At 32.9% G+C, this 72,089-nt stretch overlaps 5 protein-coding genes across 9 annotated transcripts; 3 read left to right on the top strand and 2 right to left on the bottom strand.

The window, feature by feature from the left end:
* Positions 1 to 20,227: 20,227 nt before the first annotated feature.
* LOC109192379 (inorganic pyrophosphatase 2-like) lies at positions 20,228 to 22,702 on the top strand. Of its 2 annotated transcripts, XR_002056090.1 has the most exons (5): positions 20,228 to 20,469; positions 20,755 to 20,876; positions 20,956 to 21,166; positions 22,093 to 22,536; positions 22,579 to 22,702. XR_002056090.1 is itself a non-coding variant. In XM_019342994.1 (4 exons), exons 1-4 carry the CDS (start codon positions 20,329 to 20,331, stop codon positions 22,450 to 22,452), a joined length of 834 nt encoding a protein of 277 aa, XP_019198539.1. In that variant the 5' UTR covers positions 20,228 to 20,328; the 3' UTR covers positions 22,453 to 22,590. The 2 variants fall into 2 exon arrangements, 1 of the variants encoding a protein (XP_019198539.1); XM_019342994.1 differs by having other exon boundaries at positions 22,093 to 22,590.
* Positions 22,703 to 28,363: 5,661 nt separating this feature from the next.
* On the top strand, positions 28,364 to 30,112 carry LOC109192380 (inorganic pyrophosphatase 1-like). Its single transcript, XM_019342995.1, has 4 exons — positions 28,364 to 28,685; positions 28,777 to 28,898; positions 29,005 to 29,209; positions 29,514 to 30,112. Exons 1-4 carry the CDS (start codon positions 28,548 to 28,550, stop codon positions 29,871 to 29,873), a joined length of 825 nt encoding a protein of 274 aa, XP_019198540.1. The 5' UTR covers positions 28,364 to 28,547; the 3' UTR covers positions 29,874 to 30,112.
* Positions 30,113 to 30,125: 13 nt separating this feature from the next.
* On the bottom strand, positions 30,126 to 32,486 carry LOC109192378 (serine acetyltransferase 5-like). Its single transcript, XM_019342993.1, has 3 exons — positions 32,041 to 32,486; positions 30,388 to 30,907; positions 30,126 to 30,351 (listed from the first exon to the last, which is right to left on the bottom strand). Exons 1-2 carry the CDS (start codon positions 32,431 to 32,433, stop codon positions 30,416 to 30,418), a joined length of 885 nt encoding a protein of 294 aa, XP_019198538.1. The 5' UTR covers positions 32,434 to 32,486; the 3' UTR covers positions 30,126 to 30,351; positions 30,388 to 30,415.
* Positions 32,487 to 44,107: 11,621 nt separating this feature from the next.
* On the bottom strand, positions 44,108 to 65,790 carry LOC109192372 (ABC transporter C family member 8). 4 transcript variants are annotated; one of them, XM_019342982.1, is made up of 14 exons: positions 65,641 to 65,790; positions 63,354 to 65,290; positions 62,938 to 63,258; positions 62,779 to 62,865; positions 62,088 to 62,696; positions 61,800 to 61,964; positions 61,395 to 61,689; positions 61,082 to 61,296; positions 60,696 to 61,001; positions 60,552 to 60,615; positions 60,235 to 60,474; positions 59,981 to 60,108; positions 59,828 to 59,839; positions 44,108 to 44,119 (listed from the first exon to the last, which is right to left on the bottom strand). In XM_019342982.1, the coding sequence occupies exons 1-12, from the start codon at positions 65,666 to 65,668 to the stop codon at positions 59,987 to 59,989; spliced, it is 4,389 nt and encodes a 1,462-aa protein (XP_019198527.1). In that variant the 5' UTR covers positions 65,669 to 65,790; the 3' UTR covers positions 44,108 to 44,119; positions 59,828 to 59,839; positions 59,981 to 59,986. The 4 variants fall into 4 exon arrangements, with proteins under 4 accessions (XP_019198527.1, XP_019198525.1, XP_019198524.1 ...); XM_019342980.1 differs by lacking the exons at positions 44,108 to 44,119; positions 59,828 to 59,839 and adding an exon at positions 59,168 to 59,465; XM_019342979.1 differs by lacking the exons at positions 44,108 to 44,119; positions 59,828 to 59,839 and adding an exon at positions 59,871 to 59,890.
* LOC109192383 (E3 ubiquitin-protein ligase At1g63170-like) lies at positions 44,292 to 46,828 on the top strand. The gene is made up of 2 exons (XM_019342997.1): positions 44,292 to 44,409; positions 46,449 to 46,828. The coding sequence occupies exons 1-2, from the start codon at positions 44,362 to 44,364 to the stop codon at positions 46,794 to 46,796; spliced, it is 396 nt and encodes a 131-aa protein (XP_019198542.1). The 5' UTR covers positions 44,292 to 44,361; the 3' UTR covers positions 46,797 to 46,828.
* Positions 65,791 to 72,089: the final 6,299 nt, after the last annotated feature.

The raw sequence follows: 72,089 nt of genomic DNA, 5'->3' as shown, positions 1-72,089 counted from the left end.
TCGTTCTCCGGGGTATTTGTGAGAAAAGAAGTAACTCGCTGACCCTATTTTTATATATTTACAATTCTTTAATTTATTGTGATATATTATGTGGTCTCTGTGATATTGTAGTGGAAGCACTGACTTTGTTACTGCAAAATGCAAACCCTAGTTTTGTAAAAGTTATTTCTTAAAGTTATTGGCATATTACTCTGAGTTTATTAAGAATTTGTGATCTATTTTGTGTCTCTGTGATATTGTGGTGGAAGCACTGACTTTTTATTAAAACCCTAGTGTTATAAAATTGATTTCAGAATGTGTGAATGTGTGATATGTTGTGTGTCATTCTGGTGGAAGCACTGACTGTGTCACTGTGATAAATTTGAATTGTGGACTGTGATTAAGTCAATCTGTTGAGAAGTTCCAGATTGTATGTCACTTGTCCCTTGTTTGTGATGTTATGATACTTGATTATGGTTTCTATGATTCTTTGATTTCTGTGGACTGTGATTAAGTCAATCTGTTGAGAAGTTCCAGATTGTATATCACTTGTCCCTTGTTTGTGATGTTATGATACTTGATTAGGGTTTCTATGATTCTGTCATTTCTGTGGACTGTGATTAAGTCAATCTGTTGAGAAGTTCCAGATTGTATATTGATTTCATAACTTTTGATATATTCTGGTGGAAGCACTGACTGTTATAAGAGTCTTATAAATTAGAGTGTTATAATGTCTCTTAAAGGCTTAAATTGGTGGAAGCCCCATAGAAATTCTTATAATGATGTTGATGAAATGAGCTGTTTTTATGTTATAACAGTCTCTGATTCATCTGGATATTTAAAATATATCCCTGAATCTGGATTTCTTTGTAAGTTTATGGATGTATTCCCTTAATTGTATTTGTATATTTGTATTGAATAATGCTCTTTAATTAATTATGCATTCCTGTTTAATGATGACACAAAATGTGTCTGATTCTGGAATGCTTAAATGATTTCATGTGTTGCCTCTTCTTGAATATGAATCCTGCTGTGTGTACTGATAGTTCACCATTTTTAGATGGAAAATATCAGTATGCCTGGTATTCAACCTCTCAACTCCTCAATTGATGGACCTTCAGGGGTGGAAGCCCAAACTGTTGAGAATCAACAGAATGAGCAACCTCCTACTGTTGTTCCTGCCAAGAAGAGGAAACAGGTTGATTCCAGATCACCAGTGCGGGATCATTTTGAGAAGATAAAGGACAGTAATAATGTGGTTATAAAAGGCAAATGCATTTATTGTGCCAAAATTTCTCACTGTGAGACAAAAAAACATGAGACTTCTTCCTTAAGAAATCACATATTTAGCTGTTTGAAAAATCCTCACTCCAAGGAAACTAGGCAGTCCCTGTTAACATTTCAGGCTGTTACATCACTTACAGATGGTCAGCCTACTGTGGGAGAAATTGGGACCTGGGTTTTTAATCAAGAGTCAATTAGGAGGGCCTTGGTTGAAATGATAATCATAGATTAATTGCCCTTTAGGTTTGTGGAGGGAATAGGTTTCAGGAGGTTCATAGCTATTGCTTGCCCTAGGTTTATAGTTCCATCCAGGTGGACTATAAGTAGGGACATCCTAGTTGTTTATGAAGAAGAGAGACTGAAATTGAAGTCATTTTTAAGGGGAAGTAGTCATAGGGTTAGTATCACTACAGATTCTTGGACATTCATCCAAAGAATTAACTACATGGTAGTAACTGCCCATTTCATTGATTCTGAGTGGAAGCTTCATAAGAAAATCCTTGCATTTGTCCCTGTTACCTCTCACAAAGGTGAATATCTAGCCAAAGCCCTAGAAAATTGTTTGCTAGAGTGGGGGCTTAGAGATGTGTTTTCTGTGACTGTTGATAATGCCTCATCAAATGACACTGCTATGGGGTTTCTGAAGAAAAAATTGATGTCTTGGGGATCATCTAATATGAGGGCAAAGTATCTTCACATGAGATGTATTGCCCATATCTTAAACTTAGTAGTTCAAAATGGTCTGAAAGATTGTGATAGTTCTGTTAAGAAGGTTAGGGAGATGGTTAGATATGTTAGAAACTCTCCTGCTAGACTCAAGAAGTTCAGGGATTTGGCTGATTGGTTGAGTATTGAACAAAGGTCTTCTTTGTCTTTAGATGTTCCAACCAGATGGAACTCTACCTATTTGATGTTGCAGTATGCATTAACTTACCAAAAAGGGTTTGAATCTTTGGAGTCAGATTGTTCTTTCAAGTCTGATTTGGGTAATTCAATTCCTGATTTTATGGACTGGGAATCTGTTAGCAGTCTGGTTCAGTTACTGAAGTGTTTTTATGACATGACCATTAGAATTTCTGGTTCTTTATATGTCACCTCAAACACATTCTTTACTGAGATTTCTGATCTGTATTGCATATTGAAAGGCATGGTAGAAGTTGGTGGGCTAGTTGGTGTGATGGGGAAAAATATGAAGGCAAAATTTGAGAAGTATTGGGGTGATGTTGAAAAAATGAATCTAATGATAGTTTTTGCAAACATTCTAGACCCTAGAGACAAGTTCGAGTATATGCCTACTCAGTTCAATCATATGTATGGTGAGGAAAAGGGTAAACCATTCTATGACAAAGTAGTTGCTGGTCTTGCTGAGTTATTTGATGATTATTCTACATCTGCCTCTTCTTCTGTCCCTTCTGTGCCTGTGTCTGTACAGCCTACATCTGCCTCTTCTGTTTCTGTTGGGAAGCCACAACATTTTCTGAAGTCCCAAATTAAAAAGCAAAGATAGGAGTCGGGGGGTAAGAAACAAACTGAGTTGGATATGTACTTGAGTGAGGGAATAGTTGAAGAGGAAGAATCTTTTGATATACTTGGATGGTGGAAGATCAACTCTGCTAGGTTTCCAGTTCTGTCTAAGCTTGCTAGGGATGTCCTAGCCATTCCAATATCCACTGTAGCCTCAGAATCTGCCTTCAGTACTTCTGGATGAGTATTGGATCCTTTTAGGAGTTCTTCAACTCCAAAAATTATGGAAGTATTGGTGTGTACACAAGATTGGCTTAGAATGCAAAATACTCCTTTATGTATTGAGGAGAATATGGAAGAGTTGGAGAGGTTTGAAAAAGGTATGACTTTTTAGTTTTAACTTTATAATCCTTTATACTTATATTTTAAATTGCTTAAATTGTTAATACACTTAACTTTTGTTGTTTATTTTGCAGAGTTAAGTGGTGATGGTGGAAGTGGGAGGTCTCTTGGTTCTACACTTGCTACAATTCCTGTAATGTTATTATTTACATTACTTGATTTACTTACTTGATTTTATTGCAATCTTTTACAGTATTTGATTGTTTAACTAAATTGCAATCTAATCTCACTTGCTATTTTTTAAGCCCACTGTGTTTGACTCAATTGCACTGGACATCTGTAAGTCTGTAACTCTGTAAGTATGAAGGCCTGGTAACTTGTACTAAGTTGCTGCCTCAAGTACCTTGGGCATTTGGTTGGTAATGTATGGACTATTTTATTATGTCTGTTCACTTTAAGTTGGCATTTGGCAATGATGAAGTTTCCACCTTTAATCTGAAAAGGAAAGGATTAAGTTGGTCAGTTGCTCTATACTTAAGGTATATTGAAGCAATAAGCCCTTAATCCAAATGATATGGAAAAAATGCTTACTGAGCCATTTATATAATCTCTTCTTTGTTTTTCATTTTCTAATGCTTGCTCAGTTGCTTACTTGCTTGTGTACTGTGTAGTACTAATTATTTACACTAACTTGCCACAATTCACAGGAAGAAGAGTAGGTCTAATTGTCTGAATTCTAAAAGTCTAGGAGTTGAGTAGTTGACACTTGCAGTTGCTGAGTTGCTGATTTTGCTGAATTTGTATTTTTGGTGCTTCAGTTTAGACTTTAGACAGTTGTGTATGTAGTATGTAAATTTGTATGTAGTATGTACTTCTGTAGAGTTTTGGTCTATAAGACTGTAACAGTTCTTACTTCGTAGTTATTTACTTTTGTAGTTTTGTTGGAGTCTTAGACACTTAAGAGTTAAGACTCTTAATGTTAGTTAATAGACTACTTAGTAATACTAATTACTAACTTAGTATTACAGGTATTAGTCTATTACACTATCATTCTATCAATTATTTACTTATTTATTCAATATTTCAGACTTTCAGTTACTTATTATTGTGCTTTTGATTTTAATTTTTGAATTTTTTATTTGATTTCTACATTTTTTTAAATCCGAAATAATGTCGGATATTCGACCGATCCGATCCAAACAACGATATAACCGACCGGATAAGTCAACAACTTTAAACGGATAAAATAGTCAAAATACATATCCGAAATTCGATCGGAGGAGCCTGACCGCCATCCGATCCGTCCGAACCGTACGAATGCACAGTCCTACTAAGTGTAATTAAATAATCCATCTTTTGTATGTTATGTTACAATCAGGCGATAGTTGTGCACTATTAATGGCCAAATTTTCCACTCGCAAAGTCGCCAAAAGATGGAGTCCGTGTTAGAAATCTAATTGGGGCACACATATAATTAAAGGCAAATTTTCCTGCGAGATGAGTAGGGCATAGAAATTTGGATATTAATTATGATATATATATATATATATATATATATATATATATATATAGACGTAATAATATTATTTCATGTAAATGATATAGTATATTTCTACTACTGTTGCAAAAATCGGTCTAGGCCTCGCCTAGGCGCTAGGCACCCCTATATCGTGGCTCCCCTAGGCGCCCGCCTAGCGCCTAACTCGGCCGACGCCTAGCGTCTAACTTAGCCGAGTTAACTTGTTCATTTCGGTCGAGTTAACCCGATCAGCTCGGCCTTGCTAATTTTTTTCATTATATATGTGTGTGTGCGCGCACGCGCATATATATAATATGACATATATATATACACGCGTAGACTAGTTTGATACTTTGAATCTTTGGACGATGATTGAAGTATTTGAGTATTTTTAATTTTTAATATTGTTTTGATGTTATGACTTATGAATTATCACTATTTCATTTATTTGGATGTGTTATTTGATTAAATGTTGAAAACGTCCTCATTAAAATTGTCAAACTGCAAGTCTGTTACTGTTTTTTTAGTGCCCGCCTAGATTCCGCCTAGGCCACCTAGGCGCTAGGCGCTACTTGGACGCCCGACTAGCGCCTAGAGCCTACTACAACCATGATTTTTACTAGTATTATATTTATACTATAAAGTATTATATTTAAGGTTTAAAGAATTGATTATATTTGTAATTTTGTTATGTAATGACCCTTTATTCATTGCAAATGGTTTATTATAGTTTTTCTATAAAATACTATATTTATTTTATAAATTATCTAAAAACATTATAAGTTTCAATCAAAGTTATATCCATAATTTAGGTTCATGTTTTTAGTGCTAATCATTTTGTACATTATACTTTTAGAGTTGTACTATATAATTTTTTGGACAAAAATACAGCCACCGTTATCTTTTCTATTATTGTTGGGCACATACATCCACTATTTTGTTATATTCTTTAATGATAATAATATTTGTAGACATTATATATTGGATTAATATAATAAATAAATTCTATTTCATATAGATTTTAATTATTAATGATTTGTTTTTTTTTTGTAGTACTACTAACTCTGTTACAATGTAGTATAATAATAATAATATAAGTCTCAAACTCATGACCTCCCATTTGGGAGAGTTACTTCACGCCACTAGGCCACACGGTCATTGACAGTAAGAATTTGTTTTTAAAAATATAAATATTGAGCATACGTTTTTTCGCATCGAGCCTATAAAAGACTATTAGTATATTATATATAAAGGTTAAAGTATTGATGATATATGTAATTTAATTATGTTATTACTTTATACTCTCCGCAAATGTGTATTACATTTATGCTATAAAATATTATATATGAGGGTTAAAGTATTAATTATATATAATTGTAATTATATTATGCTATTACTTTATTTCATGCAAACTGTCTATTACAATATTTTTACTATAAAATCCAACATATATTATACTATATATAAGGCTTAAAATATTAATTATATCTACAATTATTCTAAGTTATATATTACTTTATTTTATTTCATGCAAATTGTCTATTAGAGTTTTGCTATAAAGTATCTACTATACTAATAAGAGTCCAAGAGAGTTAGGCCTATAATGGGTAGAAAAAATGGCGGTCAAATTTTTTAATCAAATGAATGGCTCAGATTGATTGGATTTTAATTTTTCCTTAAAATTTTCTAATTTATCCTTAATGAATATGATTATCTGTTAACTTTTCCGTTAAATACTACCTTTTCTGTTAATTTCTGTTAGTTCACTGTTAACTTACTCATTGATATGATTTCAATAAGAAAGGTCTTAGGTTCGAATCTCATCCCAATAAAAGTTGGCAAAATTAGTACTCTATTTTACTCTTTAAATTAAAATAATAATTTAGTAGCTACAACAAAAAATAATACATATGCATTTCTTTAATTTAGAATTATGTGTCTACAATGTCTTTATTCAAAAGAATTATTCATTACCAATAAATTAAATAAGAAAAATAATTTCATTAGTTATATTGTATTTATTTTTCTCCAATATAAAAATTCTTTACATTCAAATGCATCAATTGATTATATTCACTACATTGTCCCTACAATGCTTTTATTAAAAAAAAAAATTATTCATTATCAATAAAGTAATTAAGAGAAATAATTGTATTAGTTATATTGTCTTTATATTTCTCCAATGTAAAAATTTTTTACATTCAAATTCATCAATTGATTATATTCAGTACATTGTCTATTATCTTTTTTGTGCACTATTTTTAAATTAAATATCAAAGTTATAATACAAAATAATATTATATATTTATTTACCAAGTATTTTATTAATACCATGAAAAAATTTTAAAAATATAATTAATAAAGCCAATCATATTAACTACTTGAGAGATTTGTTGACAAAGAGAGTATTCAAATCACACAACAAATTGAAGTGAGAACTACCTCGCAATCCTTGTTTGACAATCAGCAGTTAGCGGATTATATTTGCGAATTTGACCAGCGAATTATATCAACGGTTGGTAAAAAGATATTTAAAAAAAAAATAGCTGTTTAGATTAACATGTAAAATGACCTAAGGGTATACATATATTTAATAATAATAATAATAATAATAATAATAATAATTATTATTATTATTATTATTATTTTAAAAAAAATAAAAAATATATATAATTAAGCCAATCATATTAACTACTTGGAGATTTATTGATAAAAAGAGTATTCAAATCACACAACAACTTGAAGTGAGAAACTATCTCGCAATATCTTTGTTTGGCAATCAGCACTTAGCTCTTCAATATTAGTATATATTTAATATTTTATGTCCTACTTTTTATTTGCACTCCCTTATGTCCCGTATTTTGGTTTTAACCTTACTTATGCAACTATTTTTTTTTATAATTATTATAATCAATCTTGACTATATTATCCTACATTTGTAAACTTAAAATTGCCTATTTAACGCAAATTTAACATTCAATTATCTATGCATGAACAATTCCAATATAATCTTGCCTTGATATACTTTAAAGTACTCATTTAAAAAAAAAAAAAAAAAACATTGAGCACTATCCCAATCGCGCAATGCGTGTAAAAAACTAATATTATATATAAGACTTAAAGTATTACTGATATCGACAATTTTATTATGTTATTACATTTATAATATAATATATATTAAAGTATTAATACTCGTAAGTCATAAGACCATTCTTATCACCCAAACAATTATTATTTCTTTTCATTTTAAAACTTTTCTCATATCATTTTTTCTTTTCTCCACATCACACTCAAATTCCTCGAAATAATCAGGCTACTAATGTTTGTATCTATCATGCACGCCCTAAATATATTTAAAGAAATCGATAACTTTTTCTTTTTCCATTCTTTTAGGTGCATTATTTAATGGTTGTTACTTGTTAGCTTCAACTGTATAGTTGCATGGATGCGTGATTATAATTTGCTTTAACATAATAACTCTAAAATATATATACCTTTATGACCTGATGTCACACCACTGCTAAATATATCTTATATTATATGGTCACTTGCCAGACTACATGCTTGCTGATGGAAGGCTGCGTCACCCTCCAAAATGTAATTAATACACATAATGCAACATACGTAAAATATCATTGCATTTCCTGGGGCTGATATATTATACTCCTCTCACTTTTTAGCCCAACTTTCTATTATGGAGGAGATTTGACTGATTTTTTTTTAGTGCACCTTCCCATATAAAAAACTTTGTAAATTTTTAGTGTGAGATAAGGGAAATACATAGTCATGTACGTGTGGTGGATTTGATTAAAAAAAATAGAGAGGTAAATGATCTTATGTATTAGATTCGACCAAAATGATGTTAACATGAATTGAACTTGTGACCATTCAATACGAGAATCATATTTTACTCACTCAGCTCACTTTTGAGGAAAAAAGTACATTTTTTTTTTTTGGTTGAGACAAAGCCTCCCATGAGAAGTGCAAACGAACTAAATTGTCCATCTTGAATGATCAATGACTTGAAAATTAAAATTAAAATGGTAGAATTAATTTTATAAATATTACAAACTTTCCAAATGTGTAATATTTATGAAATGGACCCTGTCATTTTTTTTCTCTTATTTTTCTTTATTTTCCATCCATTAGATCTACTAGATCAAAGAATAGTATTTGTCCACATATACTTCGCACGAGAAGTCGTGTTCTCATGGGAGCCATCCAAATTATATATATAATTTGGACCAAATAAAAAACATTGTCGAATGAGAGAATTAAGATTGAACCACTTAGAGCTCTCAATATGAGAACCACTTGTATAAGTGCACTGAACATGCACTCTATAACTTTACTCTGTTGCATTCTACAATGTCGAAAGTTGTATTTTATTGTGCAACTAATCACACTTTAAAGTTTGAGTTATTTGTAAAAATGTCATTGCATTTTTCACTAGATTCATTTTTTTTTTATAGCTTTGTTTAGTTGCATATATGATGTTATTAGGTGCACTTTAATGTTTGATTTATTTATAAAAAATATCATAATATTTTTTTTATTGATTATCTCAATCTGTTAAATCTTTTAAGATGAACAATTGATTGATTCCTAATTCTTTCATTAGGAGTGATTTTTATAGGAGTGTGCCCCTATACATATACATGCACACAACAATTAATACCCACAATAATGAATTAAAGCAAATTATACAATCGAATCAAACACTTACAAATTAAACATATATATAATCATTAATCATACAATCAACTTTGGCAATTAAAAGCAAATCTTTTGATGAAAAAAAGTATTGTCGGCCAGCCGGACGATGCAAACTTGTCTGGCATAACCAACATCTAGAGAGGGCCGGGTGTTTTGTGGTACTATATGTGTACACGACAAAATTAATTATGTGCTTACTAATTGTATTTTTCTTTTGAGAAATGAAAAATTATAAAAAGTAAAATAGAAAATGTTTTCTTTTATATATATATATATATATATATATATATATATATATATATATATATATATATATATATATATATATATATATATATATATATAGAAGAAAGATCAAATGCGGCGGGGTCTTCCCGTGCAGAGGTGCGGCGGAATTTCAGAATACACCAACAGTGTTAACAACATGCACCAACAGTGTAAGGGAAACACACCACAATGAAATGTAAAAAAAATACCAAAAATACACAACATACCTAAAAAAATACACCATATAACTCACCACACCCCAATGGTGTATTTCCAAACACTGTTGGGTGTTTTTACTTACACCTAATGGTGTGCTTTTGGTGATGCGTACCTAATTTTTGTGTGCTTTTTGTGGTTCATTTTCCTAACGTTGATGGTGTATATTTGTTGAACTATTGGTGGCGCCGCTCCGCCGCACCTGAACTCGCATATATATATATATATATATATATATATATATATATATATATATATATATATATATATATATATATATATATATATATATATATATATATAGAGAGAGAGAGAGAGAGAGAGAGAGAGGGTTCCAATGAAAACACTTGCTTATGTGAGAACGTGAGAACAAATCGTGTGCATCCATCTAATATTATTTAATGGTCTAGATCAATCGCATTTGCACACATTTAATTCATGTTCGCACACACTTAATCTAGATCATTAAAATTAATTAGATTGATGCACATGATTTGTTCTCATGTTCTCACCTAAGCAAGTGTTCTCATATGATCCTATATATATACACACACACACACACACACACACACACACACACACACACACACACACACTTATTTTTAGATTGTATTTTTTAACATGAACTTTGTTCAATTAATTAGAATCACGCATTGTGCATTAATGAATGGTACACTTAATTTACAATATATATTCAACACATATGAGAAACTATGATCAAACTATGTCTATTATCATTGTCTTTTTGGGGAAGGAGGATTTGGTTATGTTTTTGAAGGTGCATTGCGCCAAGATACTAAAATTGCAGTGAAGTAGACCACATACTATATCAAATCAAGAATTCATTTATGGAGGAGGAGGCAACAAGAGGAAGATGGCGTTTTGAAGGTGCATTGCGCAAATTAATATGGTTTTGTGTTGCAAAAACTATTCTTCGGGTACTATCCATCCAGTGATGGCGTTTCCCTTTAAAATTTCTATTGCATCAGTTAATCCAACATTTCTGTCACAGATCATAGTTATGCATTCTTAAAATATGTTCTTTTATGAAAAATTTGATAATCATGCATTGATATACGCCATGATACTGAATGATACTTTGATAATTATGAAACAGTAACTTAAAAATACACATTGGGCATCAGAATATATGCACATGAGGTAACTAGTAATAATAATAAAAGATAAAATTAATTATGTGTAGTTATAGTTGTGCATATGTAGATAGTATGAATAATAGTTGTGATATGAATATAATTGAGTAGACAGGGTTGGTGATACGATAGGTGATGGTAGATGTATATAGATTGATGGTTTGGTAGATGAGTTTAGTAGATAGATAAGTAAATTAGTAGAAGGGTTTTTTTTTTTGGATGTTGCTCATGATATCTACTGTCGGACACAATGACTAATCATCTTGCTGATACCCTTCTAAGGGTGGGCCAGTTGATCTGGATATTTAAAATTGTTCCATACCAAAGGCCATCGAATTGAACAAAAAAAAACTATTTTACAAAATCATTGTTAAATTTAAAAAATGAAAAACAATGTTGAAACACATTTTTTTTTTGTTTTTGATTTTTTTTTCCAGAAAAATCATTTTTTTTCCAGAAACTAAACCTACATGTGACATTTGTTTTACTTAATGAATATTTTTAATAAATTTGGTAAATATTTCTAATAAAACAATTTATAACAAGACCCCCCAATATAAATAATATTATTAAAAATAATTTACTATTTGAATTTTGAATTTTTAAGCTTTTTAGACTCATTAGCTTCGACTATGTTTACTATCTGTAGAAACTCTCTATTTTTCTAGAAGAATGAATTGAAAAATAGAAATTAAAATATATTTACTTGTTTTTTTTTTTAAATTTTACAAATATTTTTAAAAATGAATATAAACGTAACTGAGGTATCCCGCTTTTATGGTGCGGAAGGGACAATTCCATTGGAATGTTGGGTAGATGTTGCATATATAGGATAGGATAGCTTAGGCTTTTCTATATGGAGAAAGATATTATTGGTTAACATAATTTATTGTTATGTTGGTCATTACGAGGTCCAATAGGTGACAACGGAAAAGCATGCATGCAATGCAGCCATCGCCATTCGCCATTAACTCTGCTTTTCCTTTTTCTTTTACTTTTTTTTTTTTTTTTTTTTTTAGTGACGAGGGAGATTTATAGCGACTGATTGATAGTGTATATATACTAAGAGCATTCTTATCACTTGAGGTTATTTCTCAGTTATTTATTGGTCCCAGTATTCACCTCATCTTCCACCATTTCATTCAATCATAAAAAAATCATTTCCCATATCAGTTTTGAGTTATTTCTCAGTTTTTATGGACCCATCATTTAACCCATTATATTTTAATTATTTCTCTGACCTACTGGGCCACAAATATACCATACCTGAGAAATATTTTTAAAATAACTCCTCCCCACATCAGCTATTAACTTTGGGTGGAGAAAGTTCATGTAAAAATAACTCATAAATAACTACTAGTGTGGATGCTCTGTAAACTTTACTCTTATAGAATAATTTGTAAATCATACAAGAGATATAAATTGATCGTTTAAAGCTTAACCGAGTAGGAGAATCATGCTCAGGGACGGAGCCAAAGGGGGCAGGGGTAGTTGTCCCCCTCCCCCACCCACACCCACACCCCATATATAACCTTTGTATGTATATATATATATATATATATATATATATATATATAGTACAAGTTTTAGTATTAGTATAAAGAAACAGATAAATGTTAACAAGAAGTGAGTTAGATGAGTTGGCAGCACATGTTTGGTTACAATGAAGCTAGGTCCAGGTTTTGAATTCTTTGTTCGTAGTTTCTCACACACACACACATAACATTATTTTATATTAATAATGAGGCGTGTAATTTATAATGTGTTCTCTATTCAAATTATTTTATCAAATTAATTATGTTTTAAATATTTTGTTATGAATACTTTTATAAAATTTTGATGTGTTTTAGTTTTCACCCATATCCAACAATATTTATACCTATATATCAAATTAATTATGTTTCAAATATTTTGTTATGAATATTTTTATAAAATTTTGATGTGTTTTAGTTTTAACCCATATCCAATAATATTTATACCTATATATCAAATTAATTATGTTTCAAATATTTTGTTATGAATATTTTTATAAAATTCTGATGTACCAGGACTATGTGGTCTAATGGTACCCGGGTTGGATTTCCATTTGAAAGATTATGAGTTCAAGCCTTAGAGGTAAAATTTTGATGTGTTTTATTTTTCACTTATATCCAACAATATCTATACCTATATTTATTGGGTAATTTATTTATTTTTTTTCAAATGATCTCTTTTGTTTTCATGTTTCGCCTTCACTCAAAAAAATTTATGGACTCGTCCCTGCTTCTTCGTCTCTGCTCAACAAAATTCCTGGTTCTGTCCTTGATCATGCTCCACTTACTTAACAACTTTTTCCATTTTTTATTTATTTTTTGGTAGCGTTAATCTACATAGTGCACTACTCGTACACTTGTGACTTGTCGTGTTTCTGATACGCCCTATAACAAAAAATCAAGAACGACTTAATGGGCTGGTCAACAAAGATTTTGAGATGATTGAATGATTATAGATGATGTTTAATGAGATCGACTTTTTAGGCAAATTATGCCCTGGACCCGTGTTCACATTGAATTGTGGACACGGACCCAAAACGACGTCGTTTTTAAAAAAAAACGCGTTATTTAGTTAAAAAAAAAAAAAAAAAATCGCGCGCGTTTTGCCGTTAACGGCGTTATTTTTTTTTTGGATTATGAATGTACAATTATGCCGTTATGAATATACAGTTATGCAATTATGAAATTATGAACACAGAGCTCTAACATTATGAACTTACAATTATGAACATATATAGTGATAAAATTATGACCATGGAGCTTTAAAATTGTGAATATAGAGCTTCGAAGATTATGAATGTACAGTTATGGAGTTATGAATGTACAGTTATAGAGTTATGAATCTACAGTTATGGAGTTATGAATCTACAGTTATGAGATTATGAATCTACAGTATGGAATTATGAATGTACAGTTATTGATCAAATTATGAACAAAGAGCTCTAACATTATGAACTTACAATTATGAACATATAGTGATAAAATTATGAACATAGAGCTCTAAAATTGTGAACATAGAGCTTCGAAAATTATGAATGTACAATTATGGAGTTATGAATGTACAGTTATGGAGTTATGAATGTACAGTTATGGAGTTATGAATGTACAGTTATAGAGTTATGAACGTACAGTTATGGAGTTATGAATGTATAGTTATTAACATATAGTAATAAAATTATGAACATATACTCTTACAATGAAGCGGTCTGAAATTAAAAAAAAAAAAAAAAAAAAAAAAAGGAGATAACAGTGCCTAACGGCACTGTTACCCGTGTCCAGCAAGCATGCTGGACACGGGTCCAACGCATAACGATTGGACTTTTTAATTATGGACAAATTAAAAATCATAATGATGGTCAATTTGTTCATACTTGTGTGAGACCGTCTCACAAATTTTAATAATTCTTAAGATGAGTCGAATTAAATGATGCCAAGTCAGGAGGAAAAAATTGTCAAAAATAAATTTGGGGTGTATAACATTATACATATTATAATACTTATAATTGAAATTGTGATACTTATATGTTAAATGTTATTCATGAAAGAAATTGTAATACTTACGGTCTATTTGAAAACCTAGAAAATGTTTTCTATAAAATGATTTTCAAAAAATGACTCATTTTTCAAAAAAATATTTTAATTTTTTGGTGTTTGACTGAATGACATAAAATTATCTTTTTTTTTTTTTTTTTTTGTTTGGCTAAAAGTTGAGAAATTACATTTTTCGATTTGGTTCATTTCTATAAAAATGAACATATTATTTGTTATAATAATAATAATAATAATAATAATAATAATAATAATAATAATAATAATAATAATAATAATCTACTATATATATATACTAATAAGAGCCCAAGAGAGTTAGGCCTATAATGGGTAGAAAAAATGGCGGTCACAGATTTTAATCAAATGTATGGCTCAGATTGATTAAAAGATTGATCAGATTTAAATTTTACACTAAAATTTCCTAAAATACCCACACATCGTTACTAATTCCGTTAAAATTTTAAGAATTGCCGTTAGTTCACCGTTAACTTACTCATTGATTTCAATAAAAAAAAGGTCTTAGGTTCGAACCTCATCCCAATCAAAGTTGGCATAATTAGTATAGTAGATATAAATAATAATTTAGTAGTTACAACGAAAAATAATACATATGCATTTTATTAATTTAGAATTATGTGTCCACAATGTCTTTATTCAAAAAAAAAAAAATTATTCATTATCAATAAATTAAATAAGAGAAATAATTTTATTAGTTATATTGTCTTTATTTTTCTTCAATATAAAAATTCTTTATATTCAAATTTATTAATTGATTATATTCGCTACATTATCCTTACAATGTCTTTATTCAGTGAAAAAAAAATATTAATTATCAATAAATTAATTAAAAGAAATATTTTCGTTAGTTATATTGTCTTTATTTTTCTCAAATGTAAAAATTTTTACATTCAAATTCATCAATTGATTATATTCACTACATTATCTATTATCTTTTTTGTGCACTATTTTTCTAATTAAATATCAAAGTTATAATACAAAATAATGCTATATATTTATTTACCAAGTATTTTATTAATACCATGAAAAAATTAAAAAAAAATATAATTAATAAAGCCAACCATAAATAATAATTTAGTAGTTACAACGAAAAATAATACATATGCATTTCATTAATTTAGAATTATGTATCCACAATGTCTTTATTCAAAAAAAAAAATTATTCATTATCAATAAATTAAATAAGAGAAATAATTTTATTAGTTATATTGTCTTTATTTTTCTTCAATATAAAAATTCTTTATATTCAAATTTATTAATTGATTATATTCGCTACATTATCTATTATCTTTTTGTGCACTATTTTTCTAATTAAATATCAAAGTTATAATACAAAAATAATGCTATATATTTATTTACCAAGTATTTTATTAATACCATGAAAAAATTAAAAAAAATATAATTAATAAAGTCAATCATATTAACTACTTAAGAGATTTTGTGACAAAGAGAGTATTCAAATCACACAACAAATTTAAGTGAGAACTACCTCGCAATGTCCTTGTTTGACAATCAGCAGTTAGCGGTTAGCGTTAGCGGATTATACTAGCGAATTTGACCAGTGAATTTATTTAATTATTAACATTGGGTAGAAAAAATGACCGCCAAATTATTAAATCAAATGAATGGTTCATATTGTTCAGGTTTTAATTTTTTGCATTTAAGATTTTATAATTTATCCTTAATTATATGATTATCCATTTAACTTTTCGGTTAATTCACCGTTAGTCTAATTCTAATATTAAAGTCTAATATAGAATTATAACTACACCATTAATCTAATTCTAATATTAAAGTCTTAATCGAACTTAACCACAAATCCTAATGTCGGAATCTCCTCAAACAATATTAGTATATATTTAATATTTTATGCCCTAATTTTTATTTGTTTTCCCTTATGTCCCGTATTTGGTTTCAACCATACCTATACAATTATTTTATTGACAATTATAATCAATCTTGACTATATTATCTTGCATTTGTAAACTTAGAATTACCTATTTAACCTGCACGGGCTTAGCTTAATGTTTAGTGGGTAGTATTTAGGAGAAGAGACCAAGGTTTGAACCTCGGCAGCGGCAGTGCGGGAATTATGTCCAAAGTGGGCAGATTCCTTGTGCGTATCAGCATTTGACCCTGTCTGCTGAACCATTGAGTCACCGTGATTTACAACTTCCCACAATGCTCTGTCGGGTCGGAGTGTGGGGGGCCCTTGGGGTTGGGGACTCAACCTTTGGGAGAAAAATTACCTATTTAAATACGCAAATTCAACCTTCAATTATCTATGCATGAACAATTTCAATATAATCCTGCCTTAATATACTTTAAAGTACTTATTTTAAAAAAAAATGCATTGGGCATTATCCCAATCGCGCAATGCGCGTAAAAAACTAGTAATAATAATATGTGGTGATGGTGGTCGTGTGGTAATGGTGATAGTTATGGTGGTGGCTGTGGTAGTTGTGGTGTGGTGATAGACTGATAGTGTTGGTGGTGGTGTTGGACTTGTATCAATTTTTATCTCACTTTAAGCTAAGGACTCAATTGTACTATTTTTTGTCACTTTTTTTTTTTCTAAAAAATAAAATGTATTAAAGTTTTGATTTATTTAATTTGCTCTAATTTTTCTAATATTTTCTGTGCAGCATCCTTTTGAAGTCCGTTGTCACTTGGGTTATTCATTCATCGTTCCTCCTTTTGTTGAAAAATTTTGTTCTCAATTTTAAAAAGTGTATCTGTTAAACGGTGAGTATTGTTAATTTGCTAAACATTTTATCATGTGAGTTTGATGTAACGTTTTATCCATTACTATTATTATAACATTACGATAAGTTATGACTTATGATAATATTAAGTATTTGATATGTTGTGCAACACTAATATCCTAATCTAGACTATCATTATGATTAGGAGTCTCGTTAGGATTTAGGAGACCTAAAGACATACAATCACAATGATGGCCCGTGGTTATATAAGGTCACTAGTCCTTGCTCACATTCCTCATACACCATCAGCCGTTCGGATCGCTCAACCGTCTCAAGAACTATGGTTGGAGGTTAGTCAGTCATGTTATCACATATTATATGATGCATGTGATATATTTAGTCTAACATTCAAGTGCTTCATTTGAACTATTGTCATTAAGATGTTTGGTACTACTGAAAATTATGGAATTTCCGACCACCTGAAAGTGATCTTAAATCAAGTTGAAACCAAAAAGTGGTCGGAAATAGCAACAAAGGTTTTTCCGGATACGAAAAGTGGTCGGAATAAGACTTTTGACTTGATTTAAGATCACTTTCAGGTGGTCGGAAATTCCATAATTTCCAGTGATATATTATTAATTTATTAGTAAGATAAAATTTAATATATTTCTTTAATGGAATATACTTAATAATATACGCAAATCGGTATTATTATGTTCGAATATTTAAAACAAATTGAGTAGAATATGTGCTGTAGGACCATATTCTTTATACAATTCATCAAATGTATACTTTCAGGATTTGAATCCATTTGGATACTTGGTAATATACTTATTTAATTTAAAATTTGTTTTTTATATAATTACTAATATAGAATAAAGAACATAATATTTATTAACTATTTTTTATATAATAAATTCTTAAAATATTAAACCAAAAAATAAACACAGCTAAAGGGTCTGGTCGAATGGCAAGTTCTGCATGTCAGGAGAGAACAAAACCAAGTCGCTGACTATCTATCCAAATCTTGGGGCTTACAGCGTGGTACTAATTTGATCGAGAGGCCCTCGGGTGAGCTTTCTCGCATTCTGGAGGATGATAAGCAGAGTGTTCCAATTTGACGCCATGTTATTTTGTACTCTTTTTGTTGGGTGTCCCTTTGCCGGTTGATCCAAAAAAAAAAAAACAAAACAAAACAAAAGAACATAATATTTATTAACTTTTTTTTTAATATATAAATTCAAAATATTAAACCAAAAAATAAACACAGCTAATTGATTGAATTGAATAGAAAACTAGACAATTGACAATAGACATAATTATATAATAAGGCAATTAACATTCATTGTAATCACATGAAGGAATAATAATGATAATTTATTTTGTTCTCTTTATATTATACCTTAAGTATATATATATATATATATATATAATATATATATATATATATATATATATATATTATCAAAAAATTAATTTTAATAATTATTAAAAAATTCGACGATCCATGTTTAATTGTAATTATATTATTATCATTATAATTATTAGCTTAATTAGTATAATAATTATTAGTCAATTATTTTAATATTTATGTAATTATTAATTTAATTATCATAATAATTACTAGATTTTATATCTATTTGGAATTGGTAGTATTTGTTCTATAATTTCTCTAACTAGTGTAATCGAAAGAGTCGATACCCCACCACCACAGCGGTGCCATTTGAGCACAAGGTGCTTGTCGTTTTTATCTACTATACTAATAAGAGTCCAAGTGAGTTAGGCCTATACTGTGTAGAAAAAATAGCGGTCAAATTTTTTAATCAAATAAATGACTCAGATTGATCAGATTTTAATTTTTCCTTAAGATTTCCTAATTTATCCTTAATGAATATGATTTCCCTTAATTTTTCCGTTAAATATTATCTTTTCCGTTAATTTCTGTTAGTTCACTGTTAACTTACTCATTGATTTCAATAAGAAAGGTCTTAGGTTCAAACCACATCCCAATCAAAGTTGGCATAATTAGTACTCTATTTTACTCTTATTAAATTAATAATAATTTAGTAGCTACGACAAAAAATAAAACATATGCATTTCTTTAATTTAGAATTATGTGTTTATAATGTCTTTAGTAAAAAAAAATTCATTATCAATAAATTAAATAAGAGAAGTAATTTCATTAGCTATATTGTATTTATTTTTCTCCAATATAAAATTTCTTTACATTCAAATTCATCAATTGATTATATTCGTTACAATTGTCCCAACAATGTCGTTGTTCAAAAAAAAATATTCATTATCAATAAATTAATTAAGAGAAATAATTTTATTGGTTATATTGTCTTTATATTACATTGTCTATTATCTTTTTTTGTGCACTATTTTTTAATTAAATATCAAAGTTATAATACAAAATAATGATATATATTTATTTATCATCAAGTATTTTATTAATACCATAAAAAAAATTAAAAAATATAATTAATAAAGTCAATCATATTAACTACTTGAGCGATTTGTTGACAAAAAGAGTATTCAAATCACACAACAAATTGAAGTGAGAACTACCCCGCAATGTCCTTGTTTGACAATCAGCAGTTAGCTCTTCAATATTAGTATATATTTAATATTTTATGCCCTAATTTTTATTTGCTCTCCCTTATATCCCGTATTTGGTTTCAACTATACCTATACAATTATTTTATTGACAATTATAATCAATCTTGACTATATTATCTTGCATTTGTAAACTTAGAATTGTTTATTTAAATACGCAAATTTAACATTCAATTATCTATGCATGAACAATTCTAATATAATCTTGTGTGCCTTGATATACTTTAAAGCACTTATTTTTTAAAAAATAAAAAATATTGAGCATTATCCCGTAAAAGATTAGTTATTAGTATAAATGACTAATAATATAACCTGGCACCTTCTTTAGATCTCTCTGATTCACATTTTTCTGGCTCCTATATATATCCCTCATTTCCAAGGTTTCTCTCCACCTAAAACACGTAACCCTGTTCCTTCTTCCTCTGGTCCCTTCCAACCTTCCCCCAAAACTAAAGAAAAAAAAAATGGCTGGAACCGTGGTCGTGGTTTTTGATCTCGACAAGACCATTATCGACTTGGACAGCGATAACTGGCTTGTGGATGAGTTGGGTTTCACTGATCTCTTCAACCACCTCCTTCCTACCATGCCATGGAACTCTGTCATGGTTAGTATATATATATATATATATATATATATATATATATATGTAGTTTAGCCCCTGGAAATTATGAAATTTCCGACCAGTGATCTTAAAAAGTAAAAAGTCTTGTTCCGACCATTTTTGGTATTCGGAAAAACCTTTGTTGCTATTTTCGATCACTTTTTACTTTTGACTTGATTTATGATCACTGTCTGTTTGGTGGTCGAAAATTTCATAATTTCCGTGCGCGTTTACTTGGATCGATTCTCCACCTTCTTTCTATTTCTTGATTTGTATCTGTTGTTGCAGGACAAGATGATGAATGAGATCCACGCGAAGGGGAAGAAGATTGAGGACATTGAAGAGGTTCTCAGACGGACTCCGATTCATCCCCGGATAGTTCCTGCCATTAAATCAGCTTATGCTTTAGGGTAATAATGTGCAAACTTTCACTTCTTTCCCCCCACCCCCTTCGTTTTTTTTCCTGTTACTGAAATGCAGGTTTTCCAGGTGTGAATTGAGGATAGTGAGCGATGCAAACCTGTTCTACATAGAAACAATCTTGAAACACCACGGCATAAGCGAATGCTTCTCGGAAATCTACTCAAACCCGGGCTATGTGGACGAGGAAGGCAGGCTAAGAATCCGCCCGTACCATGATTTCCACTCTTCTCCCCACGGCTGCAACAATATTAATGTTTGCCCTCCCAACATGTGCAAGGTATACTCAAATTAATCTTGTTCTGATCTACACATAAAGAGGAGAAGAACAACGCTACTAATTAAGCTAGCTTTGATTAGGGAAATAATATTTGATATATATGCATGCAAAGGGAAATATATATTCTGATGTGATTAGAACATTCCAAATGTATGTATGTCCCACAATACCTTCAAAGGCAATCATGTAACAGTAAACAACAGAATTCCCTTAAAAAAAAAAAAAAAAAAAAAGTAACAGTACAACAATAGCAGTGATTGGTTGGCAAGTTTTTTGCACTTTTACTCCCATAACTATACTGAGTATCAGGATTGATCCACGACTTTCAAATCTTGCAATATCGGTCCACAATTATAGTTTGTTTGTTTGTTTTTTTTTTTTTTTTTGCAAAAATGGTCATTTCGGCCCATTTTCTGCCAATTTTCCTGCCTGCTTTTGCCAGAAATTGACGGAAAATGGGCCGGAAGGACCATTTTTGAAAAAAAAAATTTAAAAAAAAAAAAAATTAGTCGTGGACCGAGATTGCAAGGTTTGAAAATTGTGGATCAATTCTGATAGTGTCACTATAGTCGTGGGACCAAAAGTACAAAAAATTCTTGTTCTAACGGGGTAGTGTAAGTTAGGGTTTAAATCTCATTGGAAATTTAGGAATTATTAGGAAACCTAGACCGATCAGTGATAAAAATCCCTTATGTGCAGAGTGTAAAGGTAAGGAGTGGAACCCTAGGGACTGACCGAATGTGATTTACCTCTTCCAACGCTGCTTGGAGAGCAGGATAGGGGTTTTGGAGGCTTAGAATTTGTTTGATATAAATTGAGAAACTATCAGTGAGTGAATAGGGGGCAGACATATTAATTATTAATTTAATAAATTTATTCTAGCTAATCAAGGTTTTATTATACTATTGTTAACAACATATATACAGGGTAAGATTATAGAAATGATTGAAGGCTCCTTGGGTAAGGAAGGGAAGAAAAGAATGATCTACCTTGGTGATGGGGCTGGTGATTTCTGCCCCAGCCTGAAGCTGAAAGAGGGAGACTTTATGATGCCAAGGAAAGATTTCCCAGTGTGGAAATTGATAACCGAAAACCGGATGCTCTTAAAGGCTGAGATTCATGAATGGAGTGACGGTGAAGAGCTCGAGCGCGTCCTGCTTCATCTCATTAACAAGATAATCTGCACAGAAGAAGAAGAAGAGAGCCAATTCTTACCTGCAGCTGAAACCAAGTTCCAGCAGACACCTCACGAGGCCTTACCTAAAGCTATCCCTGTGCCTTTTTAGTACAGTGCAGGTAGGCCGGCCGGCCGGCCGTCAAATTAAAATTAAAGTTACTAGCTAGCTAGTTCGCCCTGATGGACCAATGTTGTAGCACCCATGCTTTACTTACTGAACTGAAACAATAAAGAGGCAAGTAGTCAACGTGCGTGTAGGTGACAAACCTTAAAATGGGGCGTTTGCTTCAAGTTATATACTATAACTAAAGTTATATTTACTTGGAAATATATGATTCACATGTTTGGTTTAAATTATGTAATTTCTCCGGAGAATATAACATAATCTCCATAATAAGGTTTTTAGCTATTGTAAGGGAATGTGAAATACTCACCCATTTCTTAAGTATTATCACATTCCCTCGTCTTATTGTTAATTTTGTTATTTTAATCCACTGTCTTAGTTAATTATTGTTCAAGCTTTTAGTTAATTACTTTTAAATCATTTACTTCTATATTTTACCTTTATTTTATTTATTTATTTATTTTAATTTTGAAATTTATTAAAATACATAAAAATAAGTTAACCATATTCAAGTAAAATAACCACCATAACATTAAAAAAAAAAAAAAAAAAAAAAAACTCTTCAACCAAAGAGATTACAGATTTATATTACATAAACATGTTTATATATATTATATGCGCAATTACTTTTGATGGGCTCCAAGCAACACGTGGACTATAATCTTTTTTTTTCTTTTTTCTTTTTTTTTGGAATAAGGGTCAAATAGACCACACAACTGCACACCAAAGTGCAATTAGGCCATTGAACTAAAAAAGAATGCAATTGAGCCATTGAACAACACAAAAAAAATGCAATTTAGCCCAAAATGACTTGTTTACCTGGTGTAGCAAGTTACCGATTTTAAAATTAATTTTTTTAAAAAAATTTTAATAAATAAATAATTAAAATATTAAAAAAAAAAAAAAAAAAAAAACAGAAACTGCCGGCCGAAGATGAATCGTCTCCGGCCGCCATTTTTTTAATATTTTAATTATTTATTTATTAAAAATTAATTTTAAAATTGGTAACTTGCTACTCTAGGTAAACAAGTCATTTTGGGCTAAATTGCATGTTTTTGTGTTGTTCAATGGCTTAATTGCATTCTTTTTTAGTTCAATGGCCTAATTGCATTTTGGTGTGCAGTTGAGTGGCCTATTTGACCCTTATTCTTTTTTTTTTTTTACACTTTCGGCTTCCCAAGGCCGAATCATGGGCCATATGGATTCGGCCTTGGTGGCCGAATCATGAGCTGGGCACGAGCCATACATGGATTCGGCCTCAAAGGCTGAATCATGTTTCGGTTCACTGGTTGATTCTGGTTAGCATAACCAGAATCGTTTGCCCTCCTCTGGACCGTTACGAGTTTTAATTCAAGAATTAATTCTCACGATTAATGGTCAGCTGTTACAACAGTTTTTGAACTTATTTAATATTAGTGTAAATGCCAACTTAATTATTTTAAATGTGTGCAAATGCGATTTAGTGTGTTTGCACATATTTAATGCGCGTTCGCACACACTTAATCTAATCTAGACCATTAAAAAATATTATATGGATGCACATGATGTGTTCTCACATTCTCACCTAAGCACATGTTCTCACTGGAACCCTACTATATATATATATATATATATATATATATATATATATATATATATATATATATATATTACTCCGTATTTTGTGATTAAATCGACTTGGTTCTTTTTTCCTACATGTGTGTGTGAGATAACTTGAACGATGTCGTATGGATATTGCTGATTATATGATTTTTGGGAAATCAACGGTCGGCAAACACAACTGTTAAAATAACGAGTATATGAGAAAATAGAGAGAATATGGGTATTGTATTGCTGAATATTTTGGGCTAGGAGCTTTACAAAGAATAAAAATGCTTCATATTGAGAGTCCTTGTTATATTATGAAATAATAAGTTCAATCTTCATTATATTATAAATAATAAGCCTAATCATATTGAAACTCCTTCATTGTCCCGCTTTGGGCCTCCCTATTAGGCTTCATTGATCTAGTTATTCTCATGGGCCGATCCATTCAGTCAATCAGGGTACAGTGGTACACCATTCATTAGATATGATATATGATATATACACGTACGAGTAGCATAAATTAGATATAAATTAGATATATATATATGGACAGATTGGGTTGGGAACGGGTAATTTGGATTTGGATATCCCGGGATTCCCAGGCTCCCAGCTGTGGAGGCATTGATTCTTTGGAATGAAAGAATTTGAAAAAATTTAAAACAACTACTACTTGTAAAGAATTATGACTATTTCGAAAAAAAAAAGAAAAAGAATATATTACACATGCCTACTTTGAAATTGCCATTATGATGTTTGGTATATTATTAGTACGATCAAATTGAATATATTTCTTTTATGGATCGGAATATACTTAATAATATACGTAAATTGGTATTAATGTATTATTATGCTCGAATATTTAAAACAAATTACGTAGAATATGTGCTCTAGGACCGTATTCTTAGTTTATTCATCAAATATATATACTTTCAAGATTTGAATCCATTTGCATACTTGGTAATATACTTATTTAATTTAAACTAATTGTTTTATATAATTTCTAATATAAAATAAAGAACATAATATTTAGTACCTTCTTTTTTTTTTTTTTTGTCGAAATACAAAATATTCTCACACACACACACACAAAAAAAAAAAAAAAAAAAAAAAAAAAAAAAGAAGAAGAAGAAGAAGAAGAAGAAAAACACTGCCAATTGATTGAATTGAATGGGAAATTAAATTAGACAATTGACAATAGACATAACTATATAATAAGACAATTACTTGTAATTGTCAAGTAGTGAACGTGGAGTTGTATGGCACCTGCCTGCTTCCAAACTAAAACATCTGTTTAACACTAAAAATTAGGCATATTTCCGCTGATAAAGATTTATATCTTCCTCACTAAAAGACATTCGCAAACGCTAAAAGAAGAAAAAAGAAAAAAAGAAAAAAAAAACGTGTAGGGGTTTCAAATCCTTGATATGCAAAATTCATAAAGAGAATCTTTAAATTGTTGAATGTGACTAAGATTTGCACGGGTAACACAATATCATCCACATAAACTGTACCATTTCAGCCATATCCCTCTTAACTATTTCTTTTTTTTTTATAAAAAAAATAAATAAATAAATAAATCAGGTTTCTCAGCTTACTATATCTTGGGTCTATGTATATGCTCTAAGTAGGGATGACAATTTGCCCTGTTCCTGACAGGGATCTTTGATCCCTGTCTCGAGAGGGACACTAGGACATGGATGGAGAAAATTTTCGAAAAACGGGGACGGAAATACCCCTCCCTGCACCGTTGCCATCCCTTGCTCTAAGGCCCATGAATGAGGTAAATTTTGAATTATCCAAGTAATTCCATGTTTTCACTACCCGTACACTTTATTCATAAATGATTTTCACTATTACTAATTGATCAAAATCTTTTTATGTTTTTAATGGGGTTTAAACTCTCACCTTATCACGGAAAGAAAAATTAAACGTTGATTGAACGAACATTTCAATTGTGTTACGTGACTATTTCTTTCCTTCTTGCTATATCGGCCACCGGATCTGGAGTTCCATTGATGCTATCGGTGCACATTATAATAGCCTTCATCAATAAACAAAACAAAACAAAAACCATTTGAAGAGCTTTTATTCAAAAAATTAATAAAATAAATCAAACAGAAAATATTACAGTACATTTTTTTTTGGGGGGTGGTGTCGGTGTCATTATTCTTCTTCTCGTGAAGTAGACAAGTGTATAGATTATGCAAAGAAAATTTTAAAAGAAAAGAAACCAATTTTTCGCAAATCTTCTTATTGTGAAAGACATGCACTGGAAAAAAAAAAACACTCCAAAATACTGTAATAATTAATAATTATTGGGTGACCTATGACCTCCTTGTAACGTTTTATCCGTTACTATTATTATAACATTAGGATAAATTATGATAATATTTAGTATTTGATATGTGGTGCAACACTAATAACCTAATAGCTAATAACCTAATAGCTAGACTACTATTATTATTAGGAGTCTAATTAGGGTTTAGGAGACCTAAAGACAATCAACCACAATGACGACCAATGGTTATATAAGGTGGTCACTAGTCCTCTCAGTGCTCATATTACATCCTTCATACACCATCTAGAGAGAGCTGAGTAAAGTGAGAGACAAAATACTCGTTATCTCTGCAGCAGTCTGGATCGCTCAAACTATGGCGGGAGGTTAGTCAGTCCTGTTCTGTTATCACATATTATATGATGCATGTGATATATTTAGTCTAACACTCCTAATATAGAGTTGGGAATTTAACTTTTAAAATCGAAAAAACACTCCTAATATAGAGTTGGGAATTTAACTTTTAAAATCGAAAAAAAAAAAGAGAAAAGAATTATAAAGTAAAAGAAACAATAATAATTACTTAAAAGTATACAATCATTATTCCACTCAAACAAACATAAAGGTGTAATGAGCAGTAATGGAAAATTATATCACGGACTAGCTACATCAAAATCACATAAGAGAAATAGCAGAGCCCACAGCCATTTATTTTCTAGCATATATATAACCAACAAAACCAAATATTTATAAGAGTAGAATACATGCAAACAAAGTTTAAAAAGGGGTAATAAATATTTCTTGTTATGTTACTTTGAAAAGATTTCAAAATATATGTCTATTTACCATGCTCTAGACTTTTTCTATTTATTGAGACCAACAATCATTAAACGATATCAGTTAGAGCTTTTTAATGATATATTTTTTATATATTAATTTTATTTTATTTTTAAATGAAAACGAGAAAAATAAATGTAAGTAAGACAAAAAAAAAAAAGGTATGCCTTGGGTGCATGCACCCTGGTCCATAATATAGACGTTGCATAAAAATAATACTAAAAGTTTATAAGAATGACACTAATTAGTAGATGAAAGTCTTATTTAAAAATTATTTATAGCAATAGGATGGGGTTTAATTTCCATCATAAATATTGGAGATTTAGATTTTAGTTAGATTTTTTGTGCGCAAAAATTTATATTTTGACTTGATTTACCTTCTCATAAGTCTAGTGATATGTTCATAGGGTCCATGACCACTAATTAGTCAATTATCACTCATATATACTATTCTCTAGGGACATGTTATAATGACCCGTTAAGGCATGAAACTTAAACGATTTCTTAACGGGTTAACCTAATAATGACTTGAGACACATGTTAATAATAAACACTAACTCATTATTTTTGGAGCGTTATGCTGTGCAACCGTATGCACCATGCAAGGTACACACGGAATCAAATCCATAATTATGTTCAGTGATTTGTGAATACAGAGTTTAACAATTAAGAATATAAATATTGAAAATTATGAACATAGAATTTTGTAATTGTAAATATAAGTTCAATAATTATGAATTTATAGTATAAAAATTATGAATCTAATTTTGTGTGCACTGGTGCATTCGGTTGCACGGCATAATTTGCCATTATTTTTGTGTTCGATTTTGTATCGTATTAACAGATCATCTTGATACTAGAAGCGACCAACGCACATTATGTCCTTAAAGCCGCAAAGCAAAGTTAGCCAGCTGCCCTGCCGAAATTCACAGCCGCCGGAACCAGGAGGTTTCAAGAACCGTCGCTGCATAGAATTAAATGTACTGCCCCCACCCAGAATACTCTGTCATATTCATTTCCTCTGCCTAAAAAGCCCATTCAATGCTGACCATAGATCATCCGAGAAAATCCAACGGCCAGAATCACAAAGACCTATTTGCTACGAGGATTACTACATCTCTAACAGTAACACCACACCCCTTCCCAAAGAATAGGAAAAATAGTAATTTAGGTCGCCCCAAGAATCGTTCTCTGTACAACAAACACCAAATATGGCCAAATAATATTCCCTTGGCATCTTCTCTCTAATTCACTTTTTCTGTTCTATATATATCTCTCTATCTCTCTACCCAAAACACAAACACACACACGTAGCCCCCTCCCTGTCTCCCTTTTTCTCTTGTCCCTTTCGAACCTCAAGAAAACCAAAAAACACTAACAAATGGCCGGAATCGTCGTGGTTTTTGATTTTGACAAGACCATTATCGACGTGGACAGCGACAACTGGGTTGTGGATGGGTTGGGTTTCACTGATCGCTTCAACCAACTCCTCCCCACCATGCCATGGAACTCTGTCATGGTTAATTACTTCATCTTTTCATTTCATTTCTCTCCGATCGTCAGTGTTGCTTGCTCTGATAGATTTCTTGATTTGATATTTATTATGGCAGGACAAGATGATGAATGAGATGCACGAGAAGGGGAAGAAGATGGAGGACATTGAAGAGGTTCTCAAACGGACGCCGATCCATCCCCGGATTGTTCCTGCCATCAAATCAGCTTATGCTTTAGGGTAATCATATATATATTAATGTATTTGGTCTATCTATCTGATTATAATCATTAAACTTTCATTTTTGAATGCATGTTGTGTGGACGGGTGTTTTCATCATTTCCAGGTGTGAGTTGAGAATAGTGAGCGATGCGAACCTGTTCTACATAGAAACGATCTTGAAACACCACGCCATTGGCGAATGCTTCTCGGAGATCTACACAAACCCGGGGTTTGTTGACGAGGAAGGCCGGCTAAGAATCCGCCCTTACCATGATTTCCACTCTTCTCCCCACGGCTGCAACAATGTCTGCCCACCCAACATGTGCAAGGTATACTCAAATATAATTGCATGATATATATGCATGCAAAGGGAAATATTGTGATGTGGTTAGAATATTCCCTGTTTCAACATTATTCAATTATTATTAACTTTTACAGAAACTAAAACAAATTACTAAAACTGGGATTCTGGTAGGTTGGTTGCTCCATATGTCCCACAGTACAGTACAACAATAGCAGTGGCTAAATAGACATATTGTTATTATTATTATTATTCTTTTTCACTCCAAACAACACATGGGCTGCTTGGTTCGCAGACTCTTATTCTAATCAAGGATTTATTCTTACCTACAGGGTAAGATTATAGAGAGGATTCAAGGGTCCTTGGCTAAGGAAGGGAAGAAAAGAATGATTTACCTTGGTGACGGGGCGGGTGATTTCTGCCCGAGCCTGAAGCTGAAAGAGGTAGACTTTGTGATGCCAAGGAAAGATTTCCCAGTGTGGAAATTGATAACCGAAAACCGGATGGCCTTGAAGGCTGAGATTCATGAATGGAGTGACGGTGAAGAGCTCGAGTGCGTTCTGCTTAATCTCATTGACAAGATCTGCACAGAAGAAGAGAGCCAGTTGTTACCGGCGGCTCAATCCAAGTTTCAGACGGTTTCAATCAAGACTCACAAGGCCATGCCAAAAGCTATCCCGGTTCCCTTTTAGTGCAGGCCGGCTAATTAAAGTTGCTTTGTTTTCTGTTGAATCTATTGCTATCCCTGTTTCCTTTTACTGCAGGCCAGGCAAATTAAGGTTGCTTTGTTTTTCTGTTGAAACTATTGCGTCATGTAGCCTACTAGCTCATTCTGATGGACCAATATGTTGTAGCCATGCTTTAGTTACTGAACTGAAACAAGAAAGAGGCCAGTACTCACCTGAGCCCTATTTTTATGATTAACATGCAAATAATAAATTCAATAGTTCTCAAAAGATCAGAGTTAATTTTGATTATTGGAATGTTTTGTTTTCTGCCTCTTGGGGTCTCCTATGGGAATAAGCTTCCTCTCTTTAGACATGACACCAACCTTCATGGATCCTATGAAACACATTCCGATTTCCTACATGAGATAAACTCTCACCTAGTTTACAAGAAAATTACATTTCAATATTAATATTCTCATCAAGTTGACACCAGGTCAACACTCACATGCAAACATCTGAAAACGTGAACATACAAACAACCATGGTTTTCTTCTTGAGAGCACACACTAAATAATGTAGTCAGACCACTGAGATATAAACGAAGTATGATCCATGGACTCCCCAGGGACATCTTCATGAACTTTAGGCTGTTCCTTCCCACCCACGAGCCTTGCAGGACTTCCAACCGCCGTGGTCCATGGTGGCACATCACCCAGCACCACTGACCCAGCTCCTATCTTCGCTCCCTCACCAATCTTTACGTTTCCCAGTATGGTTGCCCCAGCGCCAATCAAGACTCCATCTCCAATTTTAGGATGCCTATCACCACTAGTCTTCCCGGTTCCACCTAATGTCACATGATGTAGCATGGACACATTGTTCCCCACGACTGCTGTCTCTCCAATCACCACTCCAGTCGCGTGGTCCAGCAATATCCCTTTGCCTATCCTTGCTGCAGGATGTATATCCACCGAGAACACATCTGCTATCCTAGATTGTAGTGACAGAGCTATTGGTTTCCTGTTCTGTAGCCATAACTTATGTGCCACCCTATGAGCCTATATTTGGGGGAAGAAAAAAAAAGAAAAAGAAAAATCAGCAATAACCATCAGCTAAATTGTGGTTGTGTTTGGCAAGGATTTCTCTAAAAACAAGAATATGTACTGTGCCAAACTTTTTACCACATTCAAGTCAGTAGTTACACCAGTAATATATTAAGAAACTTGAAATTGAAAATGGATTATTTACACTCATACTCATAAAGGATAGGGTTAATTCCACATTTCCACCGTAGACCTGTAATTAGAAGTTTCACTTTATCCACCTATAATTATTAAATAACTACTGTACTTACCTAGACAAACAGTTAAATTTAAATATTAAGAACCCATCAAAGTACATGACTAGGAAAATCCTACAAGTGCATTGATTAGTGTATTCCAATTACTTAATTGTTCATTTACAAAAGAAAAGTTGAGTAGATCAAAAATTGCTCATCAATCTCACTGTGTGTATCGTCGTAGGAATACAAACAAGAAAATTTTTGGGACTCAATGGGTGATAAGATTTAGCTAGCTAGAGAAAGATAGAAGATTATCTCTAGTATGTGCTAAAAGGGAAAAATACTAATTGAACTATCAAATCCTTAACCAGGTTTCTACTCAGCAGCTCCACTGCCACTTTACTTCTCTAACCTGTTATTTATGAAGTGTTGAAGCAGCCGTTTGCAAGAGGTTCAACAACTCAAAATAAATAACAAATTCTCCGGACTCTCTCTGTTGGTTTTTTGTTTCAACTCAGTTTAACTACTTTTGATTTCTATGTTTCTGAAATTGAATTTTTTTAGTAGATTTGAATAATTCTCTTACCTTCAATTTTTTGTGTGTATGCATATGAGTGATTGAGTGCACATTCTCTACTTATGATTAGGTTATAGATTGTGTGATTAAGTTGTTAATCTAATTTAACTTGTTTGGTTTAATTATAATTGGATTTACATAATTACACTCCATTGATAATATGCTTATGCTTTATCTTTTAATCTCTTTGTAGTTTGTATAATTGTGTGTTGAATTCAGGAAAAATCTTATTGCATTACACACAACAGATGGAAGCATAGAATTATTGAAAACCTAGAAAAAAATACCTTCACTCTGCGAAAAACCCTAATAAAAAGGAGAGAAATAGTTACCTGAATGGCTAAGAAGCCCTTGTAATTCAAAAGGCAGTGAGCGAAGGAAATGCAAGCAGGGTCGCGGACACGGGCGGCGCACAAGTCGGCGACGGTGGCTGCGCGGAGGGAGGGATCGGAGGAGAAGGTGTTGAGGAAGAGATCATAGAGGAGCGTGGAGAGGAGGGTGGAGGAGCAGAGCTTGTTTCCGAGATGGAAGGAGAGGGAGCGAGACAGGGAGGAGTGAGAAACTATGGTGGAGTAGAGGTAGCTCGCCAGCGCCGGCTCCGATTCGGCGTCACGCTTCGCCTCGTCCCTGATCTCCGACCACACCCGGCCCTCGGCGTCAGCTTCTCCGCCGTTGCAGCATACCGTGAGGTGTTGTACACGCGCGTTGAGTTCCTGGACTGGCATCGGCACTTTTTTTTTTTTTTTTTTGTTGCTTTTCGCGAACAAGAATGGTAAATGTCTGGAATTTTATACTGCAAATAAAACAATTTTTTTTAAAAAAAAATGCATTTCCCTCGGAAAATACTATATATTCGGAGTATTTCTTGTGAATGGGCGAATGGCAGCTTATAGGTTTTAAAACTTTCAAGTATGAATATTTGTCTCTTAGGGTCCGTTTGGAAAGCAGGAAAATGACTTCTGGAAAATGACTTCTGGAAAATATTTTCCGGAAAATGAGTTTTTTTCCAGAAAACATTTTCCTTTACCGTGTTTGGTTGCATTCTGGAAAACTGTTTTTGTGTGTTTGGTTCATTTTCTGGAAAATGAGTGGAATTGTATAATTAAACATTTAAATTATTTTATTTAGAATATTATAACATGTCTAATAATATATAATAATATAATAATAATTTTAAATATAATAAAAAAAATACGGAGTAACTAATAATATATCAAAAATATTATGGTGGTGGTGGTGGTGGTGTAGTGGTAGTGGTGTTATTTGTTATATAATAATAATAGTAATAGTTATAATAATAATAATAATAATTGGTGGTGGCAGTGGTAGCGGTGGTATGGTGGTGGTGGTGGTGGCGGTGGTAGCGGTGGTATGGTCGTGGTGGTGGTGGCGGCGGCAGTGTGATGGTGGTGGTGGCGGTGGTTGCGGTGGCGGCGGCGGTAGCGGCGGTGTGATGGTGGTGGTGGTAGCGGTGGTTGCGGTGGTATGGTGGTGGTGGTGGCGGCGGTGGTATGGTGGCGGCGACGGTGGTTGCAATGGTATGGTGGTGGTGGCGACGGCGGCGATGGTGGTAGTGGTGGTGTGATGGTGGTGGCGGCGGCGGCGGTGGTAGTGGTGGTGGTGGCGGCAGCGACGGTGGTTGCGGTGGTGGCGGCGGTGGTGATAGTGGTGGTGGTGTGGTGGCGGTGGTGGCAGTGGTTGTGGTTGCGGTGGTATGATGGTGGTGGTGGTATGGTATTGATGGTGTTGGTGGTGGTAGTGGTTGCGGTGGTATGGTGTTGGTGGTGGTAGTGGTGGTGGTGGTGTGGTGGCGGCGACAGTAGTGGTAGTGTGGTGGCGGTGGTGGCGGCGACAGTAGTGGTGGTGATGGTGGTAGTGAGGTGGTGGTGGTATGGTGTTGATGTTGGTGGTGGTGTGATGTTGGTGTAAAAGTTGGAAAATGACTTCCCCCAAAAAAAAGGGGAAGTCATTTTCCTCCAAAATAAGCCTATTTTCCAAAGTCAACGGAAAATGATTTCCGTTGACTTGATTTTCCATGCACAACCAAACAATGGAAACTTGGAAAATGATTTCCAGAACTCATTTTTCAGGTTTCCAAACACACCCTTAGTTTGAATTGATCAATAATTATTAGTAATTTATGTTGATTTATTTTAGCGGATTTCATTTAAAATATTTTTTTTTAAATGTAGCAGCAAGCTTTTATAAGAATGTTTTGATTAAAATTAAATTTATTTATATGTAGTAGTTTGGAGATTTTTTGATAAGATCTTGATAAGAATTAAACTTATAATCATCTAATTATGATAAGCTTGAGCAAGGAATTCATTCTAGAACTAATGTTGCACTACTAATTTAGAAAATGAGAATTAGTTTCCATAAGTTTCGAAGGCTCTTCATACTCCACTACCTTCTCCTAGAAATTCTTAGGATATTCTATTAATATATCACTCATATACAAATGAAGAGGACTTGTGCTTTGATCACAAGTCTTGCGTTTTCACAAGTTTCACTTATTACTCCTCTTTCTATTTCAACGAGTAGAGATGTTGGGATGAATAAAAATGATATTCTCTTCTCCAACTGGATGTAGACTTGTGAATGCTTCTTGTATCTACCAAAATCTTTCTTGATCTTGAATTGTAGCACTTTCTCTCTCACTGGTATATTGGTTTACTTGAAAACAATTTCACACTTCTTGTGCAAATGCTCTTGTAGCACTTTGTTCGTTTGAGAGAAACAAAATTCAAATGTTTTTGTCCATTGTGCAATGACCAATGGTAGGTTGAAATTCGATCCTCAGCTCCTCGAATAACCCGTGATCCCACCATAGATTCAAAATCTTGTGGTTTCTAGTTGAGACAACGCTGACTTTCCATAGGTAATTTGTGAAACCTACTGGGATAAAAAATGTACATCCCGCGACTATATACAAATGTAACTTCCTTTGTACGATCAATCACATATACAATATGGTTGTGATTGAAAAGTGCCGGGTAGATATGTAGATTAGAGAATACATTCTCAATCTTGAATTCTTTTTTGATTGTAACACGATAGAATGCTCCGTTACAACAAAAGTAAAATATTGGGAATCTGTTATTTCTAACGTTCAATTGCAATTGATGTAATACTGAAAAAAGAATAAAACGAATTGAAGATTACCGAAATTAGAGCTTGAAACACATGGTATCAGAATTCGTTAACAAAAGGTATCAGAGCATATTGACACATAGTATCAAAGTATGTTAACACATGGTATACACAATATTACTACTTATAAAGTTATCTCTGCCTTCAGGATAACCACTTTTCTTTAGAACCCTGTAACTCTGTAAGATATGGCTCAAGATCGCCGTCCTAAATTTTAACATGATATGCATAAAGCTCAGTAGCATAAAACGCAACCAGAATCCGAGTTTCATCCAAAAACTCATCGGAAAACCCTATGTCACCATTGTTATTAATGAGAGTAGGAATTTGTTTCTTATCAAATCGATCTAGCAAATACATCCTTTTCTCCTGTGTTGACAATTTGATGTTGAAACTAAAGACAAACTTAGGGTACTAACTTCGTGAGTCCCTAATGAACAAATATATATGACCGCTAAGAAAAAAGTGACATAATGTGACAGACTATGTACATGATCAAGTGCGAGAGGTGGGAGGCAATGGTTTTAAAGTAATCTCTGATGGGGTCAAAATACTGAAAACACAATTGCTCCTTGACCCTATGCTGATAAAGTTGATTATTATTCACTGAGAGTAGGAAAATCTTATCCTCAGCTTCTCGAATAACCCATAATCCCACCAAAGATTCAAAATCCCGTGGTTTGTGGTCGAGACAACGCTGACTTTCAATAAGTAATTTGTGAAACCTACTGGGATAAAAAATGTACTTCCCGCGGCTATATACAAACGTAACTCCATCTGTGCCACCAACCGCATATACAATATGGTTGTGATTGAAAAGTGTCTGATAGATAGGGAGATTAGAGAATACATGTTCAATCTTAAATTCTTTTTCGATTGTAACACAGTAGAGTGCTCTGTTACAACATAAGTAAACATATTGGGAATCTGCCATTTCTAGCGTTCAATTGCAATTGATGTTGTACTGGAAAAATAACAAAAGGAATTTAATATTATCGAAATTAAAGCTTGATACACATGGTATCAGAACTTGTTAATACATGGTATCAGAGCATATTGACACTTGGTATCAGAGCATATTAACACATAGTATCAGAGTGTGTTAACACATGGTATACACACTATTCCTAGTTATAAAGTTATCCATGCTTTCAGGATAACAACTTTCCTTTAGAACCCTATAAGATATGGGATCAAGATCACCGTTCTAGATTCTAACATGATATGCATAAAGCTCAGTACCATAAAAGGCAATCAGAACTTGAGTTTCATCCAAAAACTAATCTGAAAACCCTATGTCACCATTCTGACTAAAGAGATGAGGAATTTGTTTCTTATCAAATCGATACAACAAATACATCATCTTCTCTTATGTTGAGAATCTGATGTTGAAACTAAAGACACACTTAGGGTACTTACTTCGTGTGTCCCTAATGAACAAATATATATATATATATATATATATATATATATATATGGCTGCTAATAAAAAAAAAAGTAACTAAATGTGACAGTAAGACTAAGTACATAATCAGGTGCGAGAGGGGATGTAAGGGTTTCAAAGTAATCTATGATGGGGTCAAAATACTGAAAACACAATTGCCCCTTGACCCTATGCTGATAAAGTTGATTATTATTCACAGAGAGTAGAAAAATCCGATCCTCAGCTCCTCGAATAATCCGTGATCCCACCATAGATTCAAACGTTTGTGGTCGAGACAACACTCACTATATCATAATGAAATCTATCATATTCGAAGGTTTCATAGAGTTTCCTTTTCTATAAACCCTAGGTTTTCAAGGATGTGATCTAAAGAATAAGATTTCATCTTAAAAGGATAAAGAGAAGTAGAGATGCCATCTTCCATCTTAAACTTATATACTACAAACTATTTAATTCCATGATATATTGTTCATCTTCATCTTCATCTTAATCTGACCAACTATTCATAGTGTTTACAATTTTATATACTAATCATACTGTTTAGTGTTTACTATACTGTTGCACTGCCAGCGTTTCCAATTGCCTCCATTGCATAATCAATGAACAATACCAATCTATAAAATTGTAATTTTTCAAAATAAAGACAGTCTGTAAATAAAAATAAACACAAATTCTATACCTATAAATTAAAGTTAAAACTTCAGACCTCAAAACTTTATTGAATTAGAATACAACAACAAAACTAAGTTTATGATGAATCAATTAAGAACATGCTTGCTTTTTGGATTAGAATACAGTTACAGAACTAAGTTTACACTAAATTTACTGAAAAACATGACCATTGCACATTTTACACAAATCAAAAGTCATGTAAAATGTTTCTCGTGTGCTTCATATTATCATGAGATCAAATCCCAAAATCAGCCAAGATTAATGCCAAATAACAATATAGACGCCCAACAGAATAACATAATCAGATATATTTCCAATTATCTAATAATCAACTCCTTTGACAACAGTATTTATATAGTAAGTAAATTTTGAATGACAATAATTAAGATTTAGTAAACACAAAGGCTGCAAAAAAAGAATTCCCACACAGTTGTATTGAAATTAATTCTCAACAGGAAAACCAAATCTGCATAAATTCAATCCATCAAAACTTACATTGACAAGATGAATTACACAATGCGTGCAGGTACATATGCATTCCCTCAAAATATGCTAATATCATCTATATCATTTTCAGATAAGAAGGAGAACATAATTGTGAATTTGACTAAAATAAAAATTTAAGAACATGGCCGTCACTACAAGAAAATTGTTCATTAGTGAGAGGTAAAACCGTCACTAAAAAAATTAAAAATCATTATAAAAGACTTTGAATGACGGAAAATTTACTGTCAACAGCCGTCGTTATTTCATCCGAGGTTAAAAACAAATAGTGACGGGATATGATACCATCATTAATAAGCATATAGTGATAATATATTTACCGTAACTAAAACGCTCTTTTTGTGACCAAGAATCCCGTCACTAATACAACTACTCACTAACATAATTTCGTCTCATTGTATTCTTCTAATGATGGAAAATCCCGTCATTAATATTAGGCACAAGTGTCAAATAGGTCAATCTACTACTGCTAAGTGCTCAATTTCCACCACGAACTAAATTAAGTGTCAAATAGGTCCATCTATGAGTTAAATTTGTTCAATTGACTTTTTTTTTTTTTTTTTTTTTTTTTACAATTACCTATTTAATTATTAAAATAAATAAATAAAATTAAATTTAAAAAAAAAAAAAGAAAAAAAAAGAATACAGCCACCTGCTGTCCTCGCCGGACAGCCGGTGGCTGCCATTTCAAAGACAGCCGATGGCTGTATTTTTTTATTTTTTATTTTTAATAATTTTTAAATTATTTTGAAATTATTTTTTTAATAATTGAATTGGTAACCTGCAAAAAAAAAAAATTCAATTACTTGCAAAAAAAAAAAAAAAACAAATTGAACAAATTTAGTAGGTAAGTGTGGTTAATTAGCCTTTAATTTAGTTTATGGTGGGAATTGAGCACTTGACAATAGTACATGGGCCTATTTGACACTTCTCGCTTAATATTATTATTTACTAACAAAAATTTTCCTCATTATATTAGATTTTGTCCGTCACTAAAAATTACCGGAGTATAATTTAGTGTCAAATATTATTTTTCTAATTTTGTATATATTGTTACTTCTTATTAAGTATTAATTTTTGTAATACATTTTTTTCTCATTAATCAATATTATGTTATGTTGTAACTATAGATAGTGTTGGTAAAAATTTAAATTTTTACCATAATGTAATCAAAGTAAACTCGATCAATACATTAAAAGACTTCATCATCACTACCAAAATGAAACATTTCATACAACTTTGTAAAGACTAAAGGCAAAGAAACTAATATAACAAATAGCCATAGTAATGTATATGTTGGCTAAGCTATTTTGAAATGTGAGACTGTACAAATAAACATGTTTAGTTTAGACAAAATCAACCCCAAAGTAAAAATGTCCAATTTACCTCATACACAAAAATTGTTACTTTCAATGTGGTGTTAGGTATGCCCTTTTTCATCAATAATTTTGCTATCTGGTAGATAAAAATAGTCAAGGACAATATACTCAATATAATTGAATATTAATAATTTGCAATTAAAGATCACGCATGCACTTTCACATATCAAAGGTGTATATTAAAGCATTTAACTCACAATTCAACCAATCCCGCCAGATAGATGAGGAGCTAAGAAATACATTCATAAAACTTTAACTCAAGAAAAAATTAGCAAACTTTAAATGAAGAAAAATTTAAAGTAACTCCTCCCTAATGCAAAATGTAAATTATATATATTGTCATGAGACAATTTAATGACAATTAAAAAAAAAAACAAAACAAAACAGTGAGATGTCAGGCAAAAAAATAATACGGAGTAAAAAATTGTGAATGCCTTGTGCGCTCGATGCACAAAGAAGGAGAATTTTTTTTACTTTTCTCTCTCATCTTGGACCCACAAAAAATTATTTCTCTTTCAAATTAATTTTTTTTTTATCTCTTTTATTTCTTCTCTCCTCCAAATCATCATCTCTCACTTTCAACTCAAAAAAATCATGAAAATGCACTAATGATAATGTTTTAAGGGGTGTTTGGTTCACGGAATGTGAGAATGTTAGATTTTTGTGTTTGGTTTAAAACTAAAGTATGTAAATAAGATAACGGTAATAAGACAAATTAATTAAAATGCCAAAAGCTCAAAATTAGTAATAAGACAAGGTAATGTAAAATTACCTAAAAAATTGAGAGGTATCTCACATTTCTTTCCAATAGCTAAAAATTTAATTTAGAGATTATATGATATTCTTTGAGAATATCTACTATACTAATAAGAGCCCAAGAGAGTTAGGCCTATAATGGGTAAAAAAAATGGCGGTCACAGATTTTAATCAAATGAATGGCTCAGATTAATTAAAAGATTGATCAGATTTAAATTTTACACTTAAATTTCCTAAAATACCCACACACCGTTACTAATTCCGTTAAAATTTTAAGAATTGCCGTAATTCACCGTTAACTTACTCATTGATTTCAATAAAAAAATGTCTTAGGTTCGAACCTCATCACAATCAAAGTTGGCATAATTAGTACTCTATTTTACTCTTATTAAATTATATAAATAATAATTTAGTAGTTATATTGCATTCAAAAAAAAAAAAAATTTAGTAGTTATATCAATCAATTAAATAAGAGAAATAATTTTATTAGTTATATTGTCTTTATTTTTCTTCAATATAAAAATTCTTTATATTCAAATTTATTAATTGATTATATTCGCCTACATTATCCTTACAATGTCTTTATTCAGTGAAAAAAAAAATTATTAATTATCAATAAATTAATTAAAAGAAATATTTTCATTAGTTATATTGTCTTTATTTTTCTCAAATGTAAAAATTTTTACATTCAAATTCATCAATTGATTATATTCACTACATTATCTATTATCTTTTTTGTGCACTATTTTTCTAATTAAATATCAAAATTATAATACAAAATAATGCTATATATTTATTTACCAAGTATTTTATTAATACCATGAAAAAATTTAAAAAATATAATTAATAAAGCCAACCATATTAACTACTTGAGAGATTTTGTGACAACGAGAGTATTCAAATCACACAACAAATTGAAGTGAGAACTACCTCGCAATGTCCTTGTTTGACAATCAGTAGTTAGCGGATTATACTAGCGGATTTGACCAGCGAATTTATTTAATTATTAACATTGGGTAGAAAAAATGACCGCCAAATTATTAAATCAAATGAATGGTTCATATTGTTCAAGTTTTAATTTTTTCTTTTAAGATTTTCTAATTTATCCTTAATTATATGATTATCCATTTAAATTTTCTGTTAATTCACCGTTAGTCTAATTCTAATATTAAAGTCTAATATAGAATTATAACTACACCATTAATCTAATTCTAATATTAAAGTCTTAATAGAACTTAACCACAAATCCTAATGTCGGAATCTCCTCAAACAATATTAGTATATATTTAATATTCTATGTCCTAATTTTTATTTGTTCTCCCTTATGTCCCGTATTTGGTTTCAACCATACCTATACAATTATTTTATTGACAATTATAATCAATCTTGACTATATTATCTTGCATTTGTAAACTTAGAATTACCTATTTAACCCGCACGAGCTTAGCTCAATGGTTTAGTGGGTAGTATTTGGGAGAAGAAACGAAGGTTTTTGAACCTCGGCGGCGGCAGTGGCGGAATTATGTCCAAAGTGGGCAGATTCCTTGTGCGTATCAGCATTTGGCCCTGTCTGCTGAACCATTGAGTCACCGTGATTTACAACTTCCCACAATGCTCTGTCGAGTCGGAGTGTGGGGGGCCCTTGGGGTTGGGGACTCAACCTTTGGGAGAAGAATTACCTATTTAAATACGCAAATTCAACCTTCAATTATCTATGCATGAACAATTTCAATATAATCCTGTCTTAATATACTTTAAAGTACTTATTTAAAAAAAAAAGCATTGGGCATTATCCCAATCGCGCAATGCGCGTAAAAAACTAGTTACATAATATGAACCAAATAGTATTGCACATCTCCCTTTTTTTGTTAAAAAGAAACAACACAAAAACATTTTTTTTTTTATTCTTCAAAAAAAAAACATTTAAAAATTTCGTACGTTTCTAGAGGGAGAAAATAGTTTTTCCAAAAAAAAATCGTGAATCACATGTGACATGTAACGATCTGAAAATTAACATTCTGACAATGATGGATTCTTTCCAAATGATATTAAAGAGCAATAATATCCGAATTGTTATACATATTTATTTTAATATGTGGTCATTATTTTATTATGATATTAAAGAACATACTTAGGTTATTTGTGTATACACCGTTATCTCATGGGTATATATACAAACATTATTAATGAATCACATGGGTATATATACAAACATTATTAATGAAATGGGTTAGCTAGCCTGGTGATACAATTTCACAAGACTCAGATTAAGTTTTGATTTACAACACCGTTATCAATGAATGAGTTCTACTATATAGACTCCTAAATAATACTTTTTAAATTTTTATTCTCTGATGTGTCTCTTTTGTGACAGACAGATAAATTATTTTTTTCCCTATCTTTTATATGTAAGAGTAAAAGTTAAAGTACAAAATGAGAGTACATGTAGTATTTTTCTTAATGAATTTCTTTGATTTCAAAAGAAAAAAAAAACAGTAAATTGATTGCGTGATGGTGGTGGGACTGTATAAATGTATAAACTGTTGTGAAATAAGAAAATGGAAGGTTAAGGGGTCGTTTACTTCATTTTTCTGTTTTTTCATTTCTAGTTTTTCATTTCTCCAATTCTCCAGTTTTCCTTCTCCATTCCTCCAGTTTTCCATTTCTCCAATTTTCTAATTTTCATTCTCCATTCTTTCAGTTTTTCATTTCTCTCATTTTTTGATTTAGAATAATAATATTATTATTATGTAAAAAAAAATCGTCGGTGGTTATTTAAGGTGTATGACTACGTAAAAAATTAATTAAGGTATGTGCGATGGTTATTTAAAAGCATGTTGTCTATTAAATGACGTAGTATAACAAATATATAAGATGGTGGTTATTTTAAAAACATCCGTCTATTAATAACTTAGGGACGAAAAATGCAATTTTTCCTAATAATAATAATAATAATAATAATAATAATAATAATAATCAAAGTAGTAATAATAATAATACTCAAAAAATAATAATAATAATCAAAGAAATTAAAGAAGAAGAGAAAGAAAAAATGCAATTTTTCCTAATAATAATAATAATAATAATAATAATAATAATAATAATAATAATAATAATAATAATAATAATAATAATAATAATAATCAAAGTAGTAATAATAATAATATTCAAATAATAATAATAATAATAATAATAATAATAATAATAATAATAATCAAAGAAATTAAAGAATAAGAGAAAGAAAAGTAGTGACAAGTGTGTATTAATAATGAATTAAAGAAGAAGAGCCTCAGCCCTCACTCAGGCGCTGCCCGTTGATAAAGGAAAACACACTCCAACAGGATTCAAAACCAAGACCCCAAGGTCAAGAGACACTGTTCAACTGCTATTTTCATTCCTCCATTTGGAGATGTTTGTTTTAGTTCTCTCCAAATTCTCCAAATTCCTTAAGGAATTTGGGGAATGGAAATAGAATATGAATTTGGAGGAGTAAATTTAGTAAACAAGTTTTTCATTTTCCATTTTTCCACTTCTCTAATTCTCTATTTTTTTTAAAAATCCTCCAATTTTCCATTTTAGTAAACAACCCCTAAACCATTGCCTTTTATTTGTTGGAGGATAAAAAAAGATAAAAGATGAAAATATCTTTTTTTCCTTTTCTTCCCTCTTGTAATCGTCTCTCCCTCTCTCTTTATATTGTACTCAACACTCAATACAACTCACTGCATTTTTCCCATTCTCTCTTCCTCTCCATAGCTTCAACATGTAATTGCTTAGTTTCCGATATGGTATCAGAGCCACCACGGTGGTTCACTTACGCCGCCGCCGCCGGCATCAGAGAGTCCAATCGAAGAAGCCATTCGACGACTCCTGATGCTCGATCGTTTTTGCGATCTTCTCCGATCAATTCGCAGAGGAACATCGCTACGCAGAGTAGCAATAAATCTATTGTTCGCGCATCGCGAATCAGTCCGATTGCTACGCAGAGTAGTCGATCATCAACAACGATTCCGCAGAGGAATCCACAAGATAAGGAGACTCGAATCTCCCCGGCGATCTCCACAGTCGTTCCGCAGCGGAAGGAAGGAATTGATCTGCCGAATGAGATTCTCAATTTGAAGAAGACGGAGCAGTTCTCCGATTCTCAATCTGAAGAAGACGGAGCAGTTCTCCGAAGCAGTTCTCCGATTCTCAATCAGACGGAGCAGTTCTCCGGTCCAGCCAAAGCGGTTGCGTATCTCGATAGGAAATTCGTTCAGAGAAATAGTTGTTCGTGTGTGGAGTCGAGTTCTGCAGTTTTTGAAAGTGCGATCGAGCTGAAGTTGTCTATAAACAATGAGGTTTTCGATGACAACTCGTCGGCATACCTTGAGCTTCAGTCGGATATTCTCCAGGAGAGTTCCGGTTTAGATTTCTTCGATTATAGTTCGTCGATATGTGAAAAATTCTGCAGGTCAACCTATGCTCCGGAAGACTCATCATACTCTGAAGAACACAACATTTCTGATGAAATTTCATTAGAGTTGGAAGAAGGGGATGGAGAGAGCTGTCGGATGCTAAGAAGCAGAGAGAGAAGGCAAGTGTATCTACTCGATCTCTTCTGGAATTTAGCTTTCATCGTCATCTCAGTATCCGTGCTAGTGATGAGCCGTGACGAGTCCCCCATGATACCACTCTACGACTATCACTACACCACATTTCAGCTTCACTTTCTCAGTGAAATCTGCGTTTTTCTGCTTCGAAACATGAAAGCTTCAATCAAGTTTCGTGAGGACCAGAAGCCATTGTTGAGGGCTATGTCGAAGTATGGATTACATTGGTGAATCGAGAAGCAGAGATGAAGCGAAGAAGAAAGATGATGAGATGATATTACTGATTATCAAAGATGGGAGATTACACTGGTTTATATATAAGGGAAAACAATAGGAAATAAAAGGAAAATAAAATGGAAGGGGAGGATTACATTTTTATCCTCCAACACCCCCCCGTAAGCTGGAGCGTGTAGATTCTACATGTCCAGCTTAAACACAAAAGATAGAGAGGACTGCAAACATAGGCTACTCATTGAGTCCACCAAGGATGGTGGACCTCCTTGTACACCCATCAGATTCTGCTCTGCTAGAGAAACCATCAACATGAAGCATCATCCTTCATCATGAACTCAACTCCACATTGACCAACAACATTCTGGATCGTACTCATATTGAATGAAAAGCCATCTCCAAGCATTTTAAACAGAAATTCCTCAACATCATTGTGAAGTGTGTCACTCTTCTCTGTATTCTCAGAACTTGAAGTTGTAGATGTGCTAGCTTGCAGATTGCAGATTATGTCACCATCAATAGAAGGATCGCGACCTGCTTTACAATAAGCTGAAGCAATATCTTCAAGTGAAACAACAGAACCAAAAAACTTCAGAACATAGTTTCCCAATACCATTTGGTTCAAGCTCAAACGGATGGTTTGCTGCAACCTCTGCAACAGCGCTCCATCAAAATCTCCTAGCTTCAATTTACAGGCAGAACAATTTGAGAAGATCTGAGACCTCATCTTCATCAAAGTCTTTATATTCACATTATCAATGCTGTTCTTCTCCCAACAGTCCTGGAAATCAGAAACAACAGAACCTCTGGCTATCCAGTGTTCTAGATCATCAATTGATCCACCAGATACTATTATTGCTTCTAAGCTGGACAGTCCATCTCGGAGATGATGCTTAAATGTTTCTCTATCAAACTCAACATATTTACCGATTGCACAGGCAGCCATCTGTTGAATGTGTGGATTTGAATGATCCTTGCAAGCTTCGAACAGGAGTGGAATGTATTCTGCATACTTCCTTAACACATGTTCTCCGCCTTCCTTTGCAATGTTACTCAAAATATTTGCCAAAAGCCGTTCTTCTTTCTCCAGAGAAAGTCGGCTCAGAACCTGCAGAATTGTCTCAGAATTGCCTTGCTCCATTGAGAGATCAGACATGTCATCATAAAATTCAATATAACCTTTGTTCCCGCCCTGGTATCCCTGCCAAGGCGGCCGTCCACAGAGAAACTGATTCTTCTCAGGAAAGCTCAGACTACGGTCCTTGAAAATCGCACTGCGCGAATCAAGCACATTGGCCAAATTGCCGTCCGGACTGATCGGAATCCTCTGCGGATTGATCGGAATCGACGGAGCTCCTCCCTTCCGCTGCGGAACGGCTACGTCTGTGGCTGAATCGGAGAACTGATCCATCTGCTTCAACCACTGTGAGCTACGAACTCCTTCCTCTGCGGCTGGGGAGGTTCGAGCAATCGGATGATCGGCTACGGCTATAGCTCTCTGAACGTATTTGAAATGGAAATATACAACCGCTGCGGCTGATTGCTCCAAATCCCGAATCATCTGCGGATTGATCGGAATAGACGAACGAGCTCCTCCATTCCGTTGCGGAACGGCTGTGGAGATCGCCGTATCTTCTGGATTCCTCTGCGGAATCAGTGTTGATGCTGATCGGACTGTTGATCTAGCGTGGACTTTGTTGTTTCTACTCTGCGTAGAACTAATCCTCTGCGGATTAACTAAGATTGCACAGGAACTAGTCAGGTGTCGGCGTCGCTTCACTTCATCGACTTCTCCGGCACCGGAAAATGCAGTAGTAGCGTGGATGAGCTCCCGCCGCTCTGATACCATGTCGAAGTATGGATTACATTGGTGAATCGAGAAGCAGAGATGAAGCGAAGAAGAAAGATGATGAGTGGGAGATTACACTGGTTTATATATAAGGGAAAACAATAGGAAATAAAAGGAAAATAAAATGGAAGGGGAGGATTACATTTTTATCCTCCAACAGGCTAAGGTCCCTATCAGCATCCTAAGCTTTCCTTTCCAATTAGGAATCGCCGCCGGCGAATCCAAAGAGCTCTCTCTCAGCCTCGGCACTTTCTTCGATGCCGGCCCCTCTATTAAATTCTCTTACCGGCCCAATGATTCGCAGAAGCCGTTCAGTTTTGTGCCGAAAACTGGACTCGGGAATTATGGACCTCGGAATTCGAGCTCAGGAAGTGATGGAGAGTCTGGTGATTATGTTTTGGACACGCGTCAGAATGAGGATGCGGATGAAAGTAGTACTGCGAAGCATCTGGAGTCTGCAAATACAATGTTCTCATTCATTTGGTGGATAATTGGATTCTGGTGGTGAAAGCAGATCAGGTGGTGAAGCAATCAGGCGTCTAAAATGTTCACAGAATTTGGAAGATTTCCCGTTTGTGAATATTGTTATTGAGGCTATTGTGGAGTCTGAATTTGTGAAGAAAAAGCTTTTTATTGATTTAGACAAGATTGTGAAGAGCTCTGCAATCTTGACTTCTAACACAAGCTTCATCTCCATTACCTGTTTGGCATCTGCAACTAATCATCATCCTACACAGGTGATTGGCATGCATTTTATGAATCCTCCTCCGATTATGAAACTGGTTGAAATCATCAGGGGTGCAGATACATCAGATGAGACGTATAATGTAACAAAGAACTTGGCAGAAAAGTTTGGCAAGACTGTTCTTTGCTCTCAGGATTATGTTGGTTTTATTGTGGATCGAATCTTGATGTGGCTTTTGAATGGCTTAAGGGACATTTGCTAAAGCTAAAAGGAACCCTGATGCTTGCTACCCCTGATGATGTGGCAGCTATACAACAAATGAGGTTAAAAAGCTCTGGGAAAAGCAAGATGACCTGTGATCATAATGGATTTGGGAAACTTTATGCACTTCACACTGGAGATGGGAGGATAGTATGGTCTTTCCTAATGAACGCTCTTCGAAAATCAGAGACTTGTGAAAACCCAAATGGGCTTAAGATACATCAGTGGCAGGTCCCTCATCATCATGCCATGGATGAGAATCCATCGGTTCTTGTAGATGGCAAATGTGGATTACATCAAAGACTGGATAGTCCAGAAAAGAAAAGAATTACATCAAAGTCTCTTGCTGATTTAGAATTACATCGCTCTTTTGTATCTAAGCTGGGCATGTAGAATTTACACGCTCCAACTTACGGGGGTGTTGGAGGATAAAAAAAGATAAAAGATGAAAATATCTTTTTTTCCTTTTCTTCCCTCTTGTAACCGTCTCTCCCTCTCTCTTTATATTGTACTCAACACTCAATACAACTCACTGCATTTTTCCCATTCTCTCTTCCTCTCTATAGCTTCAACATGTAATTGCTTAGTTTCCGATATTATTTGACATCAGAATCCTAGGTATATTTGTGTGATAACTGATCAAAGCAATGGGTTTCAAAAAAAAAAAAAAAAACTGATCAAAGCAATGGCCAGACTACAGGCTAGTTATCACATAAAGCTGCCATGCCTTCAGCTGCTTTATTGCTTGACGTGTTGCAGGCAGACTCATCACTCAACATCAATATCAATGGCTAGGAGTACCCAGTTTCCCCACTGGTCTTTAACCAGCATGCAGAAGCCACAGAGAAATTTCAAATCTCCCTTCACACTCAAAAAACCCCCTGCCTACATACATATAGAATCACTTTTCCTTTTGTGCAAGCTAAAAGCAAGCTCTCTTCTCCAGAGGAAAGAGTAGTTTAGAGATCGAAGAGAAGCAAAATCAGCCATGGGAGGTGAAGAAGGAACGCAAACACAACAGCTAATTCTACCCAACAAAATCTTTCTGCTCACCCACCCCAACGACGTTGCAGAAAGTTGGGACTCACCGGCGAATGACAGGTATGTCTCCGGCGAGTGCGAGTGCTCTCTTTCCACACCGTACCCCTCCCCCTAGCCTTTTTCTTCGATCCCAAACACCCCACAACTGTAATTTTTCAAAACTTTCTAGTTTTCTGTTTATTCTTTACAACTGTGGTAGGATTTATTCTCTGGTTTCGGTCTCCGATTTGTCGTTTTTCAGGCGACTGCTACTGGCGGAGAATCGAAGCCTCAGTTTTTCCGGTGGCTTTCCCCTCCGGTCGCCGTCGTGATGCTACTGAGCCAAGCTTGCGTGGACGATGCCGATCTTTTGGTGTCGACGACGCGACTAGCACGCATCTTCAGTTCGTCGCCGAGATCGCCGTGTGGAGAGCCTGCTACTGCTTCTTCCCCTTTCTCCCGTCAGCGCCGCATCAGGTAAGGTTGCTTTTGGTTTCAAATTTGGATTCATTATGGCCTATTAAGGTACCTTGCTTGGGTTTTCCTTTAAATATTTTAATCTTATGTTTCACTTGTGGCTTTAAAACCTATTTTAGACCAGCTATTGAGACTTATCTTGGGAACATTAAATTATGAGTTTCACCATTATTGATTAATACTTTAATAATAATTATTGCTCTTTTTTGACTTACAACTAAGTTTTAAGTATTACTAACTTCAGTATTTTGGTATTCATAGTTGGTAATAATATTAAGTTTTGGATAAGTTTTGTGTGGTTACCGATACTTACAATGTAGAACTTCTAATGTATGTTTTCATAATTCATTTTGTACTTGAGCATCACATTAAAATCTCTACAAGTAGTGTTGAAGACTTTAAAGTCTTCATGTGTTTCATTCCCTCCAGAAATTCCGACAACTTAATAATACCATGCCTATGATCGAGATGATCACTTATTGGTTTCCGCCAAAAATGATCGGGGCAAGGTGCTTGACACTCATTGTAATATTTGAAAGCAATATTTGATGAGATTAAAGTACTGAAAACACAATTCCTCCTTGCTGACCATAGGCTGGTAAAACTTACAATTCACTTAGAATAAGTAAATTTAATCCTCAGCTCCTGGAATCACACAAGTTTTCACTATAAAAATTAAAGAGTTAATACCCAAAATCGTCCTCGACTGTAGTAGTTTTTCTCAATTTCGTCCTAAACGACTTTGGTGACCTAATATCGTCCCACACTTTTGTGTTTCGCTCAATTTAGTCCCAGACTTTTGTGTTTTTGCTCAATTTAGTCCCTCATTTGTTCTTATGTCCATTTGGTGTTAAATAAATAGACAATTCAGTAATTTTAATATTGGCATCTCTTACTCATAGACATGTAAACTGCGAAATCCTTTTTTTTTTTTACGAATTACTCCCAGAATTACTCCTAAAACTGCGAATATAAAATTTGATTTGCAGGTCCGGGAGTAATTCTGGGTGTAATTCGTACAAGAAAGAGGAATTTCGTACTTCACAAGTTGAAAGTAAAGAGAGATCAATATTGACATTATTGAATTGTCCCTTTATTTAACACCAATTTGATGGAATAAAAAATGGAGGACTAAATTGAGCGAAACACAAAAGTCTGGGACGATATTAGGTCACCAAAGTCGTTTAGGACGAAATTGAGAAAAACCACTATAGTCGAGGACGATTTTGGGTATTAACTCAAAAATTAAAATCCCGTGATTTGTTGAGACAGTCAATATTTTAATAGGTAACTAGTGACCTATTAGGATAAAAAAAGAAAATACACTCAATGACTATATACAAACTTATATCTTTCTTCGCTCTTAACCAAATATATAGTATGTTGGTGGTATTAGAGTTTGTTAACAGATAGTATATAGACAAAATTCTATTTATAACAATACTTAGGCTACTATTGCATTCTGTCAAGGGATGGGATGAGTTTGTAGTTATGTTAACTTAAACCCCAAAAAATATACATAAGGGCTACTATTGAAGTTTATAAGAGAATATGATAGATTGCAGTTTTGGTAATTTAAACACCCTAGTAAAGAGATGATGTAATTCATTTCTAATTCATAATTTAACATTATATATTGCTAATTAAGTAAACACAAAATAGAATAATACCGCCATACTTATAATGAACGGATGATCTTGGTCATATATATGGTTTCGTTTCCATTCCTCTCCCTTTTACTTGTGTTCTCCACCATGTCTTGGTCTTCGGTTGCTGGAGGTGCAGAGAGCTAGAAATAAATAGATAAATAGGACACAAATAAAAAGAGTAATCGAATTCAAAGTGTTTAATTTTCACAAGTAGAAGCATATATGAATGAGAATAATGGATGTGGCCAGCCAAGGGGTATACTTACACAATACAAAAGTTTTCGATATTATCCCCAAGCTGGAATTTCTTGTAGTAAAGGATGCTTGAGAAAGCTCCAACACCATTTCCAAAGGCTGGGATGTGATGTTCAATTAAAAAATTGATTTAGAACACATACATATACATATCTACGCTGTTAGAATTAGTGACCTCACAAAATTTTCCACCTCCAATATCAACTAGTCATGTCAGACTAGATTTAAAGTCGCTTCTACCACATTCAGGATAAAACTTTTCTTGAGAAAGTTGTAAGATATAGGTTCAAGATCACCGTCGTCATGAATTTTAAAACGATATGCACTAAGCTGAGTACTATTAATGGCAACAAAAATTCGAGTTTTATCAAAATACTAATCTGAAAGTCCTATATGGACAAAATTTTGATAAAATTTAGATTGTAGTTGTCTTTCATGGTATTCAACTTAATACATATCGTGTTGTTGTTCATGCCGATGGTGACCTTGAGCTCGCATCTTACAGGTTTATCAAGGAAAGTTGTTATCCTGAAGGTGGTATATGTGACTTTAGATTTAGTATGACACGACTAACTGATGTTGGAGTTGGAAAGTTTTGTGTGGTCACTGGTTCTAACAGTGTAGATATGTTGATGTATGTATTTCAAATCGATTTTGTAATTGAACATGGCTTCCAAGTCTATGGAAATGATGTTGGAACTTTCTCAAGCATCCTTTACTACAAGAAATTCCACCTTGGCGATAATATCGAATGCTTTTGTATTGTTTAAGTACACCTCGTTTGGTCACATCCATTTCTTTTTATTCATATATGCTTCTATTTATGTGATAAATTAAGTGCTTTGAATTCAATCATTCTTTTTATTTGCTTTCTGTTTATCTATTTATTTTCAGCTTTGCACCTTCAGCAACTGAAGAGCAAGACATTGTGGAGAATACAAGTAAATGAGAGAGGAGTGGGGACAAAGCCATGCATATGACCAAAATTTTTCGTTCCTTATAAGTATAATGGTATTATTCTATTTTGTGTTTACTTAATCAACAATATGTAATGTTAAATTATAGACTGGTAATGAATTACATCATCTTTTTCTTTACTTGGGTGTTTAAATGAACAAAACTACAATCCTTCATATCCTTTTGTAAACTTCAATAGTATCTTATGTAGGTTTTTGGTTGTTTAAGTTAACAAACTACAACGCATTCCAACCTCTTATAGAATTAAGTGGTAGCTTATGTATTGTTATAGATAGGAATTGTGTATATACTGTGTTAACAAGCTCTGATACCACGGCTATACTATATATTCGGTTGGGAGCGAAGAATGATATAATTTTGTATATAGCTACCGAATGTATAATTTTTTTTATCCGAGTAGATTCCACCAATTACCTATTGAAAAATTTGACGGTGTCAACAAATCACATGATTTTGATTCTATGGTGGAGCCTCGTGTGGTTTTAAGAATTGAGGGTCAAGTTTACTTATTCGATAAGCTTTATCAACTTATGGTTAACAAGGAGCAATTATGGTTCCATTCCTTTGATCTTTTCAAATATTTAATTGAGTGCCAAACACCTTGCCCCGATCATTTATGGTGAAAACCAGTAAGTGATCGTCCCAATTATAGGCATTGTATTCTCAAGCTGTTGGAATTTCTTGGAGGGAAGGATGCATAGGGAGGCTTTGAAGACTTCAACACCACTTATAGAGATTTGAATGTGATGTTCAAATACAAAATCTATTATGAAAACATACATCATCAGATCTACATTGTAAGTACCAGTGACCATACAAAATCTTTCGCCTCGAATATTAGCTAGTTGTGTTTGTCGAGTTATTAGATCATACCTACATTTAGGATAATAACTTTCATCTAGAATCGTGTGAAATATAAGTTCAAGATCACCATCGACATGAAGTTTAACTTGATATGAAGTAAGCTTAATAGCATGATGGGCAATCAAAATTGACTGTTATTAGAAAGCTCATCAAAAATTCCTATATTGTCATTGTGACCAAAGTGGACGAGGAATTTGTTTATTTCTATATCGATCAAGCAAGGACCTTATCTCCTCTCATCTCTTATCTTTATCTCTTATCTCTTATCTCTTATACTAATAAAGTCATAGGATTTTGCCAATAGAATTGCTTTCTTTTCCCGCTCAACTCAATAAGTATTTTTATTTTTTTTACCCTGTGTTTTTTGTAAAGATTATTTCTGTGCACATATATATCCTTATTTGTAGCGTTAAGTTATCTTTTATTGGTTTATGGGATTTTCCAATTGTTTTTCGAACATCAGTAAGTAGACTTCTTTTATAAGTTAAACAGCTTAAATAGGTTGTAATCATTCAATTTATTGCTAAGTTGTATCATAATTGTTATCTTTTAAGTAGAAAAAAACTCATTCCCATTTACAAGTACTTCAAATCAGTTTAGTCTAAACCATTTGAGGCATTTTTGCTTCCCAACTCTCCCCTGAGTCCACTATCAATGCCATTCGTGTAAGGTTGGTACACATGTATGAGGTGTCTGAAATGAAGAAAACTAAAAAAGTGATTAGTAAAGAATGTCATTTCCAGGTTAGTAAATCCAAAGTTGTGTAGTATTATTCTTTTCTCGCATATTGTTTACTTTTATTTTTTATTTTTAATTTTATAATGTAAATTCATGGAACTCTTATAAATGCTCATATATCAAAGGGGATTTTATGGAGATGAACTAATTTTAAAGAGGGTAATGTTCACATCGTTACCTAATCAAATTTAAGCATGATATTGGTCAAAGAGCACAAATTTAAGCATGATATTGGTCAAAGAGTACAAAAGAATTGAATTTTCTAAGCAGTTGTTTCGGTCAAGGTGTATATGTTCACTGCTATGCAAAGAAGATATTAACGAAAAGTTGTTGATAGGTATATTTTTTACTCTTATTGTTTATGTTTATTGTAAATTTTTTTTATCTGTTAAGGTGATTGTATTTATAATTTAATCTATTTTTCTGATGTTATTAGATATGTAGTTGAGGTATATTCTCCTTGTGGATAAAGTTGTTGGACAACAGGTTGGAATGATTAACTTTGTTATTGAGGATGTGAAGTAAGTATAAGTTTTTTAAATGTTTTTTTTTTTTTTTGTTTTGTTTTGTTTTGATCATTTTTTTTTTTTACCTTTTTTTTTTAAAAAAATGTCAGGTAAAATCAAATCCAATGTACGGTTGTTTTGCCCTTTTTCAACTCAAACACTTTGGATCCATTAATAGTGTGGTTGCATTATGTAGGGTTAAGATTTTTTTTTTTTTTTTTTTTTTTTTTTTGCAGTAAATGCTCTTGTTTTTAAAGTGATGAGTTTTTTATCCCCATTTTTCTTAATATTTGGTTTTTGATTGATTTGCAAATGGTGAGGTACATTTTTCCACCTAATTTAATGCAGCCAAGATCTGTTTCAATCATGATTCCTCAGAATTTTGATTTGTTTAAGGAAAGGTAAATTTTTTTTATTTCTATTTAAGTTTACAAATTGTTACTGTTATCTATTTTCTGTATTTTTTCATTTCAGTTCTAATTATACCTTTTTTTTTTTTTTTTTTTTTAATGCAGTCTACTATCAGATTTGACCCCTATGAGGAGGTTACACTCTAATTCTAGACTATCATTTAGCAGCCCAGTAGGCAGTTGTTCAAGTGATGATTTTGTCATCACTAATAACTTGGTTGAGATTTACAATAGAAAAGAAGGAAGCTTATTTTTAAGCCATTACATTATTGATAAAGGAGAAAATGTAAAGGGATTTGAAAGTTGGGTCTTTTTGGTGTTATCTTTGGACTCTTAATTGTGAATTTCAAGTGTTTAACTTTTTTGGATGAACTGCATTTCTGCTTCTGACTATTTTGGGAATACATTTTTAATATATTTTGTTAGCATTAATGTGTGTTTATCTAATTATTGAATACTTGGATGCTTTTAGTTTAAGAGTTTCTAAATCTATTGCAAATGTATTTGTCTACCTGCATTCTTTGATTTTGAAAAATTATTATTTAAACAATTTCATCATAGTGCAAGTATGCAACATACTATGGATTAAAGTATTTAGTATAAGCAATATGAAATACCTTTTGATGCCTTAATTGAACATTTTCAGCCTCAATTGAACTGCCCATATATTCCTTTTGTACAAAAAAGAAAAAAGAATATTAATATTAGACTAATGTAACCAAGTAGCAATTCCACTATAACTAATTATTAATTTATCTATATGGCTCCTACGGTTAAAATACTCTAATTGAGATTTCACATTGACGCCATCATATCCTCGGCTGCCATTTAAGTTCCAAAGAGACAATTTCCTGTAATGTTATCTTGTGCAATGACAATAAATAAGATTATAACAGTCAAGATCAAAGCTTTTATAATGTTGGATTACTTTTTAAGAAACTTGTTTTTGTACATGCATAATTGTACGTGGCTCTATGTAGAGTTATCAACTCTAAGGTTTTAAAGTTTTTATTTTAGGCCAAAATGGAGAGTATTCTTCTAAAACAACAAATGTTATCTACAATGAAGTTTTTATCAATTTGTAAAGTTTAGTATTAATGTTTAGTCTTTTGTTAAATTGATATTAAATATATTTAAAAATATTTTGTAATATATGAATTTTATCTATGTTTATGTTAAGTTGTGTATTTTTGATTAAATAGTATTATTATAATGTTGCCTAATATTCAGCCTGTGCATCGCATGAGTAGCATACTAGTTTTAATAATCTTGTGTTGAAAGTAAAGACATTGGCAAGGTGTTAGGCACTTATATCCCTACCCTACGAATATATATATTCGCTAAGAAAAAAGTGATCAAATATGATAATAGGAGTAGTAACACAATCAGTTGAGAGGGGAAGGGATGGATGAGTTTGAAATCAATTGTTGGTGGGATCAAAAGACTGAAAACACAATGGCTCTTTGTGGCAAAATGTTGATAAAAATAATTAGACACAAAGGAGTAAATTTGACTCTCAACTTGAATCACATGTGGTGCCACCATATATTTAAAAGGAATAAGACTCAAATATGCCATCAAACTGCACACAATAATGTAATTAGGCCACTGAACCTAAAAAAACAACATTTAGGCCATTAAACTAATCAATTTATTTCAATTAGTCTAATTTACAGGTTTTGCAGGTTAGTAACAAGTCACCCACAAAATTTAAAATATTTTTTAAAAATAATAAATTAAAATATATTTTAAAAAAAGGTTTCTTCGTCTCTACCAAAGACGAAGAAACATTTTTTTAAAAAAATATATTTAAATTTATTATTTTTAAATAATAATTTTTTAAAAAATTATTTTAAATTTTTTGGGTGACCTGTTACTAACCTGCAAAACCTGTAAATTAGACTAATTGAAAGAATTTGGTTAGTTTAGTGGCCTAATTGTTGTTTTTTTAGGTTCAGTGGCCTAATTGCATTATTGGGTGCAATTCGATGGTCTATTTGACCCTTAGGGGGCGTTTGGTTCAAGGTATCTGAGATTACCTTGGTAATCTGAGAAATGTCATATTAGATTACCATGTTTGGTTTAGGTCATCTGAGAGGGTAAGTAATGCAAGATTACTGCCACATAGGAAATGAGAGTATATTTGAGGTAATGTGATTACCAAATTTTGGTTAGGTAATGTGAGATTACTTTTCAATATTCCAAAATTACCCTCATTTATTTCTCTTTTATTCATTACATAGACCTCATTATTCAATTATTATTATTATTATTATTATTATTATTATTATTATTATTATTATTATTGAATTGCATTTTAACAGTATGCATTCTATTATTATTATTATTATTATTGAATTTCATCATTACAGTACGCATTCAATCATTATTATTATTATTATTATTATTATTATTATTATTATTATTTCCAATTATTATTATTATTATTATTATTATTATTATTATTATTATTATTATTATTATTTGTAGTAGTAGTAGTAGTAGTAGAAGCATCTTGTTAAATTTTGAATTATGAAAAAAAAAAACCTTGCAATTTACATCTTTCAATTTCTATAAGGGCATTTAAGTAATTGATGTAATATAACCTAAAATATAACCTTCAACCAAACAAGTTAATGTTACATTCCTACAACTTTAACCAAACACATCAGGTAATCTTACATTCCTAAAATCTCACATTACTTACCCCCAGGTAATAGGATTACCTGAGGTAATCAAAGATTCCGTGAACCAAACGCCCCCTTATTCCTATTTAAAATCACGTGACAATTTTGGTTTGTAAGTTAGTTAAGATCTTCAACAAAAAAATTGTGGAACTTGGTAGGATAAAAGATATGCATATGTAGGGATGACAATTTCAATCCGTCCCGTGGATATCCACCCGAATCCACCCCGCATAGATCGGGTTTTTTGGGTGATGGGTCTTAAAAAAGTAAATCTGCGGTGGGTCGGGTTGGATTCGGGTTCTATGTACAAAACCCGCCTAGAATCCCACCCGACCCACCATGTGTGTGTATATATATAATAGTAAAATAAGTACTAGTATGTAGTTATTTATAGAAGTTTATATAACTTCGTGTATATTTTTACTATTTTTTATATGTAAACTATTAAGTTTATTTTTAAAAATTAACAATTTAGTTATTATATTTAAATATTTCTATTATTTAAAGTTTTAGTATCACTAATGAATTTTATTATTTTATTATGTGTAAGTAATTTAAATATTATTTTTTGAAAAACATAATAAGATGATAAGTGGTGGGTACCTGTACCCGGTGGAGGTGGGGTGGGTTTTGAAAAAGTCCACCCGATACGGGTTGGAGGTGGAAGTGAGGAGTGAGGGAAGAAAATATAAGATGAGTCGGGTAATGGATGTAGCCCTCCCCGACCCACACCCGACCCATTGCCATCCTGACGGCTATAATCAAACTCTTCTCCTTCTTAACCTCTAACCACATATATAGTATGGCTGAAGAGTCAAATGAAAATGTTGTGAAATCAACATTGACCAAAAATTTGGTGCATCTTAGGGTACAAAATTCAACACATTGGGTGGGGATTATTCAAGGCAAATTGTGATACCGATGAAGATATTTATCACTTGAAATTCATAGCCCCCATGGATGGCCTTAGTCTAAGAAAATGAAATCAATATTTCTTGGCCCACTATTGGCCAAACCACCTGGGCACCCAAGACCACGAAGCTGAGACCCTTCATAGTTGCGTCTTCTTCAAACTCCGATTCGTATTTGTCATAGATAAATCTCTTCTCTAATTCTTGTTATTAAGGAAGAATGGAGATTTGACTTAATTTGTTGTTTCGCTAGACGATTCCCACGATTTGACTTAAGATGACTAGGGAGTTGAAAATAGACAGGCATTGAAGTAAACATTCTTCACCCTCCATATTAGTACAGTTAATATTATATGTGGTGTAGACTTATTCACCACAACGGCCTATTGTATAAGAACTTCCTAACTATTGTATATCTTGTAAACTCTATCTGTTTGTTACTGTAATCGTAAACTGAATTTCCTAAACTCATCCCCGGAGTCCAAGATCGTGACAATGCCAAATGGTAATTGGTCGCAAATTATGCTATGCAACTGTGTGTACCATGTATGGTGCACACGGTTGCAAAAACGACGTCGTTTTGACTAAAAACGCGCATTCTACTTAAAAAAAAAAAAAAAAAATCAGGTTCAATTCCCGGCAATAGTTTTTTTTTTTTTTTTTTTTTGCATAATTTGAATTATATATCCACAAATTCATAACTATATATCCACAGTGAATGAATAACACTAAATCCAGAATGAATGAACTAAGTATCCAGAATGAATGAACTAAATATCCACAATGAATGAACTAAAAATCCACAATGAATGAACAACATAATGCTGTTGAGGGGAATCGAAACTGAATTTTTTTTTTTTTTTTTTAAATGAGACGTACGTTTTTAGTCAAAATGACGTCATTTTGCAACCGTGTGCACCATGGACAGCATAACTAATTGGTAATTGGTAGTACCTTTATGCAAAAAGTGTTTTATGGTTCCTTTGCTGTTGAAGGATAAATCAAAGGCCCGTGGCGATGGTCAACGGGAAATGATAAAGCACAACAAACAACAAAGAATTTGTAGAAGACAACTAAATGAGAAAATGTATTTTCTTTTAAAGAATATGTCATAATTTTTTGAATGATCCTTTGCAGATGTAGGGGCGGACCTAGAAAATTATATTAGGGGGCAAAGTTTAAATGATATTAGAAATGTCAATGACAAAATATCAAACACTTATAATAAGGTTTGAATACAAAATACATTATATATTACAATATAATATTTTCGATAAACTATATAGTATAGTTAGGGGCAGAGGTAAAAATATACTTGAATGGGGTGAAATTGTGAAAATGTGAAATTTTTTTGAAGAAAAAAGATTAATTCATTAAATCATGAGTAAGAATGTTTACAAGGAACGATGGAGGAGAATCTAACCACTCCCCGCAACCTGACTCATAAAAGGCCTCCCTAGCAACAGAGTGGGCGGCACAATTCGCAGATCGCTTAACACAACCGAATTTAACAGCATCTATTTCCACTGCTAAATTCTTAATATCATCAACTATGAAACCAAAGGCAGAATTAAAAGAAGGCGATTAATAGCATTAAAAACAATTTGACCGTCCATCTCCACATCCACGCCTCCCATACCTGTTCCCTTCAACCAGCTCAGAGCTTCCCGAATATACAATGCTTCAGCTTCTTTCACCATAAAGGTTCCAGGCATCAACATATTTTTGACAATTCGCTAATAATTGAGGGACCAAATCGTTCATTAACTCTATAAAAATATTTATGACAAAGTATGAAACATAATTAATTAGATAAAATAATTTGAATAGAAAAGACATTATATTCATAAATACTTTTTAATTTTAATTTCCTTTAGTTAGATCAAGTTTAAATTTTTTTAAAATTAATTTGAATACGATGAAGTATAATATAAACTTGTATACTACATTAATTAAATGATTCATACAAAGTAAGTTCAATCCCGGTTAAGTAGAAACTTGATAGCTTCTAGAAGGTGGAAATTATGTTCATTTATATCTTATAGTCACCTTCTAGACCGCTTTGACAGAGTCATTATAAAGTATCTCCTGCCAAAACATTTTATTTCAACTCCATTGTCCCATTAAATTTATTCAAAGCGTACCACATCTCAATCCCCTCCTGAAACATTTTTTAGTTGAATAATAATAATTATTAAATGCTGACCTGGAAGGTAATTGCTAAATTAAGAATATTTTAACAAGGACTTACACGACTTCAGTGGTTGAGCCCTGACAGGGAATTCCTTGTGCAGCTGGACCAATACTCAGCTACTAGTTTAGAGAATGAAGAATTGGTTTCCATAAGCCTTGAAGGCTCATCATACTCCACTACCTTCCCTGCAAATGATGTTTCAAATAGATGTTCAGTTCATGAATGCAATTTTTGGTAGAGTATGTTTTTCCGGGAAAGGAATGTACTGTAATTTGATGTTGTCTGAGGGAATGGAAATGTGACAGGCCTACCGAAAGAGAGGACAAGGACCATGTCGCTGTCTATGACAGTGGGAACACGATGAGCAACGGTGATCACGGTGCAATTACAGAATTCTTCTCTGATGATTTTCTGCAGAATGGCATCTGTAGCAGAGTCTATTGAAGCGGTTGCCTCGTCCAGAACTAGGATTTTGTTCCTTTTGAGAAGGACTCGTCCAAGGCAGAAGAGCTGGCGTTGCCCCATGCTCCAATTCTCACCATCATCACTCACTGTTTACAACAGAACCCAAGTAAATTGTGTGCAGATCTTGAATCCTGGTAATAGATACCTAAGGCCTTTGGCTCACCTGAGGAATCTAGCTGGTGTGGAAGTTTGCTAATTGTATCCTTAAGTTGGCACTTTTCTAGAGCCTGAAAATCGAAAACATTTAGCACATGGAATGATGAAAATGTACCATAATCAATTTCTGTGATTGGGTTCATAAGTTTACCTTCCAAATCTCATCATCAGAGTAAAGACCTAAAGGGTCCAAATTTGTTCGAACACTCCCTCTGAAAAGAGCTGGCTCTTGTGGGATGATGCTAAGTTTTAGCCGTAAATCCTTGAGGCCTATGGAGCAAATGTCAATACCATCTATAATAATTTGCCCACTGTAAGGCTCTACCAGGCGAAACAATGCACTGATTAGTGTTGTTTTGCCGCTTCCTGTCCTCCCTACAACTCCTACTCTCGTTCCTTCACTGAAGGTGCATGTTATCCCTTTGAGAACTAATGGAGCATTGGAACGGTATCTTATCTGCATTAAAACATGTTACTGCCCTATTAATTCTGTGCTGAGAATACTTTGAACCATCATAACTTGTTTAAATGTCATACCTTAAGGTCTACAAGTTCTATTCTACCCTTGGAAGGCCAAGAAGAGTGTGGCCTATTATCTTCCACTACTGCTGGTGGCTCAGGAGTTAAATGCATAAATTGTTTGATTCTTTCAGCCGAAATAACATAGTTAGCTAAGCTGCTATACCATCGGCTTAGAAACACTTGAGTGCCTGTTAGTGCAAAAGCATACGAGAGAGATAGTCCCACAAGACCTGAACAAGGAGGGTGGAGAAACCAAGGCGGTCTTAGAAGAGTAACAATGTAGTTATTTGATTCAGTAATATATGAAACACACCATGAGGTTTAATACCTGAAGGGAGATAACCCGTTGGAGCTAGGATTAGGAGGAAAGCGGCAACAAAAAGGGTGAGATTTTGAAGTACTTCTGTCCTCAAAACTAGCCACTCCAAGGCTCCATTTGAGCTTAAAACGACTTTAGCATCTGCATCAACTAGTTTCAGATAGTTTTGGAAAAACCTGTCTACCATATCAAATGCCCTTATTGTGGCAACTCCAAGTGATGTCTCGGTTGCATAACTCATTATTGGAGCCTTTGTTGTTCCATTGATTCGCATCAGTTCCCTTGCTGAGGATTGATAGTATTCCTTCAGGAAAACAAAGAAATCGTGGAAAAAAAAAAAAAAAACATTTTTTTAAGCTTTGTGGGTGGGTGGGGGGAGAGGGAGAGAGAGAATTGTAGTAATAGAAATCTCACCTGGACATATTTTGAGCCAATTGTAGCAATGATGCCTACAATAAGAACCTGCCATGTGACAGAGGCCATAATGACAATTATTGCAACCAATTCTATTCCAGCTGCCGTTACAAAAGTATAGGCAAAAGGGATGTCAAAGTCTAATACACTCTGATCTGAAGAAGCCTGAAGGAAAAAAAAAAATTATATATATATATATATATATATATATATATTAAAAATTATCAGAAAACTAGTCCAAAGACCAAATATATTATTCACCTATATAGGGAAATGCCATTATCTTACTCGAGTTAATATCCGTCCAACTGGAGTAGAGTCGAAGAAAAGCATGGGAGCCTTGAAAACCGAGTTGATGAAACCAGAGAAAAATGCTTTTGAAGCTTTGAGTCCAAGGAGAGCTGCAAATAAGGATCTGAGATATACAAAGAATGCACTGAGCAGTGAAACCAAAGTATAAACTCCAATAATCATAAGATGACTAAATTTGGGACTTTGAATGGAAAGTGCGAGCCAATAGCTCGCAGCAGCCTGGAAAACCACAAAACCAGTCTGAGTCACGAGGTTTAAGATCAGGTAAACGGTTCCTTTTGAGACTGAAACATAATCCATGAATATCTTCCACATAGCATCAGTCGTCTCCATCTCCTCATCCTCCGTTAACTGAGTCCCTTCCTTCAAAGAAATCTGACTATTTTCTTCGTTTACAAAAGACTTGCTGACCTCTTCAAGCCCACTGCTATAATCTTTGTCAGGTATATGATCATTAATTTTCATCACGGGATCAAATGCATTTACTGCTTTTTTATGAGCATTCAGAAGCTGTTCGAAAGCCATCCCAGTCACCAATAGCTCATTGTAGCTTCCTGATTGAGTAATTTCACCTCCCTCCATTACCTAGAAATATAAATATCACATCAATTTGTAGCTATCAGTTAAAAGATTTACAGAATGGTGTTCCCTAAGGAGAAATCATTACCAGAATGTGGTCAACAGCGGAGAGAAATTCCACTTGGTGAGTTACAAGAATGACAGTTTTCATCGCCAATGCACTAATAACACAATCCTGCAATTACATTCAAATTCTTAGTGCACTTTATCAACATATATGACTTCATGTTTACCCAGATAGACTTACATTGAAAAGAGTCGAAGCAGTATGTGCATCTACTGCACTAAAAGGGTCGTCAAGAAGATAGACGTCTGCATCACTATACACTGCTCGAGCCAACTGAATTCTCTGCTTCTGTCCTCCACTCATATTGAGTCCTCTCTGACCTATCTCTGTCAAGTCACCATAGTCAAAACTATTGATATCTTTGTCTAGAGCAGATACTCTTATTGCCTCGTCATATCTGTTTTTGTCCATTGACTTCCCAAAGAGTATATTATCGCGAATTCTCCCACTTTGAATCCAGGAAGCTTGAGAGACATAAGCAATGGAGCCAAACACATTTACCTGGATACAATTGCAATCAATAAAAAAAAAAAAATTCAATGGAATGCCCAAAATTTTTGAAACACCAAAAGAATATAGTTTAATGTATAACTCACTGTTCCTGAAACTTTAGGTACTTCTCCAAGTATAGCATATAAAAGTGATGACTTTCCAGCTCCTACTGGTCCACAGACTGCAATTTTCTGACCCCTTCTCACTTGCACATTTAAGTTTCTAAGTACTGGTTCGGGAGACTCCAATTCCCAACTGAAGCAGCCATTCACTACACGAACACTAATATCTGAACCATCAGTTGGAGATTGTATTACGTCCACTTGTTTGATCTCATCTTCTAGTAGGAAAGAATTGATCCTATCAAGGGAAACTTTAATCTGAATTACAAAAGAAAGAGCTTCCGGTATCAGTCTTACAGGTTCTGACATGCCCCTTAATGCTGCCAAGACTGTGAAAATTGTAGCAGCATCAAATGCAGCACTGTTAAGCAGGACGCATCCTAAAAATATAACAGAGGAGATGATTGTTGGAGACATCCAGTACAACAAAGTATTCAATGTTTTGCAATATTGAGTTTTTGTTAGCCATTTGAATTCAATCTCTCTATAAGATTCAATGACATGTTTGAAGTTTTTTTCCCATGATTGTAACTTAATGATCTTCATACTATTCAGGATCTCAGACATGCACCTTAGTCGCTTGTCTTGGGCAATCATAAATTCAAACTGGCACTTCTGAAGTACTTTTGCGAATGGTACGTTAAGCAACCCACAAATAGCGAGAGGGACTAAACCAAGAAGGGCACCAAGACCAACCACCCAAAAAAGGACAGAAATAGACATCAGAATTTGCAGTCCAGAAACCCATCCAAGGTGAAACCACATTGCAGATTCCCCCATTCGATATGCATCAATTGCAATATAATTCACAACCTCTCCAGTTGAATGTCTTTGCCTGCCTTGGTTGGAAAGCTTTAGCTGTTTCTGATAAACCGCCACCATTAGGGCTGATCTAATTCTCATACCAACCCTCTTGGTGTAGAAAAAGAAATGCCGATTTGACAAAGAGTCAACAACCTTGTCAACAACCAAGCACCCCACTAGAAAAACACCTTTAGAAAGTTCTTTACTTTCAAGATTAGAATATGCTACAAAGGCATATAGCAGGAGTGGAGCAACTATAACAGCAGTTGACCTAAGAAGTAAATAGACTCCCCCAAGCACCATTTCTTTCCAAAATAATCTTGCTATAGCCCTAAGAATCAAGTTTGCTGAACCGTTGCATCGATTATCTGTTTGGAGTATGTCCCATTCACGAGATAGTTTCTCATAATTTAACTCCGCTTCATCTTCCATTCCTAGGCAAGGAATATCTTCAAGAAGTAATGTTTTTGACTTGCCTAACCGAAGTAAATGGTTCATCCAAGAAAACGACAATTGGCTAAAGAAACTGGCATGGCTTATAAGGGTTTTGCTCTCATCAGATTGCTCTACTAACAGAGGTTCTGACAAACTCTTTTCTGGAGAAAGAGAGAGATGGAAGTCTCTAATAGCACAAAAGAGAAGCAAGAAGGTAATTATCCAGGAGATTACATCCAAAATTTGGATGCTGTGTGTTGTAATCAAAACTTCAATATTCAGAGAAGAAATCATCAGAAAGAAAACAACCCACCAACAAGACATGACAACTTTGACAATTTTGGATCCTTGAACAAGCAGGGATAGGGTGAAGCTAATCCAAATTACTACTTTTATGAAGTATGGCAACCAGCTTAGATCACTAGAACTAGTGTTTTTCGTGACGAGTTCCCAAAGACTAGCACCGAGATACCCAATGCTTGTAAGAGCACAACAAAGTGATATCAGTAAGGTGATCCAGGACCTCCTTGATCCTCTAATGTCAATCCTCATTACAGAACCTACAAGCAAGAGCAGAAAGAAAAGAAAGGCCAAGAATAGACTTAAGGCATCTACCAAAGCTCTGTGAATGCACAAAGAACCCCAATCAAGATCTCCTCCACAAATCCAAGGAATTGCCCCTGCAGTACCAATAGGTTATAGGTAGCCAAACACTAGAATTACAAAACACCATTCATTAGTCACATCACTCATAGAGTCATTAACACAAACATGAAGCAGCATTATCGATTAACAATCCAATAATTTTTTTATTTTTTATTTTGAAAACAACAATCCAATAACTTTGCAACTCATAAATGTACAATTTCATCAAACTATAACCGCGTAAACTTTAAATTCCAAATAGACAGCCAACTTTGCTGCGGTAAATGATAATCATTCAGAAAAGTTCATAACTTAACTTATAAACACTCCCAAAACCCTCCAAACTTAACTATAGAATGCAAAAATGCGTTGAAGAAAAACTCACCACGTAAAGAATGTTGTGTAGAAGCCATTGTTCTCTGCTCTGTTGAAATGGTTAACTTGAGAGCTCAATTTTATGAGAGACAATAATGTCTTTCTCTTTGTTCAAATGCCATATAAAGACGACACCGCCGTTGGCTATACAAGTGCACAAACATTACATACGCAGTATTAATTTATTATATTTCAAATTAATAATTTATCTCTATGGTCTTCTCGTAACTATCTTTTATCTGTTACCATCAAACAATGGATTTTATGCTTGTCGTCGAACATTCATTTTACTAGAAAAATACTCTGATTTTTTACTCTCAACTTTTACTAGGAAGTAAGGACGCATAAAAAATAAAAAAAAATAAAAAAAGTAACTTATCAGTATCAGTGGCGATCCAGAAAATTTGTTCAGTGGGGGCGAAACATTAAAACAAAAAGAATAGCTTAAAAAAATATGAAACAGTTAAGAAGTTAGCCATAAATATTATTAGATATGTGCACAAAATAAAAAAATATTATAACAAAATATGAAACATAATTAATTTGATAAAATAATTTTAATAGAAAACACATTATAAGTTACACATCTTATTATGACTAGAAAATACATTATAAATTACATATGAAGTTTGCCATAAATATTGTTAAATATGAGCTCAAAATAAAAACATATATATATATATATATATATATATAACAAAATATAAAACATAATTAATTTGATAAAATAATTGAAAACACATTATAAATTACATATCTTGTGATATAGAAGCATTCGTGTGATTAAATACAATTGAACCCACGACCTTTCACACGGAAACACGCCTGCTCAGCCAACTAGGCTACCTCCTATTATGTTAACATTAGCTATTTTATTTTATTTATACTAAAACTTGTACTATATATACATACATATATACATACAAGGGTTATATATGGGGTGGGGGTGGGGTGAGTGGGGGCAGCAGCCCCCACACTGGGTCCGCCCCTGATCAGTATCTGTCATGAGTAAATTTAAGGAGTATGATTTGAGAATCCATGTAGTAAAACTCACTTTACTACTTATCAAATAGTTGTTTGTATCTTTTATAATAAGTACAATTGTTTATTATCAACTATAATGTAATGTGATGGTATTCCGGTTACCATTTCAAATGAATGGTCATAGGTTTGAACTCTAATTGTGGAGACTTAGATTCTTTGAGCATATTACCTTGTAAAGAATTCTGAATATTTTAAAAAATATATAATTGTTTATTGTTATAAAAATATGATTGGCATGGTCGGCAAATCAAAGTTGCATACTGCCTACGTTTATAACCGCAGAAATAGAATAATCCGATGTGCAGGATTGACAATTGACTGGCAGAAATAACTTTGTACCAATACACTCATCCAAATGACTTTCTTTTGTTTTGTTTTTTGTTTTTTGTTTTTTGTTTTTTTTTTTGTTTTTTGTTTTTTTTGTTTTTTGTTTTTTTTTTGTTTTTTTAGTTCTTTGTGCATGTTTTTTTTGGTCACATCTACATGTCTACACTCTACAGTTATCCTTCAATGTGCGTCGAAGTTGGCTTATTAGGCTATCCGTACCTTTTTAATTTTATCACTTGTAAATTCTTGTCCCTTTCAAAAAAAAAAAAAATTGATAATCAGTGGGGTCTACTTCCGATTCTTCGTAGTAAGACGAAGAGATTGATATATTGTACGCTTAAAACGGATAATTGGTGAATGAGATATTGATTCTCAAAGTAGACCCATTTGAGTTGGGAAATGAAAGGAAATAGTGGACTTTGTCCCACATTGGTTTGAAAAGAAGATTTGCCCCCCCTTATATACAAGAGCTCTTTTGAAACTTGTAAAATATTCCAACTAGAAGAGATCGAAAAGGCTTGATTCAAGCTTGAGCTCTCGTGTGTCGGCACCTGCGTAATAAGGAAAAGAACTTTGTGTTCGAAGTTTGCCATCAGTATTCAGACTACCTGCAGAGTCATTATTGTTACTATAACAAGTTAGGGAACTAGAATAAGAGTTACTACTCATGAACCTTCTAAAAATATAATAAATATTAATATTTTGTATAATACTTTCACATGAGAATCTACGACACACATGAAACATGTAGGGGGAAAGACTATCACTGCCAAATATCAATAAGCGCTTATAATATTAAGAGTTCATAAACAACAAGGCTAATCCACAGTTTCCTACACCATAATCTCATTGCACGACGATGTCTTCTATGCTACCACTGCACCAATATCCAATTGCACATGACACACTACTAATAAAAAAAAAAGAGGACAAGTACTGAAGATGAAAATAATGACAATGCTAGAGAATGAATAAGACTTAGAGAAATTCAAATCAAAAGTAATATTTATTTAGATTATTATTTTTAGACTAAGTATTTAGATTAACGTTTTTACAAAGTTATAAATATTTATTTTAGTGGCAATTATAATCAACCTCTCATATATTATCTTACATTTATATATTTTGAATTACCAATTTAAATAAACTAATTCAATATTCAATTACCTTTGCATGAATATCTCACATATAATCTTGATATGCTTTGAAATACTTATTTAGAAATAAACATATGGCGCAGTACGCGAGAAAAACTAGTCAGAATATAAAATGATAGTATATGTTGAATTACTCATTCATTTACAACGCGAGACCAAATGCAAATTGAATACTTCTCCACATTGACATTTGACACAAGACTACAATGTGAGACACGCATGCAGGAGGTTAGAGACAAGATTAATTATTAGGTCATACTAATGATCCCGTGAAAACTCCATACATATAATTTAGGGAAAATGACATTTTTCTCCTCTCCTATGTACCCACGTTTGTCTATATATGTTTTTAAATGTTATTGATTCTATTACATTGTAATATGTGTTTAAACATATTTTCTCAACTCTAATGAAACACAAAGAGTCAATAACGCTTTCATTGAGATTCAATCTCATGACCTCTTACATGAGAGAGGTCATTATATGTCATCTGAGCACAAGGTGTTTAGCGCATTTATCTCTTTTATTATGTTAATAAAAGTTGTGGTTTTCCCTTTTATGTTAGATGGACATTTTTACTCTTAAAAATAAATACATCACCTATTTTTCTTTTTCAACAAATTTTCGTCCAAAAGGCTGAACCCCAACCCTAAGGGCCCCCTACACCCCAGTCCGACAGAGCAGAGGTTGCTTTTCGTCCAAAAGGCTGAACCCCAACCCTAAGGGCCCCCTACACCCCAGTCCGACAGAGCAGAGGTTGCTTTTCGTCCAAAAGATTGAACCCCAACCCTAAGGGCCCCCTACACCCCAGTCCGACAGAGCAGAGGTTGCTTTTCGTCCAAAAGGCTGAACCCCAACCCTAAGGGCCCCCTACACCCCAGTCCGACAGAGCAGAGGTTGCTCCCACACTGCTGTTGGTGAGACTCGATCCCTGGTCATTCTTCCAAAGTTTCACTTCTATAACCAGTTGAGCTACCCATGCGGGCCTTTTTCAACAAATATTGCTGGTATGTATGGATGACTACAGTTTGGTTAGAACCAAACCGGACACTGTAGCAACCGAATCAAAACAGTAGGGACGGTATGGTTACGATTCAGATCTGAAAAAAAAAAAAACTAAAATAAAATAATTGGTGAATTTAGACTATTTTAAAAATAAGAAATAGAATTTACAAAAATAAATAAATAAATTTTGGTTTGAACCGCCAGTTCAAAATTTATTTATTTATTTTTATAAATTCAATTTCTTATTTTTAAAATAGTCTAAATTCAATAATTATTTTATTTTATTTTATTTCTTCCGGTTCTGAATCGTAACTAGATCCGTCCCTATTGTTTTGATTCGGTTGCTACAGTGTCGGATTAGGTTCGAACCAAACCGTAATCATCCATGCATACATACAAGCAATATTTGTTGCAAAAGAAAAATAGATGAAATATTTATTTTTAATAGTAAAAATGTCCATTTAACATAAAAAGATGAAAAATCGTCACTTTTAACATAATTGATGGGGTAAATGTGGGTACATGAATAACTCAAGAAAAAAAATGCTATAAACATATAACTCAGGAGAAAAAAATGCCATTTTCTCTATAATTTAATGATTATAATTGTAACAACAATTATTCTGATTGGTACCATGCATAAAAGTTAAGGACATTATTATTATATATGTTCTTTTTTATAACTGCTCCAATTAACAAAAAAAAAAAAAAAAAAAAAAAGTGAGATAATTTTCATTTCTTTATTTAAGGCTTTGTCTTCACATGATGATGTTTTTTTTTTTTTTTTTTAATACTATTAACTCTATTACAAAGTAGTATATGTTCTATATTTCCTCTAACCACTGTCGTCCAAAGTGTCAATACTCCACCACCGGAGTTCGATCCTGTAACCTTCTCTCAAGGGAAGCTACAGAAGTATCATATGAGTACAATGTGCTTGGCCCAATTACAATTTTACTCATTTAAAATACATTTATTACTTTTTCCGATTGCTTGAAAATTGAGTTGTCAATTCCCAGTACTAATAGAGCCAGTGTTACTAATCAACCAATACATTGATTGATTGAAGCTGGGACATCCCACATTTGCTCTCATGTGCTTGTTTTTTACTGGCATGGAATAAATGAAGATAGCCCTATCTAGCATATTTTAAAGAATATATAGTTGAATTTTCTGAATAAATGTGAACAAAATGATAGATATATTATATAGTTGAATTTTCTGAATAAATGTGAACAAAATGATAGATATATTTATACAAAATAAAAAATTTATTTGATGTGACATATTATGATTAATTAATTATCATCAAACTATAATTTTTTTTATTAAAGAATCAAACAATTATAATACGTAATAATACACATTTTTTATTGTCAAAATATTTTATAATGTTACAACTTAAGAATTGGATCATGTTGTACATACTCCATCAATAATGGTCAGATCCAACCAACGAAGGATTGGACCTCAAAAAAAACAAAAAGTAAAAGAAAAATATAATGTCATAATAGCGGATTTGGGTTATACCCATCCTCACACTTTATTTCATAATTGCAAAATAATTGTAGACAAACTTGGTTCAAATGTACAAGACAAATGTTTGAACATAAGATTGATTATCCTCAAAAAAACATGTATGATGATACAGGGTAGGTTTTGGTTTTAGCACCCACCAAAGAGCATGCCTAGGCTGAGTGACTAAATTATCAAGTACTAATCAGCTAAGCTTTGTTATTATTATTATTATTTTTTATTATAAAGGAGCACATACCCTATATACACATTATATATGTCAAGTGAGGTTTAAACCTTTCACCTCCTACTTAAGAGAGCAACTAGGTACCAATAGACCACAAGTCACTTGGTATTAGCTAGGCATTATTGAACACTCATGTTTGCTTTTTCAAACCAGAAAAATAGCCAATAATTTCATGCATCACTCTAACGTGCAATTCCGACATGCCCTTTAGTGCTGCCAAGACTATGACTACACAGTAGCTGCATATATATATATATATATATATATATATATATATATATATAAGGAAGGGATCAGGTGCATTTGTGGCTTCCAGTGCGGTTGTGTGGTGGATTAATGTGCGTAAGGTTTATACTTAATGTGCGTGAGATTTGTACTCAATGTGCCTGAGATTTGTACTTAATGTGCGTCATGTTAATATGCGTGAGTTTTGTACTTAATATGCCTGAGTATTGTGATTAATGTGCGTGAGATTTAAGCTTAATGTGCGTGAGTATTTCAGAATTACGAGCTCAGAAGGAAGCAGAACAGAAACTCACGCACATAACGCCCAAGCTTCTTGTCACTTCTTCCTTCAATTTGGTCATGGATTCTGGATTATCAGCTACCTTCAGTGCAGTTGAATGTTTATATAGATGACACACGCACAATAAAATTTGCACAGCAGTTAAGTGTGGATTTCTGTTGTATTATTCCCATAATTCTTAACCACCATAGCCCGCATCGGCATCATCATCATCAGGGAGGGGGCAATGGCTACTGGGGATGGGGAAGAAGCTGATATCAATATTTTCTGCTGCATTTTACACATTCACGCACATTAAGTACAAATCTCAGGCACATTAAGCACAACACTCGCGCACATTGAGTACAAATCTCACGCACATTAATCCACCGCACATCCGCACGGGAAAGCATTCAACCGCACGGGAACCTTTCACTATATATATATATATATATATATATATATATATATATATATATATATATATATATATATATATATATATATATATATATTGGTGATAATGAACCAAAATCGATTTAATATTTTAAAATAATATTTATATATATATATATACACACGAAAATATATAAAATATTATTGGATATATATCCAAAATATATATACACACCCAAATATATATAAATCATACCACATGG

This window comes from Ipomoea nil, unplaced genomic scaffold (assembly GCF_001879475.1).
Source record: "Ipomoea nil cultivar Tokyo-kokei standard unplaced genomic scaffold, Asagao_1.1 scaffold1770, whole genome shotgun sequence".
Lineage (NCBI taxonomy): Eukaryota > Viridiplantae > Streptophyta > Magnoliopsida > Solanales > Convolvulaceae > Ipomoea > Ipomoea nil.
This window is presented reverse-complemented; position numbering and strand designations above follow the sequence as displayed.

Bases quoted from the DNA above. Each gene is read 5' to 3' on its own strand.
- LOC109192379 (XM_019342994.1), top strand. From the start codon at position 20,329: ATGGCTGGAACCGTGGTCGTGGTTTTTGATCTCGACAAGACCATTATC. The intron at 20,470-20,754 runs GTTAGTATATAT...CTGTTGTTGCAG, and splicing joins TGCCATGGAACTCTGTCATG to GACAAGATGATGAATGAGAT. The intron at 21,167-22,092 runs GTATACTCAAAT...ACATATATACAG, and splicing joins GCCCTCCCAACATGTGCAAG to GGTAAGATTATAGAAATGAT.
- LOC109192380 (XM_019342995.1), top strand. From the start codon at position 28,548: ATGGCCGGAATCGTCGTGGTTTTTGATTTTGACAAGACCATTATCGAC. The intron at 28,686-28,776 runs GTTAATTACTTC...TTATTATGGCAG, and splicing joins TGCCATGGAACTCTGTCATG to GACAAGATGATGAATGAGAT. The intron at 29,210-29,513 runs GTATACTCAAAT...TCTTACCTACAG, and splicing joins GCCCACCCAACATGTGCAAG to GGTAAGATTATAGAGAGGAT.
- LOC109192378 (XM_019342993.1), bottom strand. From the start codon at position 32,433: ATGCCAGTCCAGGAACTCAACGCGCGTGTACAACACCTCACGGTATGC. The intron at 30,908-32,040 runs GTAACTATTTCT...CCCCAAATATAG, and splicing joins AGGGCTTCTTAGCCATTCAG to GCTCATAGGGTGGCACATAA.
- LOC109192383 (XM_019342997.1), top strand. From the start codon at position 44,362: ATGAAAGCTTCAATCAAGTTTCGTGAGGACCAGAAGCCATTGTTGAGG. The intron at 44,410-46,448 runs GCTATGTCGAAG...ATCCTCCAACAG, and splicing joins ACCAGAAGCCATTGTTGAGG to GCTAAGGTCCCTATCAGCAT.
- LOC109192372 (XM_019342982.1), bottom strand. From the start codon at position 65,668: ATGGCTTCTACACAACATTCTTTACGTG. The intron at 62,697-62,778 runs GTAATGATTTCT...TTATATTTCTAG, and splicing joins CCGCTGTTGACCACATTCTG to GTAATGGAGGGAGGTGAAAT. The intron at 60,475-60,551 runs GTGAGCCAAAGG...TGTTGTAAACAG, and splicing joins ACACCAGCTAGATTCCTCAG to TGAGTGATGATGGTGAGAAT.